Source organism: Dermacentor variabilis, chromosome 3 (assembly GCF_050947875.1).
Source record: "Dermacentor variabilis isolate Ectoservices chromosome 3, ASM5094787v1, whole genome shotgun sequence".
In the NCBI taxonomy this organism is placed as follows: domain Eukaryota; kingdom Metazoa; phylum Arthropoda; class Arachnida; order Ixodida; family Ixodidae; genus Dermacentor; species Dermacentor variabilis.
The window spans coordinates 183,918,230-183,988,830 of NC_134570.1; the positions used below are offsets into that span (position 1 = coordinate 183,918,230).

The 70,601-nt window shown below is 48.2% G+C and overlaps 1 protein-coding gene across 2 annotated transcripts; it reads right to left on the reverse strand.

Annotated features, from left to right (window-relative positions):
- Positions 1-31,066: 31,066 nt before the first annotated feature.
- LOC142576562 (Golgi-associated plant pathogenesis-related protein 1-like) lies at positions 31,067-60,735 on the reverse strand. Of its 2 annotated transcripts, XM_075686737.1 has the most exons (5): positions 60,600-60,648; positions 48,994-49,082; positions 46,920-47,063; positions 40,160-40,289; positions 31,067-31,467 (listed from the first exon to the last, which is right to left on the reverse strand). In XM_075686737.1, the coding sequence occupies exons 3-5, from the start codon at positions 47,061-47,063 to the stop codon at positions 31,193-31,195; spliced, it is 549 nt and encodes a 182-aa protein (XP_075542852.1). In that variant the 5' UTR covers positions 48,994-49,082; positions 60,600-60,648; the 3' UTR covers positions 31,067-31,192. The 2 variants fall into 2 exon arrangements, with proteins under 2 accessions (XP_075542852.1, XP_075542851.1); XM_075686736.1 differs by lacking the exon at positions 48,994-49,082 and having other exon boundaries at positions 60,600-60,735.
- Positions 60,736-70,601: the final 9,866 nt, after the last annotated feature.

Genomic DNA, 70,601 nt, shown 5'->3' on the forward strand with positions numbered 1-70,601 from the left:
TTGAATTGGACTAGACGAAGACGAAGTCTGGCAGTCTGGCCTGAACGCCGTTATACGTTATCTTTCTTCCTGCAACATTTTGGGGGAGGTGCTCGGTACAATTACGGAACTTCGCAGCGGACGTCGTCTACCTGCGGCCACAATGGCAAATCAACCGACACAAGCGACAACGCCTCAGCAGCCCGTGCCAACGGTCATCCTCACTCATCCGCGGGACCCAGGGACATATTGTGGCACGGACAACGCCGACGTGGAGGACTGGCTTACGAGGTACGAACGAGTGTGCGACAACAACAGGTGGGATCCAACAATGATGCTAGCAAACGTGATATTTTACCTAATAGGAACTACGAGGCAATGGTACAACACACACGAAGCTGACCTAACGAGCTGGAATGTCTGCAAAAAAAAATGCGAGACCTGTTTGGCAGACCTGTCGGTCGTCAGTTGGCGGCAAAAAAAAAAAAAGAACTTGCGTGTCGCGCTCAAACGTCCACCGAACCCTATGTCGTCTACGTACAGGATGTGCTGGCCCTCTGTCGCAAGGCTCATAACAACATGGCCGAGGCAGACAAGATTGGTCACATATTGAAAGGTATTACAGACGATGACTTCAATCTCCTGATGTGCAAGGATTGTGCCAATGTGGATGCAATCATCAAGGAGTGTCGGCGCTTCGAACAAGCGAAGGGCCGCCGCGTCGTTCAAACTTTCGACCGATTGCCCAATACCACGGCGACACCTTCTTGCGAGGACCCGCCGCGTTTCGTTCAGCCCACAGAACCGGAAGAAATCACGCGCATCGTTCGCCGTGAACTTCAGGCCATTGCCCTGGCTCCAGTTCGTTCTGACTGTCGGGAAAGCGTGCCCGCTATCTCCCTCATATAAGCGGTCGTTCGGGAGGAAATAGCAAGTTTGGGCATTCCATCTCTGCTCGGTCCGCCATACAAACACCTACCAGATTTCTCTGGGCTGCTTAAGTTCTGCTGAGTTTGCAAGGCGGCCTCTACAGCCGGCTACAAATGTCCTCCTGACGTCCTGTCCTCCCGTACCTGATGGCGAGTACGTCGTGTCGCCGCTTACTGACGTGGTTTTGTCGCGCAATATTGCCCTACCGAGTACCTTAATCCGGATCCGCGAAAACTGCGCTCGCGTGCCCATCCTCTATTTTGGATTTTCCTCGCATGTGTTGCCACACGGTATCGCCATAGCGCATATCACTCCTTTTGAACAATTTGAGATTTCTTCTTTGACCTCGTAATCCTACGTCAGTCCCAAAGGACCTTTGTCACCCACTCCTCCGTACTCGACGCCTGCGGACGATGTTTCTATGATCGCCCCTGACCTTCCTTCCGAGCAAACAACAGCTCTTCGTCACCCACTGTCATCGTTTCGGGACAGCTTTGATTTGGACGACCGTCCACTTGGCCAGACATCTGTTGTCACGCATCGCATCAACAACGGTGATGCGAGCCCCATTCATAGGCGGCCATATCATGTCTCCGCAACAGAAAGGGCCATCATACAGAATGAAGTAGACAGGATGATGGACAAGGACATCACTGAACCTTCCAGCAGCCCGTGGGCATCCCCGGTTGTCTTAGTAAAGAAAAAAGACAACTCGTGGCACTTCTGAGTTGACTACTCTCCCCTCAACAGGATAACGAAGAAGGATGTTTATCCCCTGCCGCGCATTGATGATGCTCTTGACTGCCTTCACGGATCCCAATACTTTTCATCAATTGACCTCCGCTCCGGCTATTGGCAGATTAGCGTCGATGAGATGGACCGCGAGAAAACCGCCTTCGTCACACCGGACGGTCTGTACCAATTTAAAGTCATGCCGTTTGGATTATGCAATGCGCCAGCTACATTGGAGCGCATGATGGACTCTCTCTTGCGCGGCTTGAAGTGGTCTAAATGCATCTGTTACCTCGGCGATGTGATAGGGTTTTCGCCGAACTTTGAGAGCCACCTCCGGCGTTTCGCAACTATACTCTCCGTGTTTCACAGGGCTGGCATTCAGCTAAGCTCCTCCAAGTGCCATTTCGGTCGCCGTGAAATTAACATGCTCGGCCATCTCGTAAACGCCGCCAGAATCCAACCTAATCCACAGAAAGTTCACGCTGTGCGAAATTTTCCTGTACCTTGTTAAAAAAACGATGTCCGTAGTTTTCTCGGCTTATGCTCTTATTTCCGGTGATTTGTGAAAAATTTTGCCGACACCGCTCACACTCTCACTGACCTTAAGAAACACGTCTCTTTCTCTTGGGGACCACTAAAGGAGAAAGCCTTTTCTACCCTGATTGAGCGGCTTCCAATTCTGTCACACTTTTACCCTTCTGCGCCCACTGAAGTACGAACTGACGCGAGTGCTCATGGCATCGGCGCTGGCCTCGCTTAGCGCCAACAGGGCCAAGACCGTGTCATCGCTTACGGTAGCCGCCTTCTTTCCACGCCCGAGCGAAATTACTCCATTACTGAGAGAGAATGTCTCACACTCGTATGGGCGGTCGCGAAATTCCGGCCGTACCTTTTCGGTCGGAGCTTCTGCGTCGTAACCAATCATCACGCCCTCTGCTGGCTCTCCTCTTTGAAGGACCCAACTGGACGGCTTGCACGTTGGGCATTGCGTCTACAGGAATATACATTTTCTATTATATATAAGTGAGGGCGCCTGCATAAAGACGCTGACTGCCTGTCCCGCAATTCCTCGGATCAACTGGACGATACCGGTGCAGACTCGGACGTCAGCGTTCTATCTATCTCCGGCTTCCTCCATATTGGCGACGAGCAGCGCAAAGATCCTGTTATTCGAACACTTATGGAACGCCTAAGCTCCTCGCCCAATAACCCGTCCCTCCGTATGTTCACCTTGCGCGATGGAATTTTATACCGTCGTAGCGTTCGTCCTGACGGCCCGGAGCTCCTTCTAGTCGTTCCCAAGCACATTCGAGTAGCCGTGCTCCAGCAACTTCACGACGCTCCTACTGCTGGACATCTGGGCATCACTCGTACATACGACCGCAAGCGGCGCCGCTTCTTCTAGCCCGGCATTTATCGCTCTGTACGCCGTGATGTCGCGACCTGTGTCAGCGCCGGAAGACGCCTGCTTCGCCTCCCGCTGCTTTGCTTCAACCAATTGATATCCGCACAGAGCCTTTCTTTCGTGTGGGCCTTGACCTCCTTGGCCCATTTCCGATTTCTATCAAAGGCAACAAATGGATTGCTGTAGCAACCGATTATGCCACGAGATATGCCATCGCACGAGCGCTCCCAACCAGCTGCGCTGCAGATGTCGCCGACTTTTTACTATACGACGTCATCCTGCACCAAGGCGCCCCTCGCCATTTGCTGACGGATGGCGGCCGCTACTTTTTATCGAAGGTCGTCGATGACCTGCTCCGCTCCTGCTCTACAGAACACCAGATTGCTACCACGTACCACCCTCAAACGTACGGCCTCACCGAGGGACTCAACCGCACGCTAACTGAAATGCTGGCCACGTACGTTTCCGACGATCACCGTTACTGGGACGTCACTTTACCATACATCACTTTCGCATACAACTCGTCCCGTCACCACACTGCCGGATTTTCACCATTTTACTTTTTGTATCGCCGCGACCCCACCTTCCCCTTTGACACGTTGCTACCTTCCGCAGTACAATCACCCAGCACTGGTTACGCTGGCGTTGCTATTGACTTAGCCGCCTAGGCCCGAGATGTCGCCCGTCATCGCCTCACAGTCTCGCAAGTTTCTCAAAATAAACGCTACGACCTTCAGCACCGAGGCTACCATTTTTCACCTGGTTCCCTTGTCCTTCTCTGGATGCCTTCACGTCGCGTCGGCTTGTCGGAAAAACTACTTTCCCGGTATTCTGGTCCGTACCAGATCTTGCGCCAACTGTCCGACGTGACATACGAGATCGCCCCAGTCGGTCAGCCTTCAGTGCATCGCAACGTCACCAGCGACGTTGTTCACGTCGCCAGGCTTGAGCCCTATGTCCCCCCATTAAGTGAGGCTCTATAACTTGCACCGGGACGGAGCTACTCCACCGGGAGTGTGATGTTACGGTGACGGGAACGAAGAAGTTGAATTGGACTAGACGAAGACGAAGTCTGGCAGTCGCCTGAACGCCATATACGCCAGTTGTAAATGTACGTTATTTTACACTCGTGGGCCTGCTTTCTTCCTGCAACAATATATACGGCATTTTTTACTAATGGACAGCTCCGGCGATACCGGATTTTCTTCTACACGGGGCCGGGAAAGTTATCGAGTTGAAATAATTTGAATTCGCACTAAACCGTTCAGGATAGCCTTTGGAAAGAGGTTAGCTCAGAAGTTTATGCAAAGGTTGGCGGTAGGAAAGTTGAGAGGATTGCCCAGAATGGCCGCGAATACGTGGGCGAACCTTTCGCTGATCCAGTCAATGGCTATTTCACTAAGCAGTTCGACAGCCATGTAGATGTGCCTATACTATTTACTAAGAGGGACTCACTTACCATGGCTTTAGAACAAGTCAATAGAAACGAAATAATATTTGTATTTTCTGAAATGAACAACAGTGCATCATGTGATGATAACGACATTCAAATACGTCCTGCGAAACATTTAGTAGATCATCTGATCAACTAGCATATCTATATGAAGTATATTTACAATCCGCGCAATTGTCTTCAGCCATGAAATTTTCATGGTTACCGTTCTGCACCAGGCGATATATAGATGACTTCTCAATTGTCGGTTTATTAGTACTGTTCCGGTTTTTTCGAAGGTTCTCGAGAAAGTAACTCTTCGGCATGTAGAGAAATTTTTTGAAAGCACAAGATATAATCACAGCCTCCCAATATGGTTTCAGAAAAAAATCATTCGACTGAACTTTTCGTGTTTTATAGAAAATAATATATATTAGAGTGCTTTTGTGCCGGTGAAACTTGTCGTACAGACCTCTGTAGATTACAGGAAATAGCTTGATCGAGTAAATCGCGATATCCTCTTTGAAAAGCTGAAAATGCACGGGATAAGCGGAGATGCATTGCTCCTTATTATGTCCTACCTGTCATCACGGTCAAAGGACGTTGAAATTAATCAGCTTCAGTCGTCTTTTCGCTGTCTTGTCTGCGGTGTGCTTCAAGGCAGTATCCTAAGACCGCTACTATTACTATCTATCCTAATGACATCGTAATCATTGATACAGTCGCCTGGTTTTTACTATATGCAGACGACACAAACATAAATATTTCTAGTGCGAATTATACTAATCATTTAGCTCAAACGAATTATTTACGGCAGAAACGTGAAAATATGTAGCGCTATAACGTAAAACTATTCCAAACTTTTCTATTCTAATTCTGCTATCAGCCCTCCTCCATTGGTCAAAAACTTTTTTGGACCACCCCTACTTCATCTGTCTGTCAAGCGACGTCACGTAAACCGCGATACCGCCCTATCTGATATGGTGTGTACACATTGATTATGCATGATTTGACTGAAAGAAGAAAAACGGTTGTTTCTGATTCGACGCCTTTTCGCCATTAGCCCCCGGCTATTGGTCAAAAGTTTTCGGGCTGCACCCACTTCACCTGCCTGTCACGCGACGTCACAAAACCGCTAAAACTCACCGCATTAAAGTGACGTGTACTGATTAAAGATGCATTAATATGCCGAACAAAACTGAATTTTCTTCTTAATAGTCGCAGGCTGGGCCGTTAAACGGAATAAAAGATTGCTGCCGCGGATGGCTCAGGCGCTGGCTACTCGCACCTGCCGGAGAGCATGAGTTTATTTGCGTATAATAAAACTTATTGCGTGGCCGTGTAACATTTTCGAGCACTTTCGGCACGTTTACTACCTCATTCTGCCAACTCTTCATTGCTGAGGATCCATTTTAGCGTCATTCTTAAGCTCCCGTTGCATGCCGCCGTGATTTTCGACGAGCCACCGCAAGCTAAGCAAGGGAAAGCGGACCAATCACAGACGCCGGCACCACCCTCTTCATCCGGTTGTCGATGTTAAGTGCACTGGCTCTGCCCCATCGAATTCCTCTCCATTTGAGCGTTCTTTTCGCCTCTTGTTAGCCAATTAGATACGACAAGCCACTCAGTGTAGGCAATGTTATTCGTTTTTCAAGCAAACAAAAGTGACCTCCTATGAACGAGGAGAGCGTTTGATTGGCCTGTTCAGGCAACCCTGCGGGTGCCCGCCCGGCGCTTGAGTCGGTGGTTACGCAAATTTGACGTCAGAAAATTGGAATAAAAACATATTGGAATAGTTTTACGTTATAGGGTCCATGGTCTCGTTCAAGCTTGATTTCGTCAATGTATTAAAGTGTGAAGCGACCGTTTCTCATGCTAAAAGCAAACCTGTCATGTTGCTTGTAAATCTTCTACATCTCTCAATAGCTATTCAGATAGTACCACCATCTAAATCACTCGGGATATAATTTTCAGAAAACATGCAGTGAGGCGACCACGTCAATAACATCCTGAGTAGTGGGCGTTCGGATGAAGTACTGAAGCGTTTGGTCCGCGAAAGTAAAATTATTTTATAAAGCTCTATTTTGTTTTTATTTAAACTACTGTACACTTCTTTGGGCAACGAGCCCAGAATCAAACCTTTAAAACTATCTATCGTACAACAACGATTCCATAGGATAATCTATTGACTACCCTATAGGCGCACAAAATCGGTCCTCTGGTTTCGTTTGAAATTGTTACATATGAGGTGGGTTTATTTATGAGATGATAGATGGTTCGCGTTGAGCAAGGGACCGGACGATCCTGCAAGGGCAACAGGTAGCGGCCAGCTCCTCGCGCACACCTCTACTTTCTCTTCCTTCGGCTGTGTTGTGCAGCGTGACAGCTTCACCGTGGTCAGAATAAACTCTTCCAGAGACTTACACAGCCCGATTGTGGTACAGTTTGAGTCGGATGACGTGCACGACTTGCGTTTTACGTGACCGGTGGTTGTGCGAAGTCACTCTTGCGATTACGTATGTCGCATCATTCAAACGTGTTGGTAAGGTGATAAAAATTTTGCGCACAGCCCCTTTTTCCTTACCGGTGTCCAAAGCCAAAGTCCCCAGGAACAAAGTTGACGAGCATATGTCGAGCGTCATAACGAGCGTTTGCAAGATCCTGAGAGCAGAGAGTCCAGAGGCGGGCCTGTCGACGGGCTTCCTTGGCACGGCTAAAGTCTAGTCCATGGAAGAGTCATCATGTGGAGACAAGGGAATGATAGTGTCGATGAAGCTTTGCAGGCTGCTAGCATGCAGAATAATGAAATGCGCATACCCGTGACTTCATACTGGGCAGTATTGTAGGCGTACGTAACAAATGTTAAAATAGAATCCCAAGTTTTGTTAATTTTGCAGACATACATGGCAAGCATGTTAGTCAAGGCACTATTTGTGCACTCAGTGAGGCCGTTTGTTTGCGGGTGGTAAGGGTTCGAGTGCCAGTAATCGCATGTACAGAGACGTAGTAGTTCTTCAACAACGTCCACAGTAAACTACCGTCCACGATCACTAATCACAACGCGTGGAACACCTTGACGGAGAATCACGTAGTACAACAGAAAAACGCCGAAGCAAGCGCCGCCGTCTCAGTATATCGGGTCAAATAGTCCACGCACAGAGTAATCCAGCGACGTCCAGTAGTAGACGTGTGGATGAGACCCAGCAAATCGACACCAACTTTGTCAAATGGCAAAGTCGGCGGCTTAACTGGCTGCAGGATACCCGCAGAAGGCGTCGTTAACTGTTTGTCTCGCCTTCCATCAGCAAGCATGCCAGATGCGGACGATGGCTTAGGTGAATACCTCCTTACCATCTCTAATCTGTTTCCTGATGCGACCGCTTTCAAGCGTGACACTGCTGTTAATATCATATAATATATTATAATATTTATTAATATGATCCAATACCTTGTACCACTACAGGCTACTGCGTAAGTTCAAAGCGGAGTAAAACAGTGCCAGGACAGCTTTTCAAGTCCTGTGTCATTATGCTTATTCCAATCCCCGTATCCAAATCGTCTGAAAATCCATTGCGCTTTATTGAATACACGGACTAACTATCGACGCCAAATGCTGCACTACCAGTTGCCCTTCATATAAAATGCATAAACCAATCTGCAAGGTAGCTTTACGCACGTAAATAATTTGGACAAGCACAAATTTGTCTTGCAAAAAAAAGTCAGCCACAATGCCTACTTCCCCACACCCAGTTTTCCGAGCGTCGCCTACTCACGGACCCTCCGACACGGGTGTCCGACAGGCTGACGTCGCTCATGCAGCCTTCCAAGCAAATGAATGTGTAGCGGCACGACTATCGCCTCTAAAGGAGGCGAAGGAGATGGGCTCACATGCAGGTAGCGCGAGAATACACCCCGCTAGCAGCCTCAACCTGAGCGGCAGCGGTGTCTGCTCCTCCATGGCTGAGCGGCCTAAATAAACAGTGGATACGGCGGCTACGTCTTCGCGGCGCCTCCCACAAATTCGTGACTCTGACGGCCGAGCGCAGCGAAGCCAGCTTCAGCGCTCCGACTCTACTATGGCGTGAGTGACGTGGCCTCGCGCGGTCCGGCAGACATCCCGCGATTGAGGATGTCCGGCAATTCTACATAGACACGGCGGACAACTCGTTCGTCAAGCTGGACAGCCACTTCCTTCTCAACGATGTACCAGGCACCGGCTGCGTTCCAGGCTCCGATTGCCACTCCATGGGCCCGACTTCTACGAGGACTTGCGGGCAGCCGTCCTTGCTGCCAACGTCGCCTCGAACGCTAAGCCTCCTCCACCTAGTACTCCGTCACAATAGCTCTTGCAATTAGAGTGATAGCGTCCTTCCGCATCCTGTCGTCCCCCATCGCCTGTGTCCACCCGTGCCGATTGTCAGCACGCGCCAACATCAGGCCTCGACTCTGTTCGTGAGCCTCTTCCCCAGCTCAAAGGCAGCTGCACGACGATGCTTGCCAAGGAATTCACTGACCCAACGTAAGCGCTTTCGGCTATTCTACGGCCTGCTGCTCTGCTTTGTTGGATTTTCCCGAAAGCTGTCCACTTTCCGTTGTGGGGAACCTCACTCATCACCGATACGGAGGCTTTTGCACCGGCTCCTCTAGTCGCAAATTTCATACTCGCAGGCACGGCGACGCCACAAGCACAACCTTTGCGAAGCAATCAGAGGCTACCGCAGCCGTCATAATATTGGAATTCGGGATTTCAACACAAGCAGCAGCCGGCGAGCATTCCGATGTTCCGTATTCATGCCTTGCGCGGATGCGTGGCCTACGGAGGCTTTGCAGAAGCAGCAATGCCATCTGATGTCTTCGATTCCAGAATCACTTCAACGTCAACAACATCAGTGACTGACACTTGCGTTATCTCCACGCAAGTCCCTAGCTGCCAGGCGATCTGCTTTTGGAGCTCCGACTTATGCAGGCCCGGGCATGTACGAGAACCTGCGGCAGGTTACGATTTTGCACTATGGTGTCGCTGTGGCTGCGCCTCGCTCACAACCTAGGATGTCGGTGCTGCCTGGTACATGTCTCTGGGATTGCGTGAGTGCGGCACTGCCAACACGACACTGTCTGTACACTTTACCTGGACTTTGCATTGGACTTTATTTCGATTGCGCTTGGCACTAGAACGGGGCCCTGTAGCGGTATGACTATCGCCTCCAAAGCAGGCGAAGAAGATGGGCTCACGCACAGGTAGCGCGAGAAGAGAACACTCTAGCCCGCTTGATCGGAGCAGCGGCAGTGCAGGTTGGTACCGAGATCCCGCTACACCATGGCTGGCCGCCATAAGTAAACCGTGGCTACGGCGGCTACCTTTTTGCACCTCCTCCCACAAGTGTAAGCAGGGCGGTACTGGAAGGCATTTTCCATGCTTGACGTCGCACTGGGCTCCATACAATGCAGCGAAGAAGCACCATTTAGAAAGTGGTTGTTCATTATTGTTTCTGCATGCTAATGGAACAGTATTAACGTGATTCAATAGTCAGCAGGATATTAAAGTTTGCTTTTATATGGCAACCTTAAAAAAGGGTTCTCGAGATCGTTCTGGAGATAACACTATTGGCAGTTTACGAAAAAAAATTTCGAACCGTGTAATTTAAGGAATAGCGACGTTTCTCAACACCGTCATCAATCATACTTTAATACCCTTATGTATCTACCTGTGCAGCAGCTTGCTAATGTTTACATCCAATAAGTCCACGAAATCCAAAATTAAATCGCCATATCACCCGCCGTGGTTGCTCAGTGGCTATGGTTTTGGGCTGCTGAGCACGAGGTCGCGGGATCGAATCCCGGCCATGGCGGCCGAATTTCGATGGGGGCGAAAACACCCGCGTACTTAGATTTAGCGGCACGTTAAAGACCCCCAGGTGGTCGTAATTTCTGGAGTCCTCCACTACGGCGTGCCTGAGAAAGTGGCTTTAGCACGCAAAACCCCCTAATTAAATTAATTAAATCGCCATATTGTTGCGAGAAACCTCCGCTAATCGTAAGAAACCGTATTTTTACTGTACAGTGTACTAAATACAAATGCCTAAGTTTTAGGCTTAGATAGTGAATAAATGCGTGTTATTGTCTTTATATTTATCTATAAAGTAAACTAGCGAAATCAGGCAAGTTGCTTTGGGCTTTTCCTGCTAAGTTTTTATTTGCTATCGATTGAGCGTTGTCGTAATCAAGAACAGTTACTAGATTTCAGAGTCCATCATTCTAGGTGAAAAATCCTTCCGTATAAGTAAGAGGCTCGGAGCAGGAGCTATGGCGCTTGAAAGTAACCGCTGGCTTGACGAACCAACCGACTGAGCTACCTTTCCGGGCAACATTGGAGGATCACGAGTTCAAATCCCAAGTTATGTTCCTTTTTTTTAATGTCTTTTCCTTCATTTTATCACTGTACGGAAACCCTCCTAAAAAAATTATTTATCCTCAATTATGTGTGGCCACACATGTGCAGGTCATAAATACCAGGTTCTCTTGCCGAGTGCCATCCATGCGGTATCACCGAGCTCAGATTGGCCCACCTTGACTGATCAAATAGAGCACCACTGTAGGTTAAATGAGGCATAGAACTCCTGCGGGACCCGCCGTGGTTGCTCAGCGGTTATGGTGTTAGACTGCTGAGCACGAGGTCGCGGGATCGGACCCCGGCTACGGTGGCCGCATTTCAATGGGGGCGAAATGCGAAAACACCCGTGTACTTAGAATTTGGTGCACGTTAAGGAACCCCAGGTGGTCGAAATTTTCGGAGTCCTCCACTACGGCGTGCATAATCAGAAAGTGGTTTTGTCACGCAAAACCCCATAATCCTATTTTTAATTTCCCTCCTGCGGGGACGGTAGAGTATCCGTCTTAAGTGCAAGAGGACCGTGATTCAAATCCCGGTGCCGCGCAATTCTCCACCGGAAAATACAAAAGAAACGTGTGCTGAGAAAATTGCACAAACAGGCCTGGAGTGCGGCCTGATCCCGGTGACCAGAACCGGCAACGCACTCTCTCACCAGAGCAGGATTGGCCACCCTGGTGCAGTACCTGGCCACAACCTCCTATATGAATACAACAATCAAACCCCGGCCCTCAGTCCCCAGCAGCCGCGAAGCAACTGACCACGGTGGCGGTCAGATCTGTGCCGCTGCAGACGGTGCTAAGAATACCTGGCTCCGGACAGGCCGCCATTGGAATCCGAACCTGGCAGCGTTTAACGTTAGAACGCTATCTAGTGAGGCGAGTCTAGCAGTGTTATTGGAGGAATTAGAGGGTAGTAAATGGCATATAATAGGGCTCAGTGAGGCTAGGAGGACAAAAGAAGCATATACAGTGCTAAAAAGCGGGCATGTACTGTGTTACCGGGGCTTAGCAGAGAGACGAGATATAGGAGTCGGATTCCTGATTAATAAGGAAATAGCTGGTAACATACAGGAATTCTATAACATTAACGAGAGGGTGGCAGGTCTTGTTGTGAAACTTAATAAGAGGTAAAAATTGAAGGTGGTACAAGTCTATGCCCCTACATGCAGTCATGATGACCAGGAAGTCGAAAGCTTTTATGAAGACGTGGAATCGGCGATGGGTAAACTCAAAACAAAATACACTATACTGATGGGCGACTTCAATGCCAGGGTAGCCAAGAAGCAGGCTGGAGACAAGTCAGTGGGGGAATATGGCATAGGCTCTAGGAATAGCAGAGGAGAACTATTAATAGAGTTTGCAGAACAGAATAATATGCGGATAATGAACACCTTTTTCCGCAAGTGGGTTAGTCGAAAGTGGACTTGGAGGAGGCCGAATGGTGAGACTAGAAATGAAATCGACTTCATACTCTGCGCGAACCCTGGCATCATACAAGATGTAGACGTGCTCGGCAAGGTACGCTGCAGTGACCATAGAATGGTAAGAACTCGAATTAGCCTAGACTTGAGGAGGGAACGGAAGAAATTGGTACACAAGAAGCCAATCAATGAGTTAGCGGTACGAGGGAAACTAGAGGAATTCCGGATCAAGCTACAGAACAGGTACTCGGCTTTAACTCAGGAAGAGGACCTTAGTGTTGCAGCAATGAACGACAATCTCATGGGCATCATTAAGGAGTGCGCAATAGAAGTCGGTGGTAACGCCGTTATACAGGAAACCAGTAAGCTATCGCAGGAGACGAAAGATCTGATCAAGAAACGCCAATGTATGAAAGCCTCTAACCCTACAGCTAGAATAGAACTGGCGGAACTTTCTAAGTTAATCAACAAGCGTAGGACAGCGGACATCAGAAACTATAATATGGATAGAATTGAACAGGCTCTCAGGAACGGAGGAAGCCTAAAAACAGTGAAGAAGAAACTAGGAATAGGCAAGAATCAGATGTGTGCGTTAAGAGACAAAGCCGGCAATATCGTTACTAATACGGATGAGATAGTTCAAGTGGCTGAGGAGTTCTATAGAGATTTATACAGTACCAGTGGCACCCACGACGATAGTGGAAGAGAGAATAGCCTAGAGGAATTCGAAATCCCACAGGTAACGCCAGAAAAAGTAAAGAAAGCCTTAGGAGCTATGCAAAGGGGGAAGGCAGCTGGGGAGGATCAGGTAACAGCAGATTTGTTGAAGGATGGTGGTCAGATTGTTCTAGAGAAACTGGCCACCCTGTATACGCAATGCCTCATAACCTCGAGCGTACCGGAATCTTGGAAGAACGCTAACATAATCCTAATCCATAAGAAAGGGGACGCCAAAGACTTGAAAAATTATAGACCGATCAGCGTACTGTCCGTTGCCTACAAAGTATTTACTAAGGTACTCGCAAATAGAATCAGGAACACCTTAGACTTCTGTCAACCAAAGGACCAGGCAGGATTCAATAAAGGCTACTCAACAATAGACCATATTCACACTGTCAATCAAGTGATAGAGAAATGTGCAGAATATAACCAACCCTTATATATAGCTTTCATTGATTACGAGAAAGCGTTTGATTAAGTCGAAACCTTAGCAGTCATGGAGGCATTACGGAATCAGGGTGTAGATGAGCCATATGTAAAAATACTGGAAGATATCTATAGCGGCTCCACAGCCACCGTAGTCCTCCACAAAGAAAGCAACAAAATCCCTATAAAGAAAGGCGTCAGACAGGGAGATACGATATCTCCAATGCTATTCACAGCATGTTTACAGGAGGTATTCAGAGGCCTGGAGGGGGAAGAACTGGGGATAAAAGTTGATGGAGAATACCTTAGCAACTTGCGATTCGCTGATGATATTGCCTTGCTTAGTAACTCAGGAGACCAATTGCAATGCATGCTCACTGACCTGGAGAGGCAAAGCAGAAGGGTGGGTCTGAAAATTAATCTGAAGAAAACTAAAGTATTGTTTAACAGTCTCGGAAGAGAACAGCAGTTTACTATAGGTAGCGAAGCACTGGAAGTGGTAAGGGAATACATCTGCTTAGGGCAGGTGGTGACCACGGATCCGGATCATGAGACTGAAATAACCAGAAGAATAAGAATGGGCTGGGGTGCGTTTGGCAGGCATTCTCAAATCATGAACAGCAGGTTGCCACTATCCCTCAAAAGGAAAGTGTATAACAGCTGTGTGTTACCAGTACTCACATATGGGGCGGAAACCTGGAGGCTTACGAAAAGGGTTCTGCTGAAATTGAGGACGACGCAACGAGCTATGGAAAGAAGAATGATGGGTGTAACGTTAAGGGATAAGAAAAGAGCAGATTGTGTGAGGCAACAAACGCGGGTAAACGACATCTTAGTTGAAATCAAGAAAAAGAAATGGGCATGGGCAGGACATGTAATGAGGAGGGAAGATAACCGATGGTCATTAAGGGTTACGGACTGGATTCCAAGGGAAGGGAAGCGTAGCAGGGGGCGGCAGAAAGTTAGGTGGGCGGATGGAATTAAGACGTTTGCAGGGACAACATGGCCACAATTAGTACATGACCGGGGTAGTTGGAGAAGTATGGGAGAGGCCTTTGCCCTGCAGTGGGCGTAACTAGGCTGATGATGATGATGATGATGTTACGGTTATATGCAAAATGTTTCAAATCAATCGGCGCATGCGTGCGAGGATATCATAATACTCGAAAGTAATGGTAAAAAATAATTCACTTCAGGCGTACTTGGCGTATGATTTTCTATCTAAAAGTTTGTTTCTATAACTCTCAGTGGTGCCTGTACACGTTTAAAGACAAACAGACATATTCCCTTCCCAAAGCAATGCGCAGGCCCCTCTCGAATGACATAGTGGCGATTTCTCCACTAAATCATCCCACGCAATTGCATCCGGGGCAAGAATCAACTTCACATACTACAATAAGCTACTATAGACGGTAGCAGTTGAGTGCATCTCGAATTGGTGCGCAACTTTACTTATTATTTTCTATTATGCGATGCTTACTAAAATGTTCAACTAACCACTCCATGGCGCAACGTGTCGGTCTCAGTCAGATGCATTATTGTCTTACGCGAGCGTATGTGTCAGAATAACCAGAAGATGACGGAAGGAAGATGATGGCCTGACTACGTCGGCAAAGACGACGAAGGTATGCGTGCTATGTTTAAGGCTTGTCATGATGTCTCGCGCATTTTCATCTCGCTCCTGCCTGCAGTCAAAGAGGACTTTGACATAAAAGGTGTTTCTGAGGGCAGAGAGAGAATTTTATTTCTTAAGGGATACTTGTCTAAGTCTTAACTGTTTCAATCCAGCTGGGTCCAGGTCATGCTACGGAGTCCGTTTGCCTGAGCACATTCATGTTTTTGATGCGTGCTGTCAGGAGTTTCCATAGACTTGGGCGCTGCGGTCGCGGATAAACATTCTATACTCGCTGACCGCATTCTGTGGCTATGAAGGGAAAGGTACCGGCGCATGGCTGCTGCGCATGTGTTAGCGCACCGAGTAGTGCGGCAGCGTTTGAGAGTGCCGTCGGTTGCTCGGAACAGACGCTGAATCGACGCAGCTTCCACGTGCGACGGTTTCGCGTTTGCCAGACGCGGAAGGGGATAGCCGCAAAATTAGGAATAATGTACACTCAGTGGTGTGCTCCGTCTTAATTATTTGTTGCTAATAAAGTGTTTACGTTTTACTTCCCCACCCTAAGCCAAGATGGATAAAAATGCGGAACTCTTTTCAGCAGTGCTTTCACTTGTGCGCGCTTTGCCTCTGTAGCGTTTCCTTCACAGCCACAGAAAGTTGTGCATCAGTATAGATGTTGCGTAGAGAGGATGTGTTGTCTGAAAGAATTAGATTGCGTGCATTTCAAGTATTTGTGAATTGCCGTTGGGTATTTGAAGCGTAAGGAAACCGCCGCTTGGCCCGGAATGTATTTAATGTGATGTTTCATAGCGTCCTTGGGTAGTACGCTCGTGCCTTGTAGGTTAGCACAGCGTTGTTCAATGGTGTACGTTCATGACGGTGGTGGTAAGATAAATCTGCTGTTTTTCAAGCCAAGCTCTATACCTCTACCGTCCAAGGAAATTTTAGTATCGTTGTAAGAAAAAAACTCCCCATACGTGGGCAGATCCCGGAGAACGTGCAATGCCGGGCCGACCCGCGGCCTAGATTGAAGCAGGCGTCAAGCACTCCCCATACGTGGGCAGATCCGCCACGGAGGTGAAGCAGGCGCTAAGCACTGCCCATACGTGGACCGATGCCGAAGATAGTGCAATGCCGGGCCGACTCGCGGTGGAGGTGCAGTTCGCCGTTAGGGGCCCACATACTCAGCTTCACTGGTGATCCTCCTCCTCAGAGTGGTAGGGCAGTGAGTTTTGTTTACTTCCTGCGACAATTAGAAACGTTGACCAGATCGAGCAGTAGCAGCCATGCTTGTGGAGGCCATGTGAGCTTTTAAGATGTCTTCATGGTTCTTAGTGTAAGCACGGCCTATAAATTGTGACGCGTTGTGATTATACCAAGTGGGTGCCGTTCACGTGAGGTCTGCATTTTGGCCGAAATATCCGGTTCCTTGGGGCCCACAGTTCGATCCATGGGCCTTTTGTGGGCTGTAACTGTTAATTTTGCGCTAAATTTCAGCACTCAAACTATATATCAAGCAGCATACTATTTCCACATACGCTATCCAACCCAACGCTCGTCTGGTTGACTTTCCTGCCTTTGCTTCTGGGAGACCTCTTGAGACAGGTGCGATAAAAGGATCTACTTATGGCGCAATACAGGAAATTAAGAAAAATTAGAGGACGCTTAAGCTTCGCCTTCAAGAGTGGAACGCGACAGCGTTCCCGTCGACCCGCCAAGGGGTGTCAGACAATGGGCTACGGCGCCGCGACTACGCGCCCCGCATCGGACGCGGTGAGCGTCCAGCAACGCAGCGTTCGGCGCGACAACGAAATGTGCGCCTGAGCAAGCGACGCGCGCCTGAGCCTTAGAAACAGCTCGTTTCTAAGGCAACACCGCGTTCACTAGAGGCGCTTTTGTACCGCTTTGAAGCATCTAACTCGTGGTTCAGTGGTAACGTCTCCGTCTCACACTCCGGAGACCCTGGTTCGATTCCCACCCAGCCGATCTTGGAAGTTGCTTTTTATTTATGAACTGCCTGCCGTGATTTATCGCTCACGGCCAACGCCGCGGACGCCGACACCGACACCGACGCCGACGACACCGGCTTTTCTGCGACACGAGCTCCTTAACGCTATCGCGTTAATACAGGGGTACAGTGGACGGAGTTGAAAAACGCCCACATCAGTATAAGTATTGCTGTTTTACAGCAAAGCTGCTAGACTGCAGTTGGCTGGGACCTCGCACAGCGCGTCCGCAAAAAAAAATACGTTTAGCGATTAGACAAAATATAAACCTTCAGCGATTCAACGGTGACAGGCATTAATTCCTTGATATCACGCATACAACGTATAGCACAGCATTTGTTTCGATAAAGATCAAGCACATTGGATTGGATTGGAGGCAACTTTATTTATGCCTGCAGTTGGGCGCTCGCGCGCCCCGACGAGGGCCTACGTCATCCTCGAAGTCGCCGTTACTCGGCGCGAGTCTCCGCTCGCCGTTGCCGGCTCGCTGGGTCCGTGCCTTTCGATCGCTTCGAGGACCTGCTGGACGGCCCAGAGCTGATCGTCTCGGTCGTAGCTCTTCGCGGCTGCCACGAGCCGCGGTGGGAGCATTCTTGATTTTGCTTCCTCTGGATATTTAAGGCAGTCCCACAAAATGTGCGTGTAGTCTGCGGTCTCCCTCCGGCAGACTCTGCACATATCTGTCGTATATGTCTCGGGGTATATGCGATTCATCAGTCTCGGGCTCGGTAGCGATCCGGTCTGGAGCTGTCTCAGTACTACCGCCTCCGCTCGACTCAGTCTCGGGTGCGGGGAGGGAGAGTCGTGCGAGCCAGGCGGTAGGCCTTCGTGATTTCATTGTAATCCGTCATGTGGTCCTTGGTTCCGAACCACGTCGGACGGTCTGTCGCTGGGGCGCGGTCGGTTAGCGCTCGCGCCGCTGCGTGTGCCGTCTCATTATGGTTCTGATTGCGTTCCGACGCGTCGCCCGCGTGCGCCGGGAACCACTTGAGTCGTACTTTTCGTTCTTCTAGTTGGACCGCTCGCAGTACGCGCTCAGCCTCCCTGCAGATTTGGCCTTTGGCGAACTTTCGCACCGCCTGTCTTGAGTCACTCAGCACCGTGTGGCAGTCCGCATCGGCGATGGCCAGGGCGATGGCTACCTCCTCCGCTTCTTCCCCTCGGGCGCTTCTCACGCTCGCTGCCGTCCTCGTGGCACCGGTTGACGCCTGTATGACGACGGCCGCGAAGGCGTTCCGTTGGTATTCGGCCGCGTCCACGTACCGCGCGTGTTCGTCGTTGGCATGCTGGTCGATGAGAGCCTTGGCCCTCGCCGCTCTTCTTCCCTTGTTGAACTCGGGATTCATGTTCATCGGTATGGGGTCGATTCTGGTCTGGCGTCGGGCCTCTTCGGGGACGGGGAGCTTCATCTCCGCCTCGTTCGAGTGTCTAATTCCCAGATCGTCCAGTATCTTCCTCCCGGCTTTGGTCATGGACAGCCGCTCCAGTTGAGAGGTCCGTTGCGCTTCGGCTATTTCTTCGAGCGTATTATGTATCCCGAGTTGTAACAAGCGGGTCGTGCTCGTGGACTCGAACAGGCCCAGCACCGTCTTGTACGCTCTTCTGATGAGCACGTTCATTTTGTTTCGTTCGTGTTGCAGCCATCTGTGGTAGGCTGTAACGTACGCGACGTGGCTGATGACGAAGGGTTGGGCGAGCCTAATTAGGCTCTCCTCTCTCATGCCAGCCTTTCGGGAAGTGACTCGTTTCAGTAGTCGAATAGCGTTGGCTGCTTTTGCCTTGAGACGGGTGATGGTTTCGCCGTTTCTTCCGTGCTTTTCGATGACCATGCCTAGGATCCTAATTTTGCCGAGCTCGGGGATCACGTTGCCGGATTTGGTGACGATTCTGATTTTTTCGTGTTCGCGTTGTCTGGTCTGGCCTCTGCTGTTTTTGGTAGGTGGGAGTATGAGAAGCTCCGATTTGCTCGGGGAACATCTCAGTCCGGCGCCTTCCAGCTGATCTTCTATTGCGTCAACGGCGGCTTGCAGCGCGCCCTCGATGTGGTCGTCGCTGCCACCGGTCACCCATAGCGTGATATCGTCCGCGTAGATGGTGTGCCTGACGTCGTCGATGTGCCCGAGCTTTTCGGCCACTCCGATCATAACCAGGTTGAACAGCATCGGCGAAATGACCGATCCCTGCGGTGTGCCTGTGCTCGCGAGCTTTTTCTCTTGCGTCTGTAGGTCGCCTGCTCGTAGCTCGACCGTCCTGTCCATGAGGAAGTCCTTGATGTAGTTGTAGGATCTTTCGCCCATGTTGAGCTTGGAGACTTGGGACAGAATCGCCGAGTGTTTCACCTTATCGAAGGCGCTCTGCAGGTCGAGCCGTAGCATTGCTTTGTTGTCGCGGGCGCTGCCGCCATCATCGACGATTTGGTATTTGAGCTGCAGCATCGCGTCCTGCGTGCTGAGGTGCCGTCTGAAGCCGATCAAAGTGGCCGGGTACAGCCCTTCTCGTTCCAGGTAGTCTTGCCACCTGTTGAGCAGGACGTGCTCCAGCACCTTGCCCACGCAGGACGTGAGCGAGATGGGCCGGAGGTTATCCGTGTCCGGCGGCCTCCCCGGCTTGGGGATCAGGATGGTCTTGGCTGTCTTCCACAGCTTTGGCAGCGCGCCCGCTCTCCAGCACTTGTTGTAGTATTTTGCGAGCTTTTCAATCGAGCCGTCATCGAGGTTTTTGAGCGCCTTGTTCGTGACGAGGTCCGGGCCGGCTGCCGACCGGCTGTTGAGGTCGTGCAGGGCCGCGCGTACCTCCTCGACGTCGATGTCACGATCGAGCTTCGAGTTAGGCAGGCCGCTGTACGCGCGTGTTGTTCGGTGGGTGTAGTCAGCAGGTATTTGTCGTTAATGCGCCTGGAGACTTCGTCGACGCCGTGTGCTGAGACCGCCCGATGTATGAGCTTGGCGAGTCTGTCCCTTTGGTGCGACTTGGTCTTGGTTTCGGCGAGCAGGTGCCGCAGCAGGTTCCACGTCTTCCCGCTGTACATCTGCCCGTCTGACGCGTTGCGGATCTCGTTCCACTGTTGCGTGCAGAGAGCGCGGCAGTGATCCTCGATCAATCGGTTGAGCTCCGCCACCTTCTTTCGCAGTCTGCGGTTAAGCCGTTGTTTTTTCCAGCGATTCAGTATTGACTGTTTGGCTTCGATGAGATGCGCAAGGCGGCTGTCTACGTTGTCGATCTCCGCGCCCGTTTCAATTTCTTTGGTCGCGTCGCGTATGCTCTTGGTGATATCGGCCGTCCACGAGTCGATGTCTTCGATCTCGTCGTCACCGTCACTCTTCTGGCTTCTGGTGTCTCGAAAGGCAACCCAGTCTATCCATCCGTGTGTTTTGAGGCTGGTGTCGTTGTGTTCCGGTATGCCGATTTCCACGATGGTGTGGTCGCTGCCTAGGTCGGTCCCCGTGTTTCTCCAGGTGATCGCGCCCCGGATGTCGTTCTTGACGAACGTGAGGTCCGGAGTGGTGTCCCGGGAGACGGAGTTACCAATTCTCGTCGGATGTGTTGGGTCTGTGATGAGGGTGAAGTCGAGTTCCGTGGCGTCTTGGTACAGGTCGCGGCCCTTTGCTGTGTACTTGTAGCCCCAGGCAGGGTTCATCGCGTTGAAGTCTCCGCACGCGATCAGCGTGTTGCGGCCCGCTGCGGTGCTGGCTCTGTGCAGTAATGTCTTGAATCTCTGTTTTCTCTGCGATGGGCTGCTGTAGATGTTGAGCAGAAATATGCTTCCTTCTCTCTTCTTGCCCGGGATGATTTCGGTGAGTGTGTGCTCGATCTTGATATTGCTTTGCAGCTCGTGTTCGATGAACGTGAGTTCCTTCCTGACCAGGGTGCACAGGCCTCTGCCGTCGGGCGGTCCCTTGTGCACTCTGTAGCCGGGAAGAGACGGTGCGTCGGTTAGTGTTTCTTGTAGTAGTATAACGTCTGGCTTGCGCGCGGCATGTACGATGTGCTGTTGGATGACTGCCTTCTTCCTTCCGAAGCCGCGACAGTTCCACTGCCACGCGGTTACACCTGCTGCTGCTAGTGTTGCGTTGGCGGCCATGATTGCGTTGGCGTGTACGGGGTTCCCTGGTTCGGTGGATGTTGCGCGAAGAGGGGCGCAAACGTCGGGTGGCTTACCATCGGCTGTAAGGTCCTTTCGATATAGGCGAATCTGTTCGTCTTCTCGGCTTGGTAGGTCTCCATTGTTTGTTTCAATGCTGTCACTGCTGCGATGTTCGTCGTGATTAGCTGTTCGAGTTTGCTGAATGTCGCTTCGAATTTCGCTTCGAGGCTGTTGATGCGATCGTTTTCTGTTTGCGTGCGCGTTGCCTCGATGGCTCGCTTCTTCGGTACCGGTTCCTCTATGGCTTTCTCCTGGATGTTCGTTATCATTTCCTCGGTCTTGCTTGTGCTTGGCGTGGGTCTCTGTAGTGGCTCGTTGTTGCATAACAGCAACTGACGGATCTCGGCAATTTCTTTCGTGAGGTTGTTGATAGTCGCTCGCAACGCCGCGTTTTCTTGTCTTAGGATCTCATTTGCCTCCCGCACCTTATCCATATCTTCTGTTTTCGTGGTTTCGGTGATTTTCTGCGCGTTCCTTGTATTATTTCCTTTCGCTGCGTCTACCCAGCTCACTCGTTCACGTGATGGTGACGTTTTCCTGCTGAGGCTTCTCTTGCAGTAGCTGCTGTCTCTGGATTTGGGCGCGCGGTTTTCCGATGGGGTCCTTGACTTTCGAGTATCTGGCGGCTTGTCGAGTGGCGGGAAATCGCTCTCCGATAGCAGCTGGCGTTCGGCCTGTCGGCGCTCCCATTGTCGCTTGCGCACTACGTAGGGGATCTTGTACTTCGCCTTGCACGTTCGGTCTCCGGTCGGGTGTTCGTCTCCGCACAACTTACATTTTGGGGTACAGCGATGGTCTTCTGTAGGATTCGCGAGTCCGCAGCTCAGGCACGTCTTGATTGTGGGGGTCAGGCACACGTCCTTGCGGTGTCCCACTCGGCCGCACTGCTGGCAGACGTCGTGTTTCTTGTAGAGGCGGCACGGTATCAGGGTGACTCCGTATCGGACGAAGTTCGGTACCTTGGGTCCCTGGAACACCACAATCGCCGTGGTCGTGCTTCCAATCCTTTTTGCAGCCACTGCTAGTGGGTTCCTCTCGTTGACGATTTTTCTATCTAGCTCGTAAGCGCTCGCGTCGATGGGGATGCCTCTAATGACGCCCTTTACGGTGTCGTGAGGTGCCGTGCGATATGCGCTGACCTCGTAGGGTTTGCCTTGAATAGATATTTCCTGGATTTTAGCGTACCTTGCCGCGTTGTCTTCGTTCGGTGTACTGACGACCATGATGTTCTGTTGCTTGTTGGGTCAGATGGTGTCGGTGGCGCTTTCCTCGCTCGTGATCTTGGCCGCAGCGAGTATGGCCGCAGCGACGGTGGTGGTGCCGGTCTTGACGATGTCCAGACCCCCTCTGGGTCTGACAACTATCTTGCTTTCTTCTGGTGGCATGGCTGGCATGCGTGCTGCCTTGATGGCCGAGGCTCTGAAGGTCTTGTAGAATTTCGACCTCGTGCTTGTTTGACTCCCGCCGGGTTCGTCGGGCTTGCCGCTGGCAGGGGTCCGCTGGCGCAGCCTCGACATGCGTTCCCCCGCGAGCGTCCATCCGGCGTCGCTGTGGTATTCCTCGGGTTATATCTCTTTTCCTTCAACTTGAACGCACATGTGATTGTCCACGATCATTGTTGTTTGAGAGGGCGCCTCCATCTTGGAGCTGACGAGCGGCAGCCGCGGGGATGTACGGCAGGCCGCTGTCGGTGCGACGGTGTTGGGCCTAGTGTCCGCGGAACACGCCTAAGCCTAGCAATGCTTCGCACGGCGGCAGTAGTAGTAGTCACGAAATGTGGCAAAGAAAAACGCACCTCTGGGGTCAGCTAGTATCGGTCGATGCCGCTCGCCTTCACGGACACATTGGTGCAAGCAAAACTTTCGTTCGAGGTAATTAGCACTGCGTAATTGGCTAGCAATCACGGAGCCGATCTCTGACTAGGGACGAGCGCCGTCCGTCCGATCGTCGTCGCCGTCCGATCAAGCACAAAACAAGCCTTCAAAGCACATGATTGATAATGAAAATAGTGCGAAGCAGATACCGTTCCCTCCGTACGTTTGCCGGTACAGATGCGTAAGATGCCGCGGCGATGGCAGCTTGCTACGTAGGGAGTGACTTCCCTAGCCTCTCATATAAGAAGAATTAAAAAAAACGATTTCATTGTTAATGCAGCACCACTATGGGCCGGCGACGCATACTTAGCACTTCCCAGGAGGCGCGTGAATACCAGGAGCGGCTAAGGGGAAAAAGCGGCAATACGACCAGCAGTGGCGTGCTGCCACAAATATCATTACTCGCCTTACTGCCATTATTCTAAATGACCATTACTTTAATTACTCTAAAGCGATAAAGCACTGCATACCCCACTAATCAGTCCTAGTAGTGTCTTTCAGCAACATTCCTGGACATCCATTTTCAGAGGGCCGGGATGGTGAGCCAATTTTTTTACTCAGTAATAAAGTTTCAGTAAATTCTTACCTAATTATATGAAATAATATTTCCATCTCGCTTAGGCTACGGATGGTGACTGAAGAAGAATTCATTTAACAAAAGAAAAGCGCTACATTTGCGCCATATTTGTAGAATGCTCGTTTGGAGTACAAAAATCGAATCAAATTGCAGGATCTGTTGGGCGTAAGGCAACACACGGGCCTGAAAATGAAGTTTGGAGCATCTGGGGCAAATTACCATTCACTGTTTGAGTTTTTGAGTAAGTGAAAATTTCTGCAGTCAACTTCATGAGAATGTGGCTGCAGCCACATGAGGTCAAACCTGCTGCGTTTTGGCAAGCCATGGACATTAATTCTTAGATATCAATTTAGACTGCAAGTTAACTTTTCTCCCGCACCCGAAATATCTGAAAACGAAGTGCCTGAAGGCCATGAATTTGCTGAAGCCCTTGTCATGCACATCATGGCAAAGCACCAGGAAATGCCTCCTTAACCAATACAAAAGTCTTATACGCTCACGCTTTGACTACGGAGCCCTAGTTGATAACTCTACAAAACCTAGTGCTTTGAAGATGTTAGCAATCGTTGGCCATCTGGGCATCCGATTCGCTACAGGTACCTTAACGACTAGCATTCGGGAAAGCCTGCTTATTGAATCAGATGAATGGTCCCTGCAACTCCAAAAAAAGGATGTATTTAAGTTTCTCTTAGCCCCTGAGGGTAAAGAAAGATTTAGAACCCCCATGCCATTCCACTATTAGCGACATGTCTGCTGCCAGATTTTATCGAAACAGCGCGTCTGTCAAGACTCATTTGTCCCTGTGTTTAGAAGCGTCGGCTGAAGAAACAAGCATTCTACTTCAAGAGAATGCCCTAATGGCTCCCAGTTGCATTCCGTCTGCTTGGGATTGGCACACTGCTGAGTGCGATGCTTCTTTTACAGATATTTCCAAGCGCTCAGCTGAGACTCATATAAGTTCGCACTTCGTCTAAATTCAGGCGAAGTACTGCTGTGCAAAATTTTACGCGGACGCTTCAAAAGTTCTTAGTCCTGCTGCTTACACAAATTAAGGACCCCGTCTTTCTTAGTGTACGGTGCACTAAATCCGCATATAAATATTGTCACAGCAGACGCACACGTAATATTCTCTGCAGGTAGGCACATAGAGCTAATGAGCCTAACGAAAGCTGTTGTGTTCATCGACTCATTTAGTGTCGTTAGAGCTCTAACGAGCCTACGAAAACACAAGCGTTCAGTTTTTCACCAACTGCACGGCTTACTATGCTCAGCTTATATCGGCACACAAGAGATCATAGTATGCTGGGTACCAAAACGTACAGGCATAAAAGGCAATGCAGCTGCAGAAGGAAGTGCCTCATCAGTAATTTTTGAAGATACACAAACAAACACAGCTATCTCTAGAACAGGCCTGAAGCCTTTCTTGCGGCACGAGTTGCGGAAATATTGGCAAATGTTGTGGGATACTGTAGTGCCGAATAAACTAGATAGCATCAAACCAAAGTAGCCAAATAGATATCGGAGAAACAGCAGGACACAAGTGTTTTTTTGTAGGCTAAGGATATGATAGGCGTAAAGTTAAGAGACAGGAAGAGAGCGGTGGTGCATGAGAGAGCTAACAGGGATAGCCGATATTCTAATTGATATTAGGAGAAAGAAATGGAGCTGGGCAGGTCATGTAATGCGCAGGTTAGATAACCGATGGGCCATTAGGGTTACAGAATGTGTGCCAAGAGAAGGGAAGAGCAGTCGAGGACGACAGAAGACTAGCTGGGATAGTAAAATTAACAAATTCGCAGGCTCTAGCTGGAATTGGTTGGCGCAGGACAGGGGTAATTGGGGATCGCAGGGAGAGGCTTTCGTCCTTTAGTGGACAAAAGTAGGATGATGATGATGATGATGATGATGATGATACATGTCAAGCACAATCTTACGTCCTTACTGACAGTGATCCTCCGTCGTGTCGTATGTCTTTGGATTGTCTTACAGTCCTTCATATTCTTGCCCATTGTCCTGAAATAGAATTCCAGCGTCGAAAGTACTTTTATCCCGCATATCGCGAGCACATCCCTCTTCAACCAGCATTGCTTTTGAACCATGAGCCGCTTTCTGATTTTAGAACAGTTTTATAGTTTTTAGCAGAAGTAAACACCGTACAAATTACGCTGCCTTGTTATCTGCAGCTCAGACTCGTCTTGCATACTGCAGCTGCAGGGGAAAACGCTTTTTACAGCACGTTCCTCCCAGACTTTGAGTTGTAGACATCTTGAGGCACGAGTGCGCTTGCATACGCTTTATTATGTCAACGCTTCGTAAATAATTCATTCCTCACATCTCACTCATAGTTCATATATGGACGAAAATTTTCCGGGTGGCAGTGAAACCAGGGCGGCTTATGTAAGAAAAATCAAGAATGCCGCAATAATTCCTAAAATGAAAAGAAATCCCCCAAAATTCTTACTCTGCAAGAAACATACAAATAACAGAAGATTCTGAGATACAAACCTGCAAATTCAGCGCACAAAGAACACTACAAACCATGAATTTTGACGTATGTAAAACAAATCACTACAGAGTACCCTGGAATAGTGCCAGACTATTTAGCAAAGTATGCCTTAATAAATAGAATATACCCGGACAACACCCCACGACTTGCCGAGCAATATTAAGATCTTGATGAGGGCTAGTTGGTTCAAATTTAGAACTGAGGTTGCACAGTGAAATTAATACAAGGACACGAAGACACAAATACTAAAGAGAAGCGCTGAGTGCCAACTGGATGTTTAGTTTAAATTCTCCGGCCATGTTATACCTTTTCCAGCATAGGCATGCTGGAAAACCATAGGCATGCTGGACACCAGTCGAATATAAATCTGCAAAATCAGTTACGTCATAACATTTATGCAAAAAAAAGCTATTCGCGCTGTTCAACCTCAATTCTAGTGGAGCAATACAACGTATACAATGCGCCAAAATCCACGTGAAGCCCAAGCTTGCTAAGACGAAAGGACACATGACATATACATAATGGAATACCTTAATCCGGCCAAACATCATGTGGGCTCAAGTTGAATACGAAAATAGCAGTTTACTGAAATACAATATAAAAAAATTTTCAGAACACAGCCCTCAACACTAAGGAGGTGACAACTCGAACAGGGACGCAAAGGCGTGCATTATTACACCAGCCCTCGCATTGCGCAAAGGAATATATGTTACGAGTTGGTAGAACGGACACGAAAACCTAACTAGCGACGACGACCTAATGAGCATCACTATGCACTTGACACCTTGCAAGCGCTGCGCTGCAGTCACAAATTGGGAAAAATTTACGCAACTGAGAGAGAGTACCCCTCACACCGAACCCGACTTAGCCACGTGGGCCAAGGGCCTCATAGAAACTAAGGCAGTAGTTACAGACATGTATAGAACTTCAGCACCGGTAGACCGGCCCCAACGTGTACTTCGCGCGCATATGCAAAAAACACAGAAACCTTTTGAGTTTTTTATCGAAGTAGGTGCATAAAACCAGCTTCATAATGGAGTAGATGATATCACAATTCAAGCGATTAGTCATGCGCGGGAGCCCGACTCGATAGAATGGAACCATTTTTTTGACAGCATACAGAATACTTTACACAGAAATACACGTGCCTTCTTTCGCGTGCCTTGCTCGGCACAAGGAAACATGTGATCCCTCGCGTACAGAAACACGTCAGCACACAAGGTATAAACAAAACATTCGAGGAACGTCGGAACCTTAACACACCTGCAGCGCATCAGCCAGTATACCGAGACTACACGGGCCCACAAACGACGACATCGTCGGCGAATTCACTATGGCAGAACAAAGCATAGCATTATTACAAAACAATAGGACGACCGCACCGGATCCTGACGGCATCACATATACTCTTCTGCGCAACGTTGCCGGTGGATACAAAGAAACGCTTTTTTCGTACACAAACAAGCACGTAGCATTTTCTGCACCACCTCATAGCGCACCGCAAGAATACTTCTACGCAGGACTAATTTCGCATACCACAGAACACACTTTAGCAGCCATAGAGAGCCTAAAGCCAAGTACTTCCCTGAATAGATATGAAAAGATGTTTAGCAAAGTTACACAAGATCACACATTCAAATCAGTTCACGACACGGGATTCGGCGCTAACTTGTACAATTACATGCGCAGTTTCTTCAAAGGTAGGACAGCACCCTTCGTGGTCATGCAGTTTCTTTCCTTCCGCGTCAATATTACCCGTGCAGCACCTAAAGGATCGAGTAAATCTCCCACCCTTTTTAGTCTCTGCATGACAGTACTAGCAAGGCAGCTATCCACAATCCCCAACCCTTCACCACACTTTGTACGCCGACTAATATAGTCTATGATGTGAAACCGGGTGTCCAAGGGACGTCGAAGAAACCCTCTAGGAAGGCGTCGACACCATGGTTGACCACTTACGCAAAGCCTGACTCCAACCTTAAACAGAAAAGTTGAGACACTCCTTGTGAATTGAACACAATGCCAAACGAAAAGAAACGCTCTGATACAACTCAGCCGCACAGTGACACCCTGCCGAATACTTGTTTACATCATGAATCACAGCGAGAACACAATCTCTTCCTTATACAGTATTAAGAGGATTGCCGAAATATCAAGCGCCTAACAGGACGGATCATTTGCAAAAATAAAATAAAAAAATACACTGACTTATAAAAAAAAACAAGCAACACAGCTCGTGATTGCGCTCCTGTATAGCGAGCTTCTGTACACCGTTCATAACGCTAAAACAAACAAAAACTCGAAAACTCTAATCTTTACTCGACACCTTTCACGAGGCCGCCCGGGGTCTACCGACATACACCTCAAATCAAGACCTTCAGCGCTCTCGCCGAACAAAACATCGACACAGACAAGTAGCCCGCTTCTCCTGTACAGAGCAAGGATGTGACATGCTCAAACCAGCAGGAAGCCCATCCAGCTGGCACCAGTTAATCAAAGCGCTCAGCTACCACTAAACATTGCATTTCGAAACGTACCAAGAATATGACGCCACACCTAAATGACGGTCGACGTGAAGAGCAAGCAAAACCTCACCAGAGACAGGAAATGTATCATGATATGATGATGATATATAGTGTTTAATGGCGCAAGGGCCAAGTGTGGCCAAAGAGCGCCATGGGCGTACATCATACGCTCTAATATTGGGTCATAAGCTTATGAAATATATACGCCCGGACAGGCAGCACCGATTACCCGTACAGCTGGGCCATTTTCTTATATTCCCACCATATCCACTCTAAAGCTCACGCACTAATATATACCATACAAAAAGCATCTCTGCTCACTATGTGACAGTACAATAACATAAACATCTTTACCGACTCCAGCAAAGCCACTGAGAGCATAAAACGCCAACTACGGCAAACCCGCTTACGTGTTTTTCTTATAGAATCCTGCAACCGCAACCCCAACATTGCAATTGCAACACCCTGCTTTGTTTACCTGGTCAGAGAAACCTGGTTTACCTGGTCAGGGAGCCAGAGAAATGAGTTTGTTCATCAACGTGCCCGCGAAATTAATCCCCGAGAGCCCTCGATTCCCTGGCGATATCCAACGACAGTGGACCACGCCACCATGTACAAAGAGCAAATAGCTGAACACTACAAGAACACCAAAGAGAAGCGCACTATTTTACCCCAACCTCAGCCTTCACTCAATGCGGAACACAAGCACGTGTCATTAGAAAAGTTCTGTCCTAACCCTGCTAACCCGACCAATGTTCTACAACTTGGTGTGGCGTAGCACAGGTCACTGCCCCAAGGGTTCTGAGATAAGGACACATACAGAACGCATTTTACTCATGTAGCACTGCCTTTAGCTCTTCTTAATTGAGTTGCCCTCCCCCTCCTCCCTGAGGCACTTGGCTTCGCTCGGGCTCGGCAGATCAACAACGGGGCCTTAGCGGAGCAAGCGCTCTTCTTAGTGCTGGCTTAGCTTATATAAACTTTTTTTTATTTCCTTCCTTCCTTTTCCATTTGAAGGAAGGAGGAAAGAATTAATTGTTCGTGAATAAAAGTGTCGAGAATATTTGCCTGAATGCGCACGAGATGATCAGTTGTAAACCGTCCTTTTGAAGAAGTGCACTGGTAAATACCAAACAGTTATTTTTATTCTAGGCAGTCTAGAAGCCGCCAATTAATCATTTTACGAATACGATACAAAATAAATGTGTAAACGCTATACGCTAGTAGCTGGCAACTGAGGATGTATCTTTACTACCGTTCAAAATGAAACAACGGCTTCTTTCATCTAGCTAGGAGGTGCCCGACAGCCCAAGCAGTTTTGTAAAGTGCCAGCAATGTAATGTGTGTGTCGGCACGGATGTTCTCAATCGTGCCATACTAGATTATGTCAGCACCCAGTACAGAGCTCTGATATACGGTCAAGAATCTTTTAAGCTCAGTTATCCTAAAAACATGGTTGGAACTCTAAACCACGATGCTTTTATGAGGCATGGTGTAATGGGGGACTCCCGAATAATTTTGACCACCTGGGTGTCCTTAACGTACAGCCAATGCGGAGCACACTGGTATTCTTGCATTTGCCTGCATCGAAAGGCGGCCGCCATGGCCGGGATTCGATTCCGCGACCTCGTGCTTAGCAAAGCAAGGACCTAGCCAATAAGCCACCATGGCGGGTAAATTGCATAACGCTGGTGTATTTACATTGCCTCAAATTTAAATGCGACGCCTGAAAATACAGCACGGTGGGCACATATTCAGATAGCAGTTGGGTTTTATTGTCAAAATTCTATCCAAGTCCTCCTGAATTCGAGTAAATCATTTGCGTCGCCATCAACTAGACACATGCGCTTTGTGTCACGAAGAAGTTTGATTATAGAAGAATCCTTGCCTGGACCTATATTCTTTTGTTATAGTGTTTTGTCGTGGTAAAAAGAAAGTCGCCATTTCTTCGGCAAGGGGATGCCGCTGTTGTGTTGTGTCAGTGTTGTGTTCTGTTGTGTCATCCTGGAGCGGGCATCCAGGGTGACGCTGGATGCCCGCTCCTGAAGGCAGTTTGCCCAAGTTTCTGGGCACGCCTAGTAAGAAGAGAGCCCTTGTGTCTCTCTTCTTGCTTTACTGTATAGAAATTCTACCAACTTTTTTGCTCCCTGCTGCCATTTTGCAAACAGTCTCTGGCCACACTAAGCTGTTTCAATGAAGGTTTTTGGACCTAGCCTTTCTTCTTCTCGGGAAACTAAGTCACTCTTAAATCTAGTCGCGGTACCTATACTGTCATTAATGATTTAATTTTGAACACAACCTTACTCGGACGTATAGGAGCGGTGTTGAAAAAGTGAGGGTTCAATGCTGCCAAACGCATTGAAAAGAGAGATATTCGTTCGTCTGAAGAATATACATATTTAATGTGTGCTGTAAAAAAGATACACGCACCAAACCCCACAGGATCAGCACTCTGTACAACCAGCATCCCATAACATCCCCTTCACCTCTCGGCAGTTCCGAAGTCTTTACACTTTGACTCCACTACCTTTGCTTTGTTCCATTCCGCCATCGTATATTGGCCTTGGGCAGTTCGATCGAAACTGACCCATAATGTTTCCTCGGGGCTTGTAGTTGGACACAACGAACACTTTCCCGTCTGCTGACTTAGCGACGCCAGTTCCCAGCCAGCGGCTGTTCTTCCAGATGACTTGAGTGAAGTGGCCTGTTCTTGGGTTGAAATTGTCGCTATCGTAATTATGATACTTGATCTCGCTGTACCATGAATCTACGGGAGCACTTCCTGAAAAGTTCAAATGTAGACAAAGCAACAAGGAATCAGTGGAAGAGAAGGCCTCAATTTATTATTAGTAACAAAAATATTCCTATTTCACGGAACCAGAGTGAACACTCCAAGGCGCTATAAGCCTCGTCATCAACCTGTCTTCTGCATCACACACACACAAAAAAAGAAACTCAGTGTCCTTCCACTTTGTGAAGAAGGATTACCAGCGAAGCTCTGTATGTGGGCCCCTTAATGGCGAACACCGTGGGTCGGCCCGGCATTGCCAGTTTGCGACAGCGGCCCACGTACGGGATGTGCTTAGCGCCGGCTTCACCGCTGACGCGGTTCGGGAGGCATTGCACTACCTTCGGGATCGCCCACGCATGGGGTGTGTTAGCGCCTGCTTCACCTCCGCCGCGGTTCTGCCCGGCATTGCACTATCTTCGGGATTGGCCCAGGTATGGGGTGTGCTCAGCGCCGGCTTCACCTCTGCCGCGGTTGGGCTGGTATTGCACTATCCTCGGGATCGGCCCATGTATAGGGAGTGCTTTACGCCTACTTCACCTCCTCGGCGGCTTGACCCGGCATTGCACTATCTTCGGGATCGGCCCACGTATAGGGAGGGCTTAACGCCTGTTTCACCACCGCCGTGGGTCGGCCCGGCATTGCACTATCTCCGGGATCGGCCCAGGTATGGGGAGTTTTCTGCTTACCGCGCCAACGACACGAAAATTTCCTTGAATGACAGAGGTATACTACGTTCACTGTAAACAATATATACTGGGTTTGGGAAGAAGAAGAACCTACCAGGGCGGACGGCTGAATATCGGCTCCCGCTTTGTTTAATGTTTTTGGCAGGTTCTTTTGGCTGCCTCGTTACACAATTGCATTATTCGACGCGGTTGGTCGCAAGGAACCGGAGGACACCGAACTTTCACCAGTGGGTGCTTTTGTGACTTTCACCGAGCTGTTTTCTGGTGGACCACGCTGGTGCGCCGCTAAACCTAACACGCTCAGCCTAAAGGGAGAGCGGTCGCCGCTCGGCGAGACGCTCGGCGAGACGCGGTGCTATGGCCTCCAATCCAAGCGTGGTGATTGTTGAAGACCGCGGAGTGCTCGGGCTGGGTAACAGCGCTGGGCAAAAAGTAAAAAGTGCGGGATGACACGGTGTGCCCCAATGGCATCCAGAACACCCTAGTTATTTCCACGCCGCATGAAGCGAATGCGCGCGCCTACGCCAGGATCCAGAGGATCCACACTAAGGAGGGCCCCTTCGACGCGGCAAATACGTGGCAGCATCAGATGACACCTGAAAGGGAGTGGTGCGGGCGGTGGACCCTGAGATCAGCGACGCCGATCTAAAGGCACTCATTGTCAACCACCACCGAAACCCCGAGGCATTAGAAGTACGAAGAATCAAGAAGACCCCCACGATCGTTGTGCTCTTTGAAGGACAAAGGATGCCGAATAACGTGGTCTGCGGGACGGTCATATTGCCTTGCGCCCTGTATCGCAGGCAAGTAGACGTTTGCTACACGTGTGGAAAGCTCGGCCATAGAGCAGACGTCTGCTATAACGGCGACGACAAAAGGAAATGCCGCGGTTGTGGCATGGTTTCCCCACCAGAAGATCATCAGTGCGACCGAAAGTGCGCCATCTGTGGAGGCGCGCACCGGACGGCCGGCCGCAGGTGCAGCCAGCGCTTCCAGGTGCCGTACATCGAGCGTCGGAGGCGGCGGCGCGGGCGGCGCGGCCGGGAGGCGCAAATGGCTACAGGATCACGTGATGCCAGCGTGGCATGCGAGGCCCCCTGGCGGAGCCTGTCGGCAACGAGAGGGCGCTCCCGATCCAGCGGGCGCCCCGTCAGCAGAGCGCGCTCCCGTTCCAGGGGACGCTCACGCTCCAGTGTTCGCATCCAGGAGGGGCCTACCTGGATGGACAAGGTCACGGAGACGACGACTGGAAAGAAGGGAACGCATGGTACACTGCCAGAGCAGATGGAGGATCCGCGTCTTGCGGCTTTAAAGCAGGAGAACGCGCAGCTAAAGGCGGAAATGCTTAAGTTGAGGGCAGACCTCAAATTGATTCGTAAAGCACAGAACGGTCATGGCAGCACATCGCGCGCACCAGCACTAAAACCAGTGCTGGGTCAGGCGAATCGTAAGGTGCCCCCTCCCGAGTCGACCAAGGCTGCGGTGGAGCTGATGGAGGAGGCGTCCGTGTCGGCTTCCATGCCCGCCGCGACCATCGCAACAGGATCGCTTGCGGAACTCCTCGATCGATTAGCGGAAGCGATTAAGCACAGTCCGGAGCAATCGAGCAGCAATCCGAGACCATTAAGAAACAAACTGAGGCCATTGATACCCTCAACCGCAGAATGGGGATTGGAGGCTAAACTTGTTGACGCAAGCAGACTGAAGGTGGCCGGTAAGGTTAAGAAAGCACATCAGGATTCCGAGGCGTCGGGCAAGTGCAACGCGCTCAAGGGGATGCTAATTAAATAGAGACGCTATGGCAGACAACACAGACAAATTATTTGTGTGGCAATGGAACTGCGCCAGCTTTAAGAGGGGCAAGGCTTCGCTGCAACAGTTTTTGAAAGCACAAGCGGACAAACCGCATGTCCTGCTCCTACAGGAGACCCTTTGTGAGGAGGCGACCTTCTCGGTTTACCGCGTTGTCTCGACGAGAGAAGACCGTAGGAGAGGGGTAATCACGATGGTTAAGACGGCAATTTCCTTCCAGGAGCACGAGATCACAATAGGCAGAGCTGATGCTAGCACTAGATTGCAGGCGCAGCTGATTGAGATAATCCCTAGTGACAGGATCAAACAGAGCATATTCGTTCTCAATGTGTACAGCCCTCCGACAGATGTAGGGTAGGGTAGGACTCCTAGGTAGGGCAATCGCCATAACGGGTGACAACCCTCTGATAGTGGCAGGGGACTTCAATGCCCCGGACATGGCCTGAGGTTATAATAGACAAACGGCGAAGGGAGTGAACTTAGTGAGCACGGCAGAAGACTGCGCGTTGACCCTAGTGGCGGACCCCGCTTTCCTGCGAGGATAGGCACCTCAGTCTCGAGGGACACGATGCCAGATCTGGCTTTTGTTAGAAACACTGACGCAGCGTGGACTAACTTGCAAGAAAATTTAGGGAGCGACCATCACATTGTAGCGTTATGAATCAGGATCAGATCGGCCCTGCTTAGGATATTTAAGTACGTTGATTGGGATCTCTTCCGAAAGATACTGGACGAAGATGAGTCGGAGTACGGTGCACTGGAGGATCTACTCGCGCAGGTCAAGAGAGACGTTGAAAGGGCCACCAAGGAAATATCCACGGAACTTAAGACCCCCAGGATGGACGCGCGCCTGGCGCATCTCCTGGAGGCCAAGAAGTCTGTGTTGGAGAGGTAGAAAACGCAAAGACTAAACCGCAGGCTGAGAAAGAAAATCGCGGAGCTTAATCGCAACATAGAGGCACACAGTCTGGAGCTCAACAGACAACAATGGAACGAAGCCTGCTCTGCATCAGAAGGGCGAATACGCACGGGGGGAAAATGAAACCTTCTTAAGCACCTGCTCGATGATAAACAGACCAAGCATAATCAGAGACTCGCCGTAGATAGACTTGTGCATAAGCAAAAACAGGGGATCATTCCGATACCGAGACCTCCGAGACCTGGCAACGAGGTATCTTCCTGTAGGGAAGGATGAACTACGGGAATGCCCCCAATACGTGGGGGAAGACGCCCCAAAGGTCGATGATCCGTTTTCTGAGACAGATATCAGGGAGGTGCTCCACAATCTCAATGGCAGGTCGGCCCCTGGGCCGGATGGCATAACCAACCGGGTTTGAGGAACCTGGGCGACCGGTCCATTAGCACCATTGCAAAGGAAATCAACAAGGTATGGGAGGAAGGTAGTGTTCCGGACTCGTGGAAGCAGGCGACGGTGGTACTGATTCCTAAGCCTGGAAAGCCCCCAAGACTGGACAACCTCCGGCCCATTTCGCTCACGTCATGTTTAGGTAAGGCTGCCGAGCACGTTATACATAACAGGATCTCAAAACACATAGAGTGCGAGGGGTTGTTCTCCTACAATATGGTAGGGTTTAGACTATCTCTTTACACGCAGGACGTCATGCTACTGCTGAAAAGACAGGTTATTGACAACAGGACTAGAGACGTCAGGGACTTTCTTACACTATACTTGTCCAAAGCCTTCGGCACCGGGTCGCACGTCTTCATCTTAAATGATATTTCGGCATTGAACTTGGGAGGTAGATTTTTCGCGTTTGTGGAGTCCTTCCTGAAGGGCAGCACGGCGGTCGTCAAGGTGGGGCAGACCAAATCAGAACCATTCTCGCTAGGAAACAGAGGCACGCCACAAGGGGCGGTGGTCTCCCCCCTCCTGTTTAACATTGCAATGCACGGACTCTCGGAGCGGCTGGCCGCCGTACAAAACGTGGACCGACGGCATTACGCCGACGGCATTACGATCTGGTGTCCTGGAGCTTCGGAGGCGGCCGTGGAACAGGCGCTCCAAGAGGCCTTGGACGTGACCCAGTCCTTCCTGGAGAGCACGGGTCTCCAACTCTCCCCGACCAAGTCAGAGCTCATGTTATACAGACCGCCAAGGCTCGTGCCGCTCTAGCAGATCCCCAAAGATGTCTACACGCGCGACGGCCAGAAGATCCCCAGGGTGAATTTGATTAGAGTTCCAGGATTGTTGTTCGATGCCAGGGGCTCTAATGCCAAAACCATTGCGCATCGTAATGCCAAAACCGAGAATATTCTCAGAATAATCATGAGAGTCTCCAATAAGAAGGGGGGCCTAGGCGAGGACAACCTACTTAGGGTGCATCACGCTTTTCTTATGAGCCACATCAACTATGTGGTCTCGTCACTGCAGTGGACTAAGACTGAAAGAGACAAACTTGACACGTTGATGCGGAAAAGGGTCAAGAAGGGACTGGGTATTCCGATCACGGCGAGCACGGACAGGCTAATGCAGCTCAGCGTTCATAAAACCACCCTCGAACTCAGAGGCGCCACGAGCGGTGCAGATCACGCGGATTTCGGGCTCCAGCGCCGGTAGGCGCCCCTTGGAGGCGGCGGGCTTGCAGCCGCGTTACAGTCACAGCGAGGCGGTTCAGCTGAACGAGAACTCCAGAGGGACCTACGTCGTTGGTCCCTTCCCTAGAAACGTTCACCCACAGCATAATGCGGGCAGGCGAGCAGCTCGTGCCAGGGCGATATTGAAGAAAACGATCAGCATGGAAGCCTTCGTGGACGCAGCTCAATATGGGCGCTCCGGTAAATTCACGGTCACGGCGGTCAGCGAAAAGGGGCGAGCTCCTATCTGCATCCTCGGTAGGCGCTGTGACGGCCGACGTGGCATAACAGGTGGCGGTTGCGTTGGCGATGCAGGATTCAAAAAGGCCGTATATCTACACTGACTCACGCGCGGCCGTCAGGGCTTTCGCTTCGGGAATGGTTGCGAGACAGGTGGAGGCGATTCTGAAAAGCAAGTCCAGAACTAATTGTGACCCCGTGCATTATATTATATGGTTCCCCGCTCACATGGGCGACTACGTACTGCCAGGCCACCCGAACCCCAATGAGATTGCTCACCGCCGTGTGCGAGAATTAACGCGCCGCGACGGCGGTGGGGCTACATTGGATCCGGAGGAGCTCGGCCACAGCGACCCTTTATTAACCTTTCATGAGATCGTCTCCTATTTTAAAGAGGAACGCAGGCGATTCCCGCCTCCACACCCGAATCTATTCAGATCTCAATCGATCACGCTTGGGATGCTTCAGACGAAGTCATATCCCTCGCGGTTTCTTGAGCAAGATTTACCCAGAAATTGACCCACAGTGCCCGGATTGTGGGGAGGAGGTTAGCACTCTATCTCATATGCTCTGGCAGTGTTCTGTGTTACGGGACACGTCCTTCACCAGCGAATGGGACTGGGACGAGGCCACATCTAGTACGGAACTCAAGCTCCAGTCCATGGCCATCCAGAGGGCCTGTGAAAGAGCGGAGAGGCTTGGCCTCCCGATTCCGACATGGGAGCAACCAGCGGCGAGCTGGGGGCCCCAACGGGTCTCCGCCGGCTAGTCCCTCAGAACCTCAATAAAAGTTCATTGTCTGTCTGTTTGCACTGGGTTTGAGCTCCTATTCTCCCTTGCTACCTCTCAGAGAAAACTGTAGAGGTGGTAACATCGGGCGGTGTAATGTCTTAGTGATGCTAACTGTGAAAATGCTCCCTATAGTGTGCATTGCTCCAAGCATCGATGATATGCAGCAGAGGTGTTCGAAGTGGTGAAGATGAAACAATAGTTTTGAAAGCTATTTTATTGCACATAAAGCACATACGTATCATGAGGTCTCTACTGTAGACCGCCTGGATGACTCTCCCTTGAAGCGAGGTTAATGCAAGGTCTTAACAACAAGCATATTATAAGGAACGAACAAAAACGAGCTCACGAAGGAAGTTAGTTAATTCTCTACGGTTCGTAAGAACCAGCACGCACGGTGGTTCCCGAAAGCAACACAAACATAAATTGTTTAGGATAACTCCGTGTTGGGCAGATACAGTAGCACTCACACGTGATGCTGCAGGTTGCGGGATCGCAAAAGTAAACGCGACGGATGACTCTTTCTTGAAGGAAAATCAATAAAGCTCGTGCTTGAGACCAATTTTCATGTGTGAAGTTTGACGTACCTAATCGTTCGACGTATCTAAACTTCACGCTCTTGTGATTCTACGAAATAATCCAGGATTGTCGCTCGCGAATGGCTTTTCTTTTGTGTTGGACAACTTTTGTTTGCGCTCTTATTATTGCAGTTCTTGATTTTTTTTATCTGGCCGTGTCGCTCATACATTTCGTCCCAAGCAGGATCGACTTAGTGAAGGTATTTGTGTAACATCTACATGAATTTTCACGCGATAGCGTTAACATACCTGTGCCGCAGAAAATGCGGCCTTGACTTTCGCCGTGCCGCGAGGCGTTGGACGTTGGGCGTTGTTATGGCGAAAAGAATGTCAAACCACACATACCTAGGCCGTTCACCTGACGCAAGGAATTCACTGAACTAATTAATTTTCTGAAGCTAAAATACATGAAAAAATTATAAACTACGACGTACACGCAACCTACAGACATGATAGCTCTCGGATTGCAATTTCAATAAAACGACAAAACATGAGTATGTTACGCGAAAACTCAAACCCCTTTTCTAGCGTTTCTACACTGCACACACGGGAGACGGCATCCGCCATTTGCGCACGGTGGCGCGTAAATATCTCGGAGTCCACGGAGCGTCGCGCCCGCTTCCTTGAAACAGTTCCCGATGGCGCTCGCCTCCGCCGCATCGCGACCCATGCAAGAGGTCGCGTTTCGACAAGAAAGCCCGCCTTCCTGCATAGAGTTCGCCACGAGCGTTTCCCGGTAAACATTACGAATACATACGCTGCAGTTGCCGGGAAGCGTGAGATGCCGTCAGGGATCTTTCAACGCTGTCGTGTTCCACTCTTAAAGGAGAAGCTTAAGCGTCCTCCAAATTTTGTTTTGGATTTTATTGATAACAAGGCGAATGCTGAACGTGCCTTCAATGTTCCTCACGGTTTTTCAGTGTCATCATCACCCCTCACACAGCCTTTACGTGCTCGTTCCCACCTCTCCCCGTGCCGAGTAGCACGCTAGAGCAACCTAGCTCAGGCCGACCTCTCTGCCTTTCTTCTAATAAATTTTCTTTCTACGTATCTATTGCAATTATTGACTTATAACGTTAACCTGATGTGGCGGTGCTGTCTTCTTACACCTATATTTTCCAAAATGTTTATATACTGGCACTTGATAACACTGTATCCACATCTGCCTTTTGTCTCTATCATGTCGTGTTTTCAAATTACGATTCTCATACAGACCCTGTGGATAGGCGCGGGCATGGCATTTCACGATAAAAGCGGCCATGCCCGGGAATTGCGTAATGCGTGCGTAGACCTAAACGTAATGCGGCCAAATAAGCTTGCATAGCTGCAATGCTATACAGCTTGACTTCGGTAAAATACATTATCTCTGAAGGGAACTAGATATCAGCGGAAAATATTATTTCGTTCCAACCTATTTTCACTGAATGACTTACGAATACTAACTCTTAATATTACAAATGATTTTCATGCAGACACACTACATGACAGAAGAGTGACTGGTTTACATGCCTTCCACACATTTTCACGATAACGGTACCAAACATTGCCCTTTAAAAAATCGAGGCATTGAGTGAGGACTCCTCACTTTTTCACCTTAAACCATGGGAAAGCAAGGAAGAATTAAACGCCTTCTCATAGAACCGCTGTTAACTAATAATAAATACACAAGCTCCCGTACTTCCGTATACAATACGCACACATTATCAATGGGATCATATCTAGGCACGATACCATAATCGGAAGCAATAATGGAACTGGATAGTAGTGGAATATGTGGGTGCTGGCTCAGCAAATTTTAAGAACACTAGGAGCACTCTGAAACACTCCCCGAAACAACTTATCATATTGGACACAATATATAATACGCATGCATTGCAAGCAGCTCTAACTACCGCTAATGCTGTACTTCACAGTTGTTTGAACACAGTTTCGCCTTCATCATATTGAGTACAATGGAACGATACTTGAATGTCTGTGGCTCACCGTTAACTTCGAAGTTGGGGTCACTGTTGTAGGACATATAGATATTCTCTCCGTACGGCGATTTGCTCCTATGCTTGAACTGTCCCGTTTTGGCTAGCCGTTCAGCCCACGCTTGGGCGTAATTACTTAACTGAAAAAAAAATGGCGAGAAAGGGTCTCATTGTGATGTGCGCGTGGCACTTTGAAAACCTATGCACAGTTCACAAAATTCATCTCATTGAATATTCAGCGTTTCTGCAGATCTGTAAAATAAAATTCGAAATTATTTTTATCCTGCTTTTACCTATGCGATTCTCTCGGCCGCGCCCTGGAGCCGCTTCTGTCACCGTCCTTGCCACAGCGATGTAACAGCGCTGTCAAAGTACCAATATGAATCACGGATCTATGTTCGAGAAGACTAGGGACGAGAAAGGAAGTTAACCGAGGGGCCCGAATTTTATTAGTCATATCATGAGAAGCCAACAAACGCTGACACCAAGGACAACAATAGGGGAAATTACTTGTTCCTAATAAATGAAATAAAGAAACGATATATTAATGGAACTGAAATTCGATGAAAAAACAACTTGCCGCATGGGGGGAACGATCCCACAACCTTCGCATTTCCCGTGGGCTGCTCTACCAACTGAACTACCGCGGCGCCGTTTCCCCACCAACTTTCTTCGGTGTTTATGTTTCCTTGTAGAAGCCTGTGAGTTTTAGCCAGCGCCACCACTCACGGACGTGGCGGCGGATCTGGAACATCCTTCCTGTCGTAGGCGTCAAGAGAACGTGATCTTTTTGGCTGAAGGCGAACAGCTAATCAACCCACACATGCTACCTGAGGGCATCAATGTTGCCGGATTCAAGGCCCTCGTTATATAATAAACGAGAAGAAAGGAGGTTAACCAAAGCGTCCGATTTTCATTAGCCATATCATAAGAAGCCAACAAACACTGACACTAAGGGAAACATGCGGAAAATTACTTGTGCCTTACAGGTTTGTGCTTAATAATAATAATAATAATAATAATAATAATAATAATAATAATAATAATAATAATAATAATAATAATAATAATAAGATTGGGTGAGGGAACAAACGCTAGTTAATGACATTTTAGTTGAAATCAAGAAAACAAAATGGGGGGACAGGGGCAGGACGTAATGAGGAGGTGTAACGAAGAAGAGTAGCCTACCTGCGCCACAGCACCATCGCTACCGGCATGAGCTCGTGGTGGCTGTCCTTCGCCGAGCACTTGTGACGGCTACCCGTTCGCGCCCGTTGCTAATAAATCTCTTAGCAAGTGGTGAAGGTGCTGGGTTTCGACTACCCTGGAACTTCAGAGACCCACTCTACCCACCATCATGCCCGACGATACACGCACACCTTCAGCTCCTCCAACGGTGCCGGCCACCTTGGTTTGTGCCGGTGCCTTGCGTCAGCGAGATCCCCCTATCTCCTCCGGCACAAATGACAAAGACGTTGAAGATTGGATCTCGTCTTATGAGCGAGTGAGTGCCCATAACCAGTGGGACGACGTTACGAAGTTAAGAAACGTCGCATTCTATCTTACGGACGTTGCGAAACTATGGTTTCTAAACCATGAAGCCGACCTAACTTCGTGGTTGGTCTTGAAGACCAACTTTACCGAAGTTTTCGGTCGGCCTGCAGTAAGAAAGCTTCGCGCAGAACAGCGTTTGCGCACACGATCCCAAGAGGCCGAGAGAACTTCACGAGCTACATTGAGGACATTGTCGACCTTTGCCAACGGGTGCATGCGTCGATGTCAGAGGAGGAGAAGATCAAACAAATAATGAAGGGTATTCAGGACGACGCGTTTCAAATGTTATTTTTGAAGAGTCCTCACACTGTCGCTGAAGTGATAGAATTGTGCCAGAGTTACGACGAGTTGCGCGGGCAACGGCTCGTCCCGACGGTCATTAAAGGTTACGAGTCATTAAGGGTCATTAAGATAACCGATAGTCATTAAGGGTTACGGACTGGATTACAAGGGAAGGAAAGCGTAGCAGGGGGCGACAGAAAGTTAGGTGGGCGGATGGGATTAAGAACTTTGCAGGGTCAACATGGCCACAATTAGTACATGACCGGGGTAAGTGGAGAAGTATGGGAGAGGCCTTTGCCCTGCGGTGGGCGTAAGCAGGCTGGTGATGAATAAGTGAAATAAAGAAACGATAAAGTAATGGAAGTGAAAGTGGATGAAAAACAACTTGTCGCAAGTAAGGAACTATCCCACAAGCTTCGCCTTTCTCCAAGATTGTGGGGTTCTAGACCTTCGTTCTTAGATAACGAGGGTCTCAATTACGGCAAAATTGATGGCTGCAGGTAGCGTGTGTGGGTTCATTGACCGGTTGCCTTTACCCAAAAAGATCACGTTCTTGTGACGCCTGCGGCAGAAAGATGTTTCACATCCGCCGCCAAGGTCTGTGAGCGGTGGCGCTGGCTAACACTCACAGGGTTCTAGTAGCAAACATAAGTATCCAAGGAAGTGGATAGAGAAACGGCGCCGCGGTAGCTCAATTGGTAGAGCATCGCACGCGAAATGAGAAGGTTGTCGGATCGTTCCCCACCTGCGGTGAGTTGTTTTTTATCCACTTTCATTCCCATTAATTTATCATTTCTTTGTTTCAATAATAAAGCAAAAGTAATTACCGCTATGTTGCCCTTGGTTTCAGTGTTTGTTGGCTTCTTACGAGAAAACTGGGAAGTTGATGTGTTACGTCGCGCACATTGTGAACGCTCCACGTGCTCGCACATAGTAAAGGAAAAAATTGGGCAGAACACATTTGTGATGACTATCCCAGTGTGTGAAAAACATTCTTTTCAGGATGAAAATAAATTTACTCTAGTCGTAATGGGTGTTTGTTGTTTCATGCAAACTTTATCCAATTTGTACACCGCGTACACTTAAGTAAATTGCGCGAATTGCAGCGAGAAACTATCAGAAATAATGGATAGTCCTTGTTTTGTCAAATTCGACAGAAGTACTAAAAGTCCCATTTTAGCTTTGTCGAGCCTATTGACGTAACTTGTGCGCTGAAATTCTGTAACTAAAGCTTTCTGGTCTCATAATGCCAGAGATCCCATTTGAACTATCGGCTAGTGATCGTAGACTAGTTTAACCTGAATTTTTTTTAGATTGCACTACCGTCGAGATCAACCCATACTCTAGTTGGGGCAGCAGGAAAGAATATCTGGTCTGACAATGTTACAAATAATAATCGCATCAAAATATGAAGGATGTCTTTACAAATGAACACCTAGCACAAGCGTGGCTCCAACTCGAGCCATATTTACACCCATCGCCTACCGCTGCTGTGGTAGGCCGAGTCCTTTTAGCAACCCTCAGCTATGGCTCTTGCAAGGATGAATTTGAGTTTGTCGCATCGTGATATTCATTCAGGCTGTGGACAGCGTCGAGCTTCTGAACATGATGTCAAACCATGGCACATATCATTGTTTTACGTCGTGCTTATTATCCAGATGAGAATAGCACACGGTGCCTGCTTATTATCCTTTCACTTACGCTTTATCTTCTCTTACTATTTCACTAACACTAACGTAAAACAAACTTCTGGTTATTTTTTAAGAAAGAACGATTGATATTTCTAATCTCTAATGTAGCTTGTGGTAAAACTGACGAATATATTTTGTTACTTGGTGTCCCATTAATTCATGCCCACCATAAACCACTCTGGTTGTTTGGAAGCAATGTAAGTTAGGGATCGAGTAGGTTGCATAGAGCTAGTAATTGTAGGTGTGCCAGATGCCTTATGCCAAGAATCAGGTAATAATTTGCCTTTTGCTCAAAATCCGCCACCACAGTGTTTTTGTAAATGCATCATTAGTAACGCAAGAAATTTTCGAATATTGTGCTTAAGAACAGTAGTGAGGTCAATATTTCGTGCTCCACCTGTTAATATGTTCTTTTCAGGTTGTGGTATTGCACAAAGACCATAATATTATGCAATATGGACCAACTAGCCCAACTGGTACAAGCTTTAATGATATGCTGGTGAAGTTCGCCAGGCTGTTCACCTGACATGCTACCCCATAATGCCTACCAAGCATTTGTAGTCTACAAATGAGATAACTTTCTGATGACCGTATCAAAACCTGTTAAATAAAAACTCATTCGAGCCTACGCACAATTATCCCATACAGTTTTCCCAACCAACTCATTTCTTGTAGCCTCGCTATGTGCGAAACGACGATAAACGATACGTTAAAGGGTCAATCAAATTTATATGTTTGCGTGAAGGTATGTTAGTACCTTCAAGAATGATTTGGCTTAGGTATCCATCTCCGCTACATCAAGAGAAGAGAGACAGAAAAGGGGAGGAAAGACAGAGGTTAGCCACTGTGACCCCCTCTGCACTGGCTTTCGAATTACCGACTGGCTACCCTTACCGGCTCGCTACACTTCGCTGGGGAAAGGGGTGAAGGGAATAAAAGAAGAAAGAAGAAAAAAAGACTACGAAAAATTCACACACTAACGCGATGCTACGCGCTACAACATTCAAAGACGGTGGCACAATTCACAAGTCCTTAAAACTTCAGCACAGCCCTTAAGGCGTTAAGCACCGAAACGAGTCTGGATCCGTGTCCTAGAACATCTTTCTTCTGTGAAGGGGCGATTGTCCAGGTGCGTGAATAGGCTATAGGCACCGGCAAGGAAGTGAGGACACCACTCTCTGCTGGCCATTTTGCGAGGAATTGATTGGGCCACGTGAGACAACATCGAAGACCACTCGACAGCGCTTGACCATATTATTTGCTTTTCGTTCCTTACACACAAAAGAAAAGAGAATATGTCGTGGCGGGAGGTGGCGATACCTTCGAGACTATTTTTCCACGCCGTTCCCTCGCACCCATAGTTTTCCCTTCCAGCCTATATTCACATTTATTCCGAACAGTGTGCGAATCCAAAGCCTGTTTTGTATATTTTCTGCTTCGTGTTAGACGTTTAGTTTTCTTTTTTTTTACTTTTCTGGTGGATACACTCCACCCGTGGCTCCAGCATCGTGTCTCCTAGACCCCCCTCGGCACGTTGGGGTTCGCGACCTAGTCAGCAATCCGTCTTTCCCCCCGTCTCTCGCAAGAGTAAAGGTTTTCACTCCGCATTCTTTCAGCGGTATCGTTTATGGTCGCTCACAGGGCCCCTCCTGTTTTACGCTCTAGACCGACGACTTGCACAGGCAGTGCTAAAATGATGCAATGTTAGCCTCTTCTCCCTTGACTGTTGGTCTCTAGCCATATTTAACATCTACTGACTTGCTACGAACACGCTCCAGTCGGACCGCACAACCTGCACAATTAGTCCAACTTTAATTTTGTGGCGTGAAATATCTTGCGCAGACCACTTGTTGCAAACAAAAAGGAAAAAGGAGGTTTCGGACCCACTACGACTGCCTTGTTCACAATGAAGAGCATAAAGTAAGGGTTTGTTATGATGATTCATGATGTGACTTAAGGATTGGGTGTGTATGGGGAGCATATTGCCTGAGTTATTATTGAGCGTAGGTGGCGTTGTCTGGATATTAAGACGCGCTCTCTATGGATTACCCCAGAGCCACAAAGCAGGCGTGCCGAAGCTTCCTATCGTCGACTTCACCACTCGCCTCTGCACAAGCTTTCGAGTTGCCTTCAACGCATTATCTCACCTTTGGTCGGCGAAAGTGGAACGCACTTACAGAACTCATACAATTTGAAAAAGTTCGCGACCCAGTTATCGATGACGATCAAATCGTGGCGTAATTCGATTTGAAATCGTTTTTCACGAGCGTGCCAACATACCTCACCGTCAAGGCGTGCACGTATGCGCTCGAATCAGACGAAACTCAACAGGAAAGAACCCCAATCGAAGTTCCAAACCTCAGCAAACTTCTGCAGTTCTGTGTGGGCATACCAATTTCACGCTCCAGAAGAACACCGTTGAACACGCCCATGGAACGTTAATGGGTGCTTCGATTTCAGTCATGGCCGCGAACTTCACAATGGAGTCTTTAGGGCCCCGCGCCCTGTTCAGCTTCACAACACGTCCAAGGATCTTTGCAGGTTACGTAGTTTATTGGTTCTGCGTTATTAAGCAAACGACATTGACCGCTTTTCTTTTCATATCAATAACAGAGCGCTGGGCATACAGTTCACGACGCAGGAAGAAGCCGATATATATGCATGTAATTAGGAAGTTAAGTCATTTCGATCTTATCGATAACAGACAAAATACATATTTTTATGCCAGGCGACTGCACTCTACACTGCCGTTCATACAAGCGCGCTCTCATGCGGAATAATTTGGAGGTGAGAAACGTGCCTAACCGTAGTTGGCTCAGACAAACCATGCTTCATACCAAAACGCCAAAAATGACGCCGCTGTTGAAGACAGCTTACTGGTAAGCAGGCATGTCCAAGGACATGACGTGTTCTGTGGTAACAAAGCCAACCGGAGGTGCAGCGCGTGCTGCGGAAGGATTATGGCAATTGTCGGCGGCTGTCGTTTTCTTTATATTTCAACGCACGTTTCCCTCTAACAATATGCCTGAGCGGCAAAGTACGACCACTATAAGCCGAATAATCACTAGTATTGTTATCTTTGCTCTTCTAGACAATTCACGCTTTTTTACTCAAATGCGAAAGCCTTGTTCATGTTTTGTCTGCGGCTCTATGCAGTACCGGTTAAGATTCTTACCATGAGGATTTGCAAGTCCTTCCTGTAGTCTTAATAATTTGAATATCTCTTCCAAGTGGCCAACTTACCTCATCGCTATGTTTGAGATCCGGAACGCCATGGATCCTCCTGTAAGAATTGTGCCGCATGCGACAGTGGTGCTGCACTTTGAGCATATAATCCGTAAATTCACCATGGAAGATCGTTGGCTCATTTCCTCCACCAGAATGCATCTGAATAATTCGAGTAGACGTGGTAATTAACTGACAAGTAGAATTCCTCCAATGCACCCTTACCACTACTATCTTAAGCTTCTATATTATGTATAGCAGTATTACGGCGATAGTGTCTGCGGCGTCATCTGTCAGCAACTTCAAGTGAGCGGTGTGTGTGCCCTACAAGCGAGCTAAAACGTATCTGTACGGTCGTGTATTAAAAGTTCCACAAGATCATTCGTGGTAGTATTGCAAAGTGCTCTCCGCACTTTCGTGGGACCTAACAGAAATTTCTAGGACACATAAAACGGACCATTTATTTTATGCCTACGGCGAGCGCATATTATGTGCCTCTGCCTTATGTAGCTATGATAGCAACACAGAATGAGTATCAAGCAAGCTATAACGAAGTGTCTGCCTAGCTTTATGCTATCTAGATGGGCTTCTCAAAACCGATTAATTGTTAAACTTTCACCCTACAAGAAAATGAGCGATGTGGGATGTTAAAAAACAAGCGCTGACTCCCGTTGACTTTTGTAAAACCTGATACATATGTATCCCAGTTAATTATAATGAAAAATTACCACTTAGTCCAACTTCCGGTTATTTCTAAACGAGCTACGCCTGTGAATCAGCATTTAAGGCATTGTTGAATTCAAAGTTTCGCAATACTGTGAAGCACATATTTGTACTGAAATAACCGATGCTCCTTTCAAGCTTGTAACATCATACATCGCGCGCTCATTTATGTTCGATGTTTGTTTTTAGCACTTGCAATTAAAGCAGCGGTGGATCAGTGAACACAACAATATAAAAAGCACAACTCCAGGCATTGAACGGCGAAAGCTCCATGCACTCTAAGAAGTCTCTCTAAAAAAACAAAACAAGACAAAATTATGTTTTTTTTCTTTCAGATATATGACAGAGCAGGCTACACCGCGAAGCCTTGTACCGATTTAACTGTAATATCACCGTGATATGACACTAGCAGAGAATAACGGATCCTTTACGCTATCTCACACGTAAAACGATACAGTTTTGATCAAGGTTACAGAAAGGGCTTGTAAATGTGTTAAGTTTCCTGGAAGCTGGGGCTAAAAGTCCCCCACGTGTGTACATCTGTGGCTTCATCTCACACCATCATAACAATGAACATTTCCTAGTTTGCAATGTGTGGGGTGTGTAATACTGCAGAAAATGACATTAAATTATTCGGCTGAGTCAGATTACAGAGCGTGTGTGGAACTAAATACGCCATTAAGCTTGTGAAAGCTAAGCATACATTTCAGTTCACTTACTAAACATGATATCTGGGCACTTTTTTTTCAAGACTTCTTTTGGAAATTTTGATGTAGTATAGAAAAAAATTTTGTTAACGTTATGTTACATGCTTGAAGTAAGCCCTACGTGCAGATTTGGCGCCATAGTTTTAGGCGTTATAGGCACGATGCTCCACGTTTATCTGCCTATTTCGGGAACGTGACGCAAAGGCTTTGTGTCGAAATTAGTCGTGCAATCCTAGACGGATTCTACCGTCCTCAGATTGCAGTCAAAGAAGTTGGATTCGTAACTCAATTGGAATCAAACGTTCAAGCTGAATGCTTTGTATTGAAAATATTGCCTGCAATGCAATAAACTTAGCTTATATTTTTAGTTCACAAGTGACAGGCGTTCATCTAGTACGTGGCGTATGCGCCACGATGTCGGCGGCTGCCGGATGATCAGTGTTTGCAGCATCCTTGCGCATATTTTCTGGCTTTCAAGTTTAGAGGACACCCTGTTGCAGCTTTGACCACAAGAGCAACAACACAATTCTTTGTTGTGCTGTCAAAATTCAAGCTGAAAGTTCTTGAATATTAGCCCCTTTAGCTCAGTTCTGGGCCCTGAAATTTGGGCGAGAATAAGGTACCTGATATTAGTGAGAGATCGCGATATCATTATATTTCACCTAGCTTTGTAGAACTGAAACAAGAGCACAGTTCAGCGGGAAATTCGGAATAACGATGACGATTCATACAGCTTTCACCTGGTTTTGGCCTGAAAGAGAGAGAGACAGAAGAAAGGTGAAAAGCAGGTAGGTTAACGAGAGGGAATATCCAGTTTGCTACCCACTCTCGGGAGAGAAAGGAGAGGCGGTAAAGTCACAGAAAAACAGTGATAGACACAAAAAGGGAGCACAGAAACGCAATCACAGTCGGTTACTGTCACCGCATCCAGTCACCGTACTGCGCAGTAGCACTTTCAGCATTATAACATCTCTTCAGGGTAGAGCCGCTTGTCCAAGTCTGTTGTTTTTAAGAAGATGCAGAAGAGCCCTCGTCGCCCTCCATTTTAGTGGCTTGTGATGCTGGTATTCTAAAATGATTTCATCTGTTAAAGGACTTTGGCCAAAGCGTACTATCGCGATTCGTACTATTGCGATATCGTACTACCGCGATCCCTCGCGATGCGAGGGATCATCTCATAAATTGTAGCGAGGACAGTCACAGAGAAATTGCTGAAGAGTTACCTCGCTACCATGACTCATCACAGGAGGGGTTGTCGGCCCATCCGATTCTGAAAGCAAAAGGCTTCATAAAGGCCACTCCTACCCATAATCGAGGAAGACGGGCAGCTTTGCGTCGGCAGAGTCCAGTTGGGATGCGAAGGCGGAGAGAAAAACATTGCTGGTACAGCCGGTTGCTTTGAAAACTTCATGTGTTCCACATGGATAACATGACATTACGGTTGAGCATTCGAAGCTTTCTAGTGGCATCTGTCCTTGGCAATGATATCGACTCCCCTTTGTCGCCTTGAAGAGCTGACCGAGCTGCGTTATCAGTGTGCTCGTTATCCATGACGCGACAACGACTGGAAGCCGCTGAAATGTCTGGTTGTGTCCTTTCTCAGCCAAAGTACGGATTAGTTCTCTTAATATCAAATACCATGTGTTCGTGTAGTCCGCGCCCCAAGGCTGATAATAAATACGGCAGTGGTGCCTTGGAGTCACTGAATATGGACTGTCTTCGAGGTTGTTCTTGGCTGACGAGACGAAGCGCAGCGCAAAGAGCCGCAAGCTGCGCGGCCGTCGATGCCGTTGTGTAGCACGTGCTGAAACTGGTGGTGGTGGCTGCCGCTGCGAAAACCACGGAACAATGGAGGAGCACTGGAGAGTTGCTGAGCGATCTGTATAAATATGCATGCGGTCGGGGTAACTCTCGTGCAAAAGGAGCAGAGTCAGTTGTTTACGAAAAGGCTATGACAGCTCAGATTTTTTCCTATTCCTGGCATGGTGAGGTGCGCTGGAGGTGGAGCTAAATGTCACGAAGGAATCGATGGCTTCGTTTTACCATATGATCTGACCACTTATAGAGATGACATAGGGTGTCATTGGTTGGCGAGTGAATGCCACCAGCGCACATTTGCCTGATACGATTTTAAGAAATTGGTTGCGGAGCTATAAAGCTGTCAGAGTACCAACATTTGAAGTCTTGCACGTGGCTGTGTATGTGTCAAACCTAAACTCCATGCGCATATGTCGTCTGCGCCGATGGATATATTGATGGCTGTTGACAGATCCTAAACGACACTAATAAATGTGAGGTTTAATAGGAGGGGGGGCTTCATCATCATCAGCAGCCTGGTTACGCCCACTGCAGGGCAAAGGCCTCTCCCATAGCTCTCCAACTACCCCGGTCATGTACTAATTGTGGCCATGTTGTCCCTGCAAACTTCTTTATCTCATCCGCCCACCTAACGTTCTGCCGCCCTCTGTTGTGCTTCCCTTCCCTTGGAATCCAGTCCGTAACCCTTAATGACCATCGGTTATCTTCCCTCCTTATTACATGTCCTGCCCATGCCCATTTCTTTTTCTTGATTTCAACTAAGATGTCATTAACTCGCGTTTGTTCCCTCACCCAATCTGCTCTTTTCTTATACTTTAACGCTACACCTATCATTCTTCTTTCCATAGCTCGTTGCGTCGTCCTCAATTTAAGTAGAACCCTTTTCGTAAGCCTCCAGGTTTCTGCCCCGTACGTGAGTACTGGTAAGACACAGCTGTTATATACTTTTCTCTTGAGGGATAATGGCAACCTGCTGTTCATGATCTGAGAATGCCTGCCAAACGCACCTCAGCCCATTCTAATTTATCTGATTATTTCAGTCTCATGATCGGGATCCGCAGTCAGTACCTGTCCTAAAGATGTATTCCCTTACCGCTTCCAGTGACTCCCTACCTATCGTAAACTGCTGTTCTCTTCCGAGATTGTTAAACATTACTTTAGTTTTCTGCAGATTAATTTTTAGACTCACCCTTCTGCTTTGCCTCTCCAGGTCAGTGAGCATGCATTGCAGTTGGTCCCCTGAGTTAGTAAGCAAGGCAATATCATCAGCGAATCTCAAGTTACTATGGTATTCTCCATTAACTCTTATCCCCAATTCTTCCGAATCTGAATACCTTCTGTAAACACGCTGTGAATAGGATTGAAGAGATCGTATCTCCCTGCCTGACGCCTTTATTGGGACATTGTTGGGGGGGGGGGGCTTAGTAGGCGTTCAATAACGCCTCGGCAGGTGTACTGTCGTTCGTGTGGTTTCGCCATCCACGGTACACAAAGAACGATCTCATAGATAGGCAACTAGAAATCCAATGAAAAGCTCGACACCCAAGGCCGGCAATCTCAAGAGCATTGGGAATAGCTACTTGAGATAAGTTATCGTACACCCTCTTGACCTCTAAGAACAAAGTTGCAGATTATCTTTTATTTGACTTTTGAGGTTGGGCATACGTAACCAGATCAACAACACTCTATAATGACGAGCGACCTAAACGAAATACAACCATGCAATTTAGAAACATGTATTGCGTCAGGTTTTCTATTATCTTTCCCACGCAGTTGGCCACCGCTATTAGGTGTTGTGAGGTTACTTCAAGCGGAGACTTGCTATGCTTAAGCAGAGGGACCAAGTGCCTTGTCTTCCATTCTTAGGGAATCACGCCATCTTGCCAGGATGCCTTGTAGATATCCAGCTATTCTATACAGGGACTTTCACTCGGGTTTCAGAAAGCCAGGTGTAATATTCCGTCTGGTTTCGGGGATGAAGAACGCCTGCTAGACTGAGAGCCAGCTTAATGAAGCCAGCTCCACTATAAAAGGAAGATCCATGCGGCAATCACGAGAAACAGTGATGTCTCTGGGGTCAAAAGAGCCCGGACTGGTTGCTTGGCCAGAAATTCTTGCACAATTCCTTTGCAACCTCAAGATCCAGCCGCTTCTGGAAGAGCGCTAGCGGTTTGGATGGGAAGCGTTGTTCTTGTAGAGAACGCAGACCGCGCATGTTTATCCTGATGTGGGAAAGTGGTTTGTGTTGTGGTCAGGGAGGAAGGGCGAGACGGCGAGACGAGGAGTCACATACACACACGTTTAATGGTCTCCTAGACGTGTTCTATCTCAAGAAGAAGAGCACGCGCTGCCAGATCACCGACCACCTGCAGTCACGGGGAACTATGTCTCCCCGCTTTCACTAGATGGCAGCATATACAGCACCTCCTTAACAGAGCAAACAAAGTTCGTGGCAGCAGGTGGCTTCACGCGCCTCTCAGTTCTAGTATGCATCTCTGCTACCCCGTCACCGATACAAAAATTTTCTGCGTTGGTTTTGCAGGGGAATAGCGAACTAGCTGGGTCCCGTTCCTGCGTACAGCACCGGTGTCGGTGTTAACCCAGTAGGACCGAGGCTATGGGGCTTGTACTGTGGCTTTGCACTAGAGGTCTGTCAACCAGACGTCGTCTCCGTAGAATAGCTCGGGCATGTCGCGGACTCCGTGATGTCTGTCGAAATCTTTGCTTTCACTTTTGCGGTACTGTTCTTCGAGCTTCCGAGGGCTATCTTGATCCGGTAGTTGGGGTTTCAGCTTGGTGGAACTAAGAGGAAGCTTGGTTCTTAGCCGATGACCCATCAGTATCCGCAGGGCTATACCTGTTCTTCAGAGGAGTGGACTTGTAAGCATCAATTAAGGGCCTCTCGTCTTTGTCATGGAAGTCTTGATGATTTTTACTGCATCCTCTGCAAGTCCATTGCTCTGAGGATAGTGAGGGCTAGAGGTAATCTGGTTGAAGGCATAGTCCTGAGCAAAGAGTGAAAACTCAGTCGATGAAAACTGTGGGCCGTTGTCGGAAACCACTTCCTCGGGAATTCCTTGACGTGCCAAAAATGACTTGCAGTGGATGACTACAGCTGCGGATGAAAGCTTCTCGGGCCGAGCCAGTTCAGGGTAGCTTGCATAATATTGTGTTGCTATCAACCGCCACTTGCTCTTATAGTGAAACAAGTCCATTGCAATGCGTTACCAATGTCTTTCTGGGAATTCGGAACCTTTTAGCCGAATTTTGCTGTAACTTGTGGTTTCGAAGCATTGCTGACATTCCTTCACCAGGGACGTGAGATCAGCTCCAATTGTGAGCCATCAGACACAATCTCTGGCTCGAGCAAGTATCTTTGTTATGCGGAAGTTTCCTTCATGTAACGGTCGTAGGAGTTCGTTTTGGCAAAAGGCAGGGACGACAACTCGAGCAGCGTAGAGGAGTAAATCATTCTCCAGAGTGAGCTGGTGTCGATGCTCGCAGAAGGATTTTAGGGCCACTGGTAAATCTCGCCTGGAGTGCCACTCTTTTTTCTTGCTCCACCTGCAAAGTTGTGCATAAACAGCGTATTTTGTTGGGACGCCTTTAATAATTGAAGCCAGTGCTCCTTTATGGGAAAAAAGGTTTCCAAAGAGCATAGAAAAGCTTCCGAGTTTTCTTTGAGCTCTGTGTCTTCTATTTATTGGAGAGGCGCTCTGGAAAGAGTGTCTGCGGCTAGAAGATCTGCCTGGAACGGATGCAATCTCGTATTGGTATCGCATCATTCTCATCTTTAGCCTCTGTAATCTGGGTGTCAGGTCGTCAAGGCTCTTCGAAGTGAAGATAGGAACCAACGGCTCACTGTCCGTCTCCAGCTTGAACAGCTTGCCGACAAGATAATCGCCAAACCTGTCACATCCCCAGGCTAAAGCAAGACTCTCTTTCTGAATTTGAGCGCTACGCTTCTCGGTCTCTGCGAGTAATCGTGACGCATAAGCGATGACAGAAAACTTGCCAATCATGTGCTTCTGCCGGATTAATGCATCAAGTCTGAAGGACGATGCATCTCCAGTGACGATCGTTTGTCTTGATGGATCGCAAACTCCAAGTACAGAGCGAGACATGAGCACCGACTGCCACCTGTCGAACGCATGCTTTCGTGGAGCATCCCAAGCAAACTCTTGCTTCTTTGACAGCAAAAGATTAAGTGGTTGCAGAAATTCAGAGAGATCGGAAACGAATCCGGCGAGGTACGTCGCCATTCTGCGAATTCTCCGCAGGTGTGTCATGTTTCTTCGGCTCTCCATTTTAAGAATGGCTTCAACTTTTCGTTGGGTCGTATTCCATCTCGGTCTAGCAAGCATCCAAGGAACGTGAGGCGCCGGACATTAAACACGCATTTGGTTTCATTCAGTCACTCCAGCCTTCAGGAGTCGCTGCAGCACATTTCTGAGTGTCTCATTTTGTTCATGCTCATTCGAACGCCAGATAAGGATGTCGTCCATGTGACAGGCAACCCCGCTGACGCCATGTAAAATGCATGACATCTGTTTCTGGAAGTGTTCAGGAGCAGATGCAATTCCAGACGGTAACTGGTCGAAATAGAAGTGTCCAAAACATGCGCTGAACGTGGTGAGCTTTTTAGAACCTTCGCAAAGTGAAATTTGCCAAAATCCAGAGTTAGCATCTATTGTGCAGAACACTTTAGCTCCATGAAAATGTTTGAGCGTATGCTCCACGCAACGGATAGGATGCCATTCTCTCAGAACATGGCGGTTTAGTTCTGCGAAGTCCGCGCAAACTCTCACGTCTCTGGAGGGCTTTGGGGCTACTATCATTGGTGTACACCACTCAGTCGGTTCGTCAACAGGTGATATGACGCCGAGTTTCCGCATTCTTTGTATTTCCAGCTTTGTCCTTTCGTATAAAGGGATTGGGATGCGCCGCGGAGAGCTGGCCGAGAAAGGTTTCGCTTCTGCTTGCAGCTGAATTCGGTGTTCCTTAGGCAGCTTGCAGAGTGCCTGGAACAACACTGGAAATTCTTTAGGATTCACTTTCTCAGCCATGGCCTTTAGAAATGTCAAGACCCGGAGTTCTCTGATGACTGGCTTGCCTAACAATGGAGTGCGGACCTCATCTAAGACTTAGACATCGTGAGTAGTCGTACAGTCGCGGTAGATGAGCTTGAGTTGTGCCACTCATGTGGCAGGAAGAACCTTTCCGTCTGGATGATGTAGCTGGCGAAGAGGAGCTGAGAGAAAGGCCTGTCCTTGAAGGTCTGGAATACTTGCTTAGGGAGAGCTCTTTCATCGGCGCCAGTGTCAAAGTTTGAATCTGCTGGCTGACCTTCAACCAAGACTGTTGCCTTCCACGTTCCAGCATCCGACGTCTTGCTTACTCCGAGGAATCCTGCTTCTAAATTGAGTTGTTGCGTTTCGACACAATCGATGCACCGCGGCATGCATACGGAGGCGTAAGGACCCTTTTTTCTGCAATTCTACAGACTTCCGAGCGTGCTGGGCACAGAGTACGAGAGTGACGCTCTTGACCGAAACTACGGCTTGGTTTCTGCATGCTGTTTTTACGAGAGGATGAAGATGGCTTTTTTTGCTCCCCGTGAATAGCTACCGCTTTTGTTCTGTGTTGAAGTAACCTAGCTGGATTGGGGACCGGACACAACTTTGTTCACACATGGCACTTCCTGAAGAGCTGGACTTGTTGCTGACGGACGCTCTGGATCTGGTGGACGTACTCAAGATCCTTCTGTAGAGTGAGGTCTGCGCCGAGCTGTAGCCTGACGGATAGCTGCTTGTCTTTTAATCCAAATACGAAGCAGTCGCGCACGAACTTGCAGTCTTTCGAAAGTGTGTGCCGCGCTGTAACGAAACCTTCGGCCGACTCACCATCTTTTTGCACTCTGGTGTTGAATCTGGCTCGCTCAAAGATTACGTTGCGTCGCGGGATAAAGTGTTTGTTGAACTGCTCCACGACTGCGTCGAATTTCTTAAAGTTCTCTTCAGAGAGAGCAAAATAGGCGTACATTTCCTCGGCTCAATCGCCCATGATCTAGTGTACCGCTTCTATTTGATGCTTCTCGGGCTTTATGCCCAACCCTGAAGAGGTTCGGAAACGTTCAAATCTTTGTTTCGACTTCGGCCACTCGTTCGGCGACGAGAAGTTGAAGGCGTCCGGTGGTTGAATTACGAATGACGCCATGGCCTCGAACGTTAAGTGGTCGCGTTGCTTGAGTACCGAGATGTGCGTATAGGGAGCAGCTCACCGGCGTTTCATTGCTGGCATCGTCCTTCGCACGGAGGAGGACTAGGAGCCGATGTCCGCTGGTAGAACCTGTTATTCTGACAACATGTTGTAGACAGGAGAGAAGAGCGAGATGTCCAGACGAGGTGTCACATACGAACACGTTGAAAGGTCTCTCAGACGTGTTCTATCTCAAGAAGAAGAGCACGCGCTGCCAGATAGGCAACCTCGCGCAGTTACGGGGAACTATGTTTCTGCGCTTTCACTAGATAACCGCATATATAACAGCTTCCAGAGGTCAAGTGACTTGTAAAAAAAATTTCGCAATATCGAGATGCTAATCTATCAATGCGACCATGAATTCTTTTGTATTTGCCTGGCTGTCATAAGGTCATGGATGAATTTCTTACGCTGGTATTGCCGCTATGCACGCCTGCGGGTGAACTAAGGCGCTTTAACTCTATATCCGAACCCGTATGCTTAAACAAAAACGTGAACGTGGCGTCTTGCATTGCACACGTGATTGTTCCCTCTAATCCAGAGGACAAAGAATCTCGGCAAGCAGCTTACATGGCAGAGGTAAAAGCGCTCTAGTCAATTAATCGAGTGGTGTGTGAGAGTGACCTGGACATCCTTGTGATGATAATGTACCTGGAAATGTGATCACTCCCGACGGCCTTGACATCTAAAAACCATTTAACAAGTCGTTTGAAAGAACTGAAGCCGAAAGCTAGGTCAAGAGAGCTTCCATAAAAAAAAATTATGGGGTTTTACGTGCCAAAACCACTTTCCAATTATGAGGCACACCGTAGTGGGGGACTCCGAAAATTTCGACCACCTGGGGTTCTTTAACGTGCACCTAAATCTATGTACACGGGTGTTTTCGCATTTTGCCCCAATCGAAATGCGGCCGCCATGGCCGGGATTTGATCCCGCAACCTCGTGCTCAGCAGCCTAACACCATAGCCACTGAGAAACCACAGCGGGTAAGACAGCTCCCATAATTCAGGGCTCGTAGGAATTGGGCTGCCGTTATTCAAGAGGGAAAGGTCGTGGTGGCAGGCGAAGTTTGGCAGTCTTTGTCGTCTTGAATTTGTCCTTGTGGTTTCTAATGTCATATGGAGAGCATTAAATTATCTGAATATGACACATATAGCAGAGCGCATAGTTAAGAAGCTTATTTCTTTTTAATCCGAATTACATGAAGGCGATATATAAACGCCCGCAAGTGTAAGCATGAGCTTGCCCCTTTTGAACTGTTAAGCAAACATATTCATTATCATCGTGAGGTGGAATCGGCGGGTGAACGTACGTGAGTTGACGACGATTAAAAACGATTACTGTGCTATATGCGCCAATTGTGGAGATAACAGCTTCATAACCCGGTCATGTGACTCGTTTTGATATGTTAAACTCATATGTCCCAATGATTGGGAACATACTAGTGTATATAAGCTGAAGCAAGTCTGAAAGGCGTGACTTTCGTCCTCTTGCGCTGCTTAGGATGATTGACGCTGCCTTGACTTCTCGAATAGATGGATGATGGTAGGTCACGTCTCTACTCGAGAGATTCAAACACTGCACTTAAGGAGACCGGTACTTTCGGTGCACTTCGAGCAGGCATGGTTCTAAGGTTCGACGGCATTATTGAGAAGACGAAGCATGAAATTACTTGACGATCTACTTTGCGCGAGTCATCAGCGGCAGGAGTATTATCCCGAGCGGGCTTGACAATCTGTTGTTCCTGGGTAAGCTGTTGGCTCGCAAGCGCAGGCCATTTTTCTGGAGAAATATTCCTTAAAGCTGACTTTCTCGTGATGTTCTGCCCTTTTGAGGCCTGACTTGAGAATATGTCCTACAATTGAAGGGTATCCCTCATTTCGTGTAGCTGCCTTTTTTAAGGACGTTCGGTGACACCGACGCCGGATGGTTTCAGCAGCCTCCCGATGTGACGAAATGCCCCGAATAACTTGCTCGGGAACTGTGAGCTATTTCTTGATGCATGGGCAGTTCTTAGAAGAGGCAGCATGACAACTATTACAGTGGCCGCACTTGACTGAGTTTATTTCCCACATCATGTACAGAGCATGCATAATGTATAATGAGGAAGATGGGAGAAAAGCTGCATCAAAGGCAGCTTGACTGGCCCCGTCTTTCCACAGAATGTATCAGCAAACACGAGAAAAGCAGCTCGGTACATTTATAAAATGACAAGGATAACAAATAGCAACAATTTCAGATTGTAAAGAATATGCATTGTGATGCGAGTAGTAAACAGAGAACAATATTTCCCTTCGAATACAAGCAAACCAAACAGTATGCGTTAGTGAATAAATTCAAGTAGTTTCTTCTTTGTTAGAACGCGCAGCGGCTCTTCATTCAGCTCATATTTGTTTAGTGTCCGTGACTGTTCTCTAGCATCTGAAGGTCGTAGTTGATACGCGGTCGTGGAACGCGCTAATGTTCATGCTCGGAAGTGGAAGGAGATGACATACTGAACTGCAATTTGGCAAAAGCCTGCAGTCTTGTTTTATTTTTATCAATTTCTAATTTGAGGACAGTAGCCCAGCTAGTGTCCCCCGATTGAAGTTCAGTGCGCCGTGGACGTTGCAACAAGTTTGTATTAACTCCCTTGTACAAACCTACAGCACTGATGGCATTCAAGATGCTTTCGTACAAATGGCCCAACAGTGTCAGAAGTGGCCGACATTGACGGAATATGGTATGCAATCTCCTTTGAAATGAGTCTGAGGCTGCGCGTAGTTCCGAGGTGGTTCACATGCGTGACGACGAACCCCCACTTGCTGGTTTGGCGAGGATGGGCAAGTGCGCGTTAGCAATGGCGACATCATGTCATAGATAGCACACGCCGTGAATTCATCGTCCATCGGGATATAGGGAGGTACTGTAATGTCTGCTAGCTCCGCGATTTGTAGCAGTTTTCCGAGCGCAATCGTGACGGAAACATCGATTGCCAGCGCCCTATCTCGCGTATTTATCAGCATGTCCCTAATTTTATTCGGCACGACCCCTTCCAAGAAATAAGATTGTTCTTGCCTGTTCAACAATCGGAGGTTGCTTGAAGATTCCTTGAACACCAAGACAATGGCGTGAGACCAGCGTTCAGGATTTCACTTCAGAGTTGCTGTGCTCTCTGGTATTGATGTATTCGCGTTGACTTTCCGCCTTTTGACCATCTTTCAGCGGAGAGAGATGAAGCTGTCGTCTGATGAGTTTTCACCTTGTGCGGAGTACAGCTCAGTGGTCTCGGTATCGCTAAGCAAGCTTCGTTTGTTCCTTGCGACGGACGGCCAGGATGACCAGGAAGCCTGGCCAGGACGGTCATCCTGGCCAGGCTTCTGGCCAGGATGACTTCTCGAAGGCTCCACCCATGGCCACAATACAGGAACCGAGATACCAGGAAATTCCGAAAATTTCATTAAACAACAGAGAAGAAAGATGAAAGCGTTCTGCCAAGAAGATAATTCGTCTTCATCCTTTTAGCTTGAAAGGTTCTGTGACTATAAGTAATACTTCTACATTCCCAGTTGACTACTTATTCGCCATGAATCCTTGGGACAGTAACAGACGCATCTGCCTTCTTTGGCTAACATGTGGGCGTGGAAACCTAAAATAGTGCGCTCGTTCAAATAAATGATGACGTGTCTTTGTACACAGCGACGAGAACTTCTTGGCGCGGTCAATAACTTTGTGCAGTACGGATTTAGGTCTCAGTCGCACATACCCTTGAACATTGCGCCTTTGCTACGTGTTGTGTCTGCAATATGACATGTGTTTTTCCCTGCCTGCCTGCACCAGCTTTTCAGCGAGTGCCGGTAGAAAGCTTTCTTTTACTCTGTTCTCTCAGGGTTTTTATATTGTTCCGCTATACTGGCACTTTCTTATACCCATTGGAAGCGATATAAAAGCAAGCTGGTCATTTTGCTACTTCATCTTCCGAAAGCAGGGGCTGCGCCCAGCGTTCACATGATGAACAGTTGTGTTTAGGAAACACCAGAGCCGCACTTACATGTTCTTACTGATGAGAGGTATGAACGGAAAAAATGAAAAATACAAAATAAAATCAAATACGTTTGCCTAAACGTAAATGCCTTAGCATTTACGTAGTAGCAAAATCGCTACGATATGCCAAGTAAACTTTTAAACAGAAATTATGGTTTGGAAAGCCTACCTTTCTTTTCGTCTTTTGCGCTGATGCACAAGCGATAAGGCAGAGAATGGTGAGTGCAAAATAGTTCATCCTTGAGCTTCAATACGGCTTAAGGGCCTCACGAATGGCGAACTTACCATTTCCAAGAATATATAGGAGACCGTAGCTGCTTGTTTTCAAAATAAAACAAATTACGACATCTTGCTGTCTTGAGCAATGGCCCTTTGTTTAACAGGAGAAAACAAACCTGACAAGGTATATCCATCACCCGTTCTTTCATTATTTTTTGCGCATCAATGCTTAGTGACAGTTGAAATGCAAAATACGAGTGGTGCAAACTATTTCTAGAACACGAACTGGAAGACAAGCAACCATGTCTACAGAGAAATGAAGAAAACACACTAGAGCTTTGAATGTGACATTTACTTAGTGTACGTAACAATAGCTATATATAATATGCATTGTAAGTACCGTATATCCTGGACTACAGTCCACGGACTATGCAAGTTTAACAGTTGCAATATTGTGGGGAGCTGACTATCTCTGGTTGCGGCCTATAGATGATTTTATTTATGAAAGTCGGAGGTACGCTTGAAGAAAACAAATGTGCACTGCGCCTGCAAATGTTTCCTGCGCTATAACACAGCACTATACTACTCCGCAATGGTCGTGCCTGCGCACCAAGAACATCCTATGTCAAGTTATTATCAAGGATATTACGAAAGGTGGACGGAGAGCTTCTCTGACAGAGATGTCAGATTCTGAAGGCGATGTTGAGGAGTTTTTCAAATCTGAAATGCTTAACTTGTTCTGTTGTGATAGCGAAAATGTACGTGAATAAAACGTTGTATGGATGGACTACAATAATATATCTAATCAAGGTCTCGGGTTCTTGCTGGTTGAAAATAAAACCTGTGGTTCTGCATACGTATTCATCCCTAGGCACGGTACAGCGTGTGCGGATTAGAGTCCGGGAAATACGTTAATGTTATTTGCTACCTTAAATTGCATGTGAAGGCCTTGTATTTGGTTTATTTGCTTTTGTTTTTTAGCACATCCGCACTGCTTTCGCAACGAAGCATCGTATTGTTTTAGCACGGCGGCCCAACCCTAAAACAATAGAACAAAGCAAATAATAGCCACCATTGTCCTGTCCACATTTATTCATAATGACTATTTCGTCACACAAATAGCGATAGAGCTGTCAAATAATATGTCCGACAGCGACATGTCTGACGGGTATTCTTTCATGAAACTTTTAAAGCTATGGAGAACAGTTTTGTAGGTAGTGGCTCGGTATTTTGTGCAGTATGCGTCACTGAATTTTCGAAACGCTATATCACTTACTGGTGTCTGTTTTGTGCTCACAGAATTTTGATAGCCTGACGGGCGCACGTATGAACACTCTTTAGCATACACGGCTCGCGGACTGCAAAAATTACGATTACTAATAACAAGCATCACTTTTCCTCTCAAGTGCCGCTAACTACCCTGTTGTTGCGACATAACTTAGATGTTCGAAACTCATTTCGCTGTGCGCATTGCCGGGAGTAAGATAAACAGAAGCGCTGAACAAACTGATAAGGCGTTAAAACTTGTGTCTCGGCAAGCCAGCTGCGTCACGGCGCGAATCGTAGATGCCGCGCAAACTTGTTACTAGCACAGAGAGCTACGTCACCTGCAGCACAACAAGCGCGGCCTGGTGCGTAGCTAGGCATATTGAGCCTTTCTGTTCGGGGAGTAGTTCATTTGTTATAGGAATATGCACGCATTTCCGATGCTGCCCACGTGGCGGCGTGTGTGTGCGCAAGCTAGCGAGTATCGCTGTAGCTTGAGGCAGCTCCTTGGATAATGTTTGCTTTCAAATACGTAAACGATTTACGAGTGAAAGCGCCACTGCCACCCCCCCCCCCTGTGCTATGGCCTGTTAAAGAGACACAAAAAGCAAAAATTAAGACGAGATAAAGGGATAGATTATTGCTCGAGAATCCGTAAATTGTCACTGTTATGGCGAACAGAGCCTCAGTAATAAGTGAAATTGAGGTAAATCCAGAGCACCTTTAGAGACACCCCCTGGACGTTCAAGTAGTTGCCCAATGACGAAAGCACTGCTCTTTGAAATTGTGCGACTAGTAGTCAACCAGTCATTATAAAAAAGAACATCATTGCATTACGTGGTAAGACGAAAGAAAATATTCTTTGTCCCGTTGAATCTAATCTTGAAAGAAAAGGAACTTACTGACATTACCTCTGGCATAGACGTGTGTTGTCAAAATGTTTTGTTTTCGCTTTTATCTGTGCTTCGCGTGGTTTCTGAGTAGCAGCAGTCGCGTTGTGCTCGGGTGGTTTTGTTGGCTCCCGAAGCTCGGCGCAAACTGGAAGCAGCAGAGAATTTCCACGGTCATGTGATGCCGCCGGATGCCAGAACGGACCAAGGGACTTGATGAAAAACAGCTGCAGCGGCGAAAAAAACAGCTGCCCTTGGACCATAAGGGTCACAGAATGGTTACCAAGACAAGGGAAACGCAGTCGAGGATGACAGAAGACTAGGTGGAACGATGAAACTGGAAAATTCGCGGGGGCTATTTGGATTCGGTTGGCGCAGGAGAGGGGTAATTGTAGATCGCAGGGAGAGGCCTTCATCCTGCAGTGAACATAAAATAGGATGCTGCTGCTGCTGCTGCTGCTGCTGCTGGTCGTGATGATGATGACGACGAAAAATATTTGTACCCTTCCGATGCAATTTTCTGGCAAACTAAGTCTTTTTTCTTAGCACTGAACAAGCGCTGCGAAGTTCTTGGAATGGTATTTAAAAAGCCCACACCAATTTAGTATTTAGTGTCCCTCTAAACTCTCAGATTTTGTTCGTTGGTATGGTTTTAATAAATTTGCGCTCGTTGATAAAAAACAGAATTACGAAGCTGTAAATGGCCTTAGGCCTATTTGGACTGAGTAAATCTCCAAGAATATCTGAGAAATAGCCTGGCTCATTTGAACGTGCTCTGTACAAAATCTTGTCTCTGTTCATGAACTTCTCGCTACGGCGTGCTTGTGCATGAGTCGTGGAATGCTTCTGCCGGGCCCCACCAGGCTCACACGTCTAGCTGCAATTAAAGCTTTTCGGAGTTTTTATCACACACACCGCTTAATTTGTCGACTGGTGGTAGCACTGCTTTAAAGTTAGTAAGAACGAACCATGGGCCCTCAATGACAAAACACGAACTTTTGTTTCATGCGGGAACTCTGCTTAAAATAACGTAATTTTGTACACCAGACGGGCGTAAATGAGGTAGCAGGCTGGCACACCTGCGTAAGGCATGTCATATGGTTTTCTACATATATTAGCTTGGTGCTCGCAGACACCATCACAATCGAGCGAGGCACTTTCTGTAAGCACAGCACCATAAGAATAGAACACTTACGCCATTTTCGTATTGTGCAAACTTCTTTAATTTCAGACAGGTGAATCTGTGCCCTTCTTAGCTTTGCGTTCGAACCTAAAACAACATGGCACTCAATTGTGCACGTGTGAAAAATAAACATGGTTCATTCCCGGCTTTCGAACAAACCCAAAATTTCCTTCACTACAGCATAACATTCCTTTTATTATGAACGAGTGCAATGACATGATACAGTTCACAAAGACCGAGCCACTCCGGTGTACTGTAAATTGGAGAACGTGACGTGACATGTCCGCCGTTCCTACATTGCTTGCATTTACAATGATGTGGTTTTCCTTGCTACATTACCGTTTACTAAATATGTACTTGTTTGTTCTATGAGTATCATGTATCGTGTACATATTAATGCATCATATGAGGCTATTTGTGTATTATATATGTATGTGTTTATATTCTATTGGTTAATTTATATCTTTTTGATATGCTGCTTTTCTTTGGGTTTTTGGCGCTTTGTGGTTTTTATTTTACCTCAAAATATTGTGTTGTACATTATATCGGCACCTGGACCTAGTGAAGCTGCAAACGCCAGCTTTTATAGGTAAGCAAAATTCCTCTCACTGCAAAAGAATGTAGCAATGAACAGAAAATTACGCTACAGCTGTATGGTCAAACAGCGTGCTATTATCTAATTTATCTCCGCTTTATAACAACGGTGGATAAGGTCGGTGACACAATGGCTTTTCACTCTTGGAAATCGACTAATTGGTTATATACTGACCCCACTCGCAATCGAAAAACTCCCACAATGATATAGCCTCTCAAGCTGCGAGAAAATCGAAAGCGCACCTTTCGGCCACCTAATATTTTGATAGCTCAAAGGCGCCTCGACACATTCGTCTCTCGGCTTAATCGCCACACGGCAAGAATGCTTGTCACCAGCAATTAGGAAAGGAAGAAAAGGAGGAGAGTAAAGCCAGAAGAAAGGAGGTGAGCCGAGGCTGGGAGCAACGATGGAATATTGTGCGCCTGTTTTCGCAAATGCATTAGTTGGCCGCTCCAAATGGTTTTCAAGATAGGCGAGTCCACGCTCCTGTATATCTTACTAAGTGGCCTGTTGTTTCTTTTACGTCGTCCTTGTTATCATGCCGTCTTCGCAGGCGTCTGCATGTCCTCAGCTTGACTGTCGTTATATGGCGAACAAAAAACCTATCCTTTGCGCAACGACGCCAAACAGGGATCCAACTCATGACCGTGTTGCAGCGTGCAGTCAGAAGCTGTGTGCGCTCAGTCCCGCGCTGTTACGCAGTTTTCAAGCTTGTCAGTTTGCGAAAGGTCTTGGTGAGCTACGCAGAATTTCCCTACCGGCGTCTGCGCATATATTCTGGAGGTCGGAGCCCACGCTATATTTGCGAACGACTCTGATTGACATACCTAATGACAAGGATAAAAAACAGTTATGCAGGCTTTCTATCTTGGTGAGAACAAAAATGTGATTCAGCAAGGCGTCTATCCTTTTCATTGACAAGCAGGTAGAATTCTTTCAAAGCAAAAAGATGGTGACATTCAAATCGCGCCGCAGCTCTCGCATTAACTTTCCGTTTCTTTTTTCTTTCTCACTTGTATTGTTAACATTGACGCAAGCATGTGCGGAAATAGAGGGAAGTGAGAAGACTGCAGGAATGTTTGCATACCGCATGTAGCTTGAGTCCGGAAAGTGGTAGTTCGAAACGGACCGTGTACGCATGCGTATTACTTTTGCGCACTCGTTTTCTTTAAAAAATTCAATTGAGAAGCAGCCCTCGGTGCGTTGACTTTCTCATTCTGCTTCGCCTTTTTGTCACGCTGTAGTTAGTAATGTATCAACTTCTTCTGGATATGTAGGAGTAACTTTTGCATTGTATAAGAATGGTGCCTGAAGGAAATAGCAAAGAAAGACGTGATATTCAAAATGTGAAGCGCTCTCTATAGGTCTACCTCAAAGCTTCATAAGCCATCTTGGTGACGGCCCGGCAAAACGACACTGCTCGCTCAACAGTATCCCAACACGCATAGCTGGGGTTTTCGCCCTTGTTCTGTTCTTCCACTGTTGTTAGTTATATTAGCGAAGCACTAGACCCGTGCTTTTCGCGAAATAGTCATGTAGCAACGCTGGCAATAAGACAGCGCTTTCTTGCTTCCTAATAGGCACACAAAGGAACGAAGAAAATCGAACTCGCATACTAAACGAAAGCCGACGCTGACGAGTATACAAACCAGATACTGTTGTTAACGCACAACTGCGTCACGCCATTTAAGTCACTTGTCATTCTCTCGTATCTTTACGGATGCTGATGTAACAGCTTTCTAACCCCTCCCCCCCTCCCCTGCAATAAAAAAAGTTATTGTCACGACGATATTTAGGACCAGCTCGCTCACGGAGAACGGCCTTCTGTAACGATGGCCGACACCGAAAGTCCTGGCGCACAACTGCGTCCTTTGTCGTCTCCTCTCTGGCGACCGGTGCCTGTAGTGGGGAGCTGACTTCTTGCGATCGGGACTCTTAGTGGGCCGCTTAGATTCAGTACTGTTACAAGAAGAAGAACGTAAACTTCATTTTAAGATTAATGAGATTCGAGTCTGGCGTCTTTTTAGTGGGTCTGGGCCCCTGCAGCGGACGCGGTTCTGAAACCTTGCAAAAGATGTTTATTTACAGACTGAAAGGAGGTCCAGGAGCACGCCACAGGGAAGGCCCAGCCGGTGCAGAGCACAGCCGAGCCAACGCGCGCACACACTATACTTCCCCTTTCTCTGCGTTGGTCGCGCAGTGCTGCTACATTTTATTTTTGTATTACTTATAGCTACGTCAGGCCCGTCTGGATTGGCGCTCAACGGGAACTCCGCCTTCAGCACTAATACAGCGCTAGCCACACAAAAATTTGGTTGGCAAATGTCTTCTTAGCCTAATAGAAGCATTTTTTATGTTGAAATCCTGCTGTATTTTCCCGGCTTTCTTTGAAATTTTCATGCGCTATACTAATTCTGACTGCAAAAATGTGTATGTAAATGCAATTAAGAAGAATCTGTTGGTAGTTGCGGCACACATTTCTATCTAAATTCTTCCGGAACGAGAAAAACTTAAAAAACTACATAGAAGGCAGCATTGTTACAAAATCAAAAGCTCTGCTGCGATATTTGAAGGCTACTGGATTGAGTCAGCGACTATGATCCGGACTGAGTGACTGAACGATATCCCTGGTGGACTTTCTCTTCTTCTTTTAATCTTTCCGTCCCCTTTTCCCTTTCCCCAGTGCAGGGTAGGCAACCGGGCTCAGTCCTAGTTAACCTCCCTACCTTTCCTTATCATTTGCTCTCTCTCTCTCTCTCTCTACATTTTAATACCAGCTTCAAAGGATGTTAGCGTTTTTACGCGTTCCTGTTAGCCTGTAGATGGAGCTTTTAATATTGTCGTTTATTCACTGAAAGGCGGAGACGGTTTAAAAAAGTTCGACGAGGCGGGTTTTGCCAAGCTGGAGAAAAAAATCTGCCAAAGGCACTTCACAATAACTATCGACAGTAATGTGATTCACATTGAATCAGTATAGTACAAGCACAGAGCACAAAAATTTAGGCAAATACTCCAGCTCGCCCACAAATCTGGGGCGACCACCCCATGATCGTCGCCGGGGACTTCAACGCCCCTAACACGGCCTGGGGATACGTCGCCCGCACAGCCAAGGGCAAAAACTTATACGACGCCGATGAACTTGACCTAACGTTCATCACGAACGCCGAATACCCCACAAGAACGGGTAACTCGGTCAACCGCGACACAACGCCAGAGGTCACTTTCGTCCGCAACGTTCCAAACGATCAGTGGAACAACCTCTGCGAGGATCAGGGCAGCGATCTTCACATTGTCGAGACAAAGATTGACACCCCATCCAGAGAACCCAGAAAAATGACGTAGGTCGGCTGGAACATGTTCCGCGAGTTCAGACACGAACGCCTAACAGGCAAACAATCAATGTAACAATGGATGTCGCAATTACAGGCCGACATTAAGGCGGCCGCGAAGGAAATAGAGACAGATCTCCCCATTCAATGTATGGAAAGCCGACTGGCTCACATGCACGAAGCCAAACAATGCCTCCCCAGGAGATGGAAAGAACAAAGACACAATCGACGGCTGAGGAAAAGAATTTCTTCCCTCAACCGGCTGATTGCAGAATATTGCATGCAACTATATAACCAGCAATGGAACGAGGTGTGCTACGCCGCTCACGGCCGCATCAACAGCGGGACGACGTGGCACCTGCTCAAACATCTTTGAGTCAGAACCAGAACCAAAGCGGACCAGGGTCCTACGCTGAACAGGATCATACATGAGGAACTCAATATTACCACGGAAAATGAGCTTATTGACCTTCTCGCCGACAAGTAGCTCCCGCTGGCCAAAATGCTAGAGGCACGACCGCCGAAGCATATCGCGGCAAAGCCAACCCAGAAGCAGATCAGGACTTCTCAACCGAAGAGATACGCACGGCGCTTGAGAACCTAAACAGCAAGTCAGCGCCGGGGCCGGACGGCGTAACTAACAAGGCACTTAGAAACCGCGACGAAACCTCAATCTAAACCCTCACAGAGGAAATCAACAAAATCTGGAGGAACGGAGCACTACCCGAAGACTGGAAAACGGCCCTTATCGTGCTCATCCCAAAGCCTGGCAAGGCGCCCAACATCAATAACCTCAGACCTATCTCGCTGACGTCTTGCGTCGGCAGGGTAGCCGAGCACGCGTTCCTAAACAGGCTCTAGAAATATGTTGAAGAAAAAGATATCTACCGCGCAGCAATGATCGGCTTTAGACCCGGGCTATCCACCCAAGGCGCAATGAAGCTCCTCAAGCACGAGATCATTGACGCATACACGAGAGACGCGAGAGTAATCCTAGGGCTAGACCTTGAAAAGGCATTCGATAATTTATCACATGACTACATGCTCCACAAGATCTCCAACCTCGACCTCGGCACGAGACTCTACGCCCATACAAAATCGTTCCTGAGCGACAGAACGGCCACCCTCCGTCTAGGGGAAATCAAGTCCCAGAAATGCAAACTCGGCGGCAAGGGCACCCCGCAAGGTTCTGTCACCTCTGCGACGCTTTTTCACCTTGCGCTTGCCGGCTTAGGCAAGAAACTGGATCAACGGAGAACGTCAAATACACGATATACGGAGATGGCGTAATGCTCTGGGTCCCCGGAGGTAGCCTGGGATCACATGAAAGCGCCCTGTAGCAAGCGATCGAAGTGATCGAGGAATACCTGATTTCCGCCGGCCTGCGATGTTCCCCTGCGAAGTCGGAGCTCCTCGTCTACAAACCATCGAGAAGTGGTCCCAAGCCAAAGAACGAAATCAAAGACACACACTCCATTACTCTCAGAACAAAAGACGGAGGAACCATTCCACACGTCAGCAAAATCAGAGTCCTTGGGATGCTCATTGAGAGCAACGGCTCATATGCCGCAATAGTGGAGAAGATCGTGACAAAGTCGAGTAATGCCTTCATTCTCATACGACGCGTAGCAAACAAACAACACGGCATTAAGGAAGAAAATCTCCTCACGCTAACACACACCTTTGCGCTATGCCACTTCACCTACGCGCGGCCATGCACAGATGGAAGGTAGCGGACAAGGACAAACTCAATGTACAACTGAGGAAGCTAGTCAAACAAGCGCTGGGGTTCCCCAAGAACCCAGAGACAGAGCTCCTGCTGCCACTGGCGGTACACAATAGACTTGAAGAAATCGACGAAGCTCATGAACGGGCTCAATGGAAAAGACTCTCTGGAACGGAACCGGGTAGAGAAATCCTAGCCAAACTAGGTCATGTCACCACAGTCAGTCCAGAACTTGATTGAGGTCCTGAGGAGGTTTAAGCCGATGGAGATCGCACGCGGGGAGCTCCTTGGGCCGAAACCGTAGGCGACGCCCAAGTCGGGACGGGAACGTGGTGACGCTCGGCCAGTTCTTGGGCCCTGTGGACGGCCTTGAGTTGGAGTTTGAGGTGCGGGCTTTTGAGGGCTTCTTCTCATTCGCGCTCACTGAAGAGAGGGCCCTCTGGTAACGAGGTACAATGCCAAAGCATGTGCGATAGTGAGCAATAGCGTTCTGGGCAGTCTGGGCAATTTGCCGGGATTTCTGAGTTGTAGTGGCTTAGTAGGCCTCGTGGCGGATACGAGTCCGTTTGCAGCCTTCAAAACGCGGCCGCCTGTGCAAGTTCGAGTTTGGCGTGCCGGAGCGGGTATTTCATTCTGCCTTTTCGATAGTGTGAGGTGATTTCTTGGTAAGTGAGTAGTGGGTCATCATACTGAATGTCCAGCCCCTCGGAGGCCGTGGGACCGTCGCGGCGGGCAAGTTCTCGCGCACGGTGGTGGGCCGTTTCATTGAGGTTGGGTTTCTGCGGGTGAATATCTTTCCCCATGTGAGCGGGGAACCAGGAGAGGCATCGTATGCACTCTTTTGTGCTCGCTAGTAGTATATGCGCTACCTCTTTCGATACGTTACCGCTTTCGTAAGCCGGAATCGCAGCACACGAATCCGTGAGGACATGGGTAAATGTGTGGTCTGCCATGGCGTTGGCT

Bases quoted from the DNA above. Each gene is read 5' to 3' on its own strand.
- LOC142576562 (XM_075686736.1), bottom strand. From the start codon at position 60,668: ATGAACTATTTTGCACTCACCATTCTCTGCCTTATCGCTTGTGCATCA. The intron at 47,064-60,599 runs GTAGGCTTTCCA...CGAATTATTCAG, and splicing joins CGCAAAAGACGAAAAGAAAG to ATGCATTCTGGTGGAGGAAA. The intron at 31,468-40,159 runs GTGAGCCACAGA...TGAACTTTTCAG, and splicing joins CCCCAACTTCGAAGTTAACG to GAAGTGCTCCCGTAGATTCA.